At 44.9% G+C, this 72,089-nt stretch overlaps 1 long non-coding RNA gene across 1 annotated transcript; it reads right to left on the bottom strand.

The window, feature by feature from the left end:
- Window positions 1-27,213: 27,213 nt before the first annotated feature.
- On the bottom strand, window positions 27,214-36,749 carry LOC146338816 (uncharacterized). The gene is made up of 3 exons (XR_014784651.1): window positions 36,703-36,749; window positions 34,974-35,105; window positions 27,214-28,412 (listed from the first exon to the last, which is right to left on the bottom strand). It is a non-coding gene; the product is annotated as an uncharacterized LOC146338816 (long non-coding RNA).
- Window positions 36,750-72,089: the final 35,340 nt, after the last annotated feature.

Raw genomic sequence — 72,089 nt, 5'->3', positions numbered from 1 at the left:
TTTTAAAAAATCAGTGACAACCATAAACAATTTGACCAATGCATGGAGCAATCCATTACAGTTATTTATTAACATGATTTGCATACAGCTCTATATCGAACAAGATTTCTGAGCAGTGAACAACAACAGGAAGAAAAAAGACTCAAAATATAGAAGTAAAGTATTTAAAATCAGATTTGGTCAATAAAATTGTGGCTGGTCAATCAGGGAAGGTTTGTTCATATGCCATCGAATGCCATCGAATGCCAGGGAACAGAGGAAAGTCTTAACCTGGTGCTGAAAAGATGACAGTGTTGTTGCCTGGGGGGCCTCACTGGGGAGAGCATTCCATAAATGGGGGGCCACCACCGAGAAGGCCCTCTCCCTTGTTGCCAGCCTCTGAATCTCTGTTGGGAGGCTCTACATTAGGTATTGTAGTCCCCAGCTTTATAAGTTAAAATCAGCACTTTGAATTGACTAAATGTTGGCAAAGCAAAATTCAGCTGAGCAAGCGTGGTGCTGGCTTCAGGATTTTGAGGGCCCTGGGGCAAGACATCCCCAGAGGGCCACCTCCCTCAATGAGGTTACATTCTCACCAGCTGCTCTTGCTCTTCCTCCTCTTTCTCATCATTGCTACCACTTGCTTGCTTGACAGACTAGAGAGCCAGTGAGCAAGGAGGCCACGGCATCTCCTGCTCCTCTTTCTCACCACCACTGTTACTTGGGCCAGAGCAAAAGGCAGGTGAATGAGCAGGTTGTAATGGTGAAGAGGAGGAGCAAGTCCAGGGGACTCTCCTCAGTTGGCCCCTGCTGCTGGGTAGGCCCTTGGCAAGGACCCAGCTATGCCTACCCTTGATGCCAGCCCTGGTGCCTTTCCAGGTAACCTTTTAAACATTGTGAGAACACTCTGTCGACCTTTTCTATAGCTTCTTAGCTGTGTTTTTTAGAAGACAATGGAGGAGGACATGATCTGGCTAAAATTCAGGGTATTTAGGGAGTGGGGTTTGTGGATTTCATCAAAGATCCCCCTATCTCCCCCTGCCCATTTGAACACTGGTTGAAAGGACTGCAATCACATAGCGGGTACACCCAATTCTGTGGGAAAGACCCATGTGACAAGCCATACTGGTGTGGCTGAAGGCGTTTAAAATTGCACAAAAATAAACATCTGGGAAGGGGAAAGCACCTCCCAAGACCATAGGTTACTGTTTAAATCTGTGCTTTCTTGTCCCCGATCCCTCGGTTTCCTTCCTCTTCTGCGTAATTAAAATAATTCTTCCAATGATTTGGAGGACCAGCCTATGAGATGGAAGAGAAGGTTGTCTACCTCTCACAAAACTTGAAAGACAAAGGAGCAAATGGTTAATTTTTATATATATATATATATATATATATATATATAAACAATAATAATTACTTTCACTTCTCATTCCGCAAAAGTAAGAAGAGGACAGGCTGCAAGATGAGTCAGCATAATTTCTGCCGCTGACCTCTGCATTCGCAGCCCCAGTCAACGCGCCCCCTTTGATGGCTCGGTGGATGTTGCAACGGTTTCTCTCCCACTCTCCCCTTTCACCCAGCATTGCCCTCCTGGTGCCCCTGAAAGCAAGGAGCCAAAAGAGCAGGGCAGATAAGCCTGTAATGAATGATGCAGGCCCAGCATGTACGTGGAAAGAAGCTCTTTGGCTGCATGTTCCTGCCAGATGAAGCCGGCTCCCACGGCCAGACCTCCCACTCAGCAACAGAACAGAGTTATCTGAGGATTTGGGAGGCATCCCAGCCTGGCATCAGAAAAAGCAGGCCAAGAAGAATCCATGTGTCAAAATGGTTTCCAGTGTGGCTCTTTCAGGCCTAAATCTAGATGGGAAGGACGGAGTGCCTGGGACCAGCAAAGGTGCCCTATGTTGCCCTGGTTCTGCATTGCCTTATGAAGCATCTGAGCCTTGCTGTATTGCTAGAGGGATCCTCCTGTGAGTTGATCCATGCCTGCTTGTTGCTCACAAACAGGCAGGATGGGTTAAACAGGGAGAGGGGGGTCTCTTCTAGCAGTAAGGCTAGGTGCTTCATAAGGCAACACAGGACCAGGACAACGTGAGGCATCTTTGCTGACCAAGGAAATGTGTGGGGGCATGGAGGACTAGTTGTAAGCAAGCACAATTTGTGACATTGCACGACATAATTCCTAATCACGGGGCACATCAGTTAGCTTCCAATTTCCTGGCTTTGTGGAGCTTGAGCTAACATAAGTTAGCCTTTAACTCTGGTCTGATCATTGAATTTCCCTCGTTTTTTAAAAGGAAATTTATAATTACACTGTTGGTAATCGTACCCCCTCCCCAATGTATTTGAATCTTCTTTCTTGCATGTTTACCTATATGAGAAATGGGATTATAAATGCTTAGCTAACCATAATCATGTCTTCACTGCAAGAATCAGGATTCTGAAACTTGGGGTGGGGGGGGACTTCCATGGATGGAAGGGCTGTCCCCTGTAAACAGTTGCCTTCCACATGTAGAAAGCAATGAGAATGGCAAAGGAGGGGATGGAGCTAGCGAGCTCATCCCTAATTCCATACCTCATGTGTAGAGCTTACACACAATGACAATGACTGAATGGGACTAGATTCTCACAAACATCTTAATCAGAGTACATAGAACATGAACACACATTCAATGTAATGTGTGAATAGACCCCCCCTACTGGGAGACAAGATTCTTGCATGTCCTTTTCCCACCAATAGCAAGTAAGAGCAAGGATAGGCACCCTTGTGCTGCATTTCTGCTTTCAGAAAGGTGGTGTGAGGCCATGAGCCTTCTGCTACCAGCATATTTTAGGTTAAAGCTCTTACTGTCAGTAACTAAGACTCAGGGCTGATGTAGTGGTGAGAGTGTTGGACTGGGAGCTGGGAGATCCGGGTTCTAGTCCCCACTCAGCCATAAAAGCTCACTGGGTGACTTTGGGCCGGTCACAGACTCTCAGCCCAACCTACCTCATAGGGTTGTTGTTGTGAGGATAAAATGGAGAGGAGGAGCATAACGTATGTCACCTTGGGTTCCTTAATGAGGAAAAAAAGTGGGATATAAATGTAATAAATAAATAAATAAATAAATAAATATTATCCTGCTATTGAGATTGCTCACTCATGGAAGTTTGTGGGCCTTTTAGATGATGCCATTAACCTCCAGGACATTTCCTGCACTAAATGAACTTTATTCCGTTTTTAAATAGATCAGAGGTAATGTGGTATCAAATTACTCCCCTTGGGTTCTGCTTGAGTTCCCTCTGTGAAAAAGGAAAAGTCGCAAGAAGAGGAACAAGATCAATGAAACATATGGGAGACTCAGATAAGGGAGAGGAGGGGGAAAGGAGGGAAAGGAAGCACACGTAAAGGGATTCCGTTGTGATCCTGCATTTAAAGCGGAAGCAAAGAGCCCCGTTTTAAATGTGGGATTTTAGGTTGCTGTAGAGATGCTCTTAGGATGAGGCATTTCAACCTTTTAGAATGGAGAAAAAGCTGCACAAAAGGCAGGAAACCACCAAACAATTGGTGTTCGGGAAGAAGGGGGTGAGGCCTTCTAGGGACCCCCAGAGACTGGACTGGGGACCCCAAGAGAGCCAGATGTGGCCCAGAGACCTGAGGTTCTCTATCCCTGATGTATTAGTAATTTATCATTTTATTTACAACATTTGTATACCGCTCCACATCTAAACAGATTCTGGAGCAGTGAACAACAAGAGATAAAATGAATAAAAGATAAAAAGAAGAAATATGATATTAAGATTATTCTTTAAAAAGCAGAGTGCCAATAAAACTGAGGCTGGTTAACCAAGGAAGGCTTCCTGGGAAAGAGCTGCTTTCAGGAGGTGTGGAAAAAACAACCCAGTGTTGGAGCCTGCCTGACCTCCAGAGGCAGGGAGTTCCATAGGACGGGAACCACCACGCTGAAGGCTCTTCTCCAGGTGGACTCCAGCCAGGCCATAGGTCCATGTAGAACCATACAAACCGTTTCATACATGGAATAGAAAAAGTGAATGTCTGAGAAACCAGTGAAGATTTCTGTGATTGACAGCCTGCCGTGATGCACCCCTGAGCAGCAAGAGGAGTTGCTAACAAACCAGACCTTAAAACAAATCTTCAAGGCCTGGCATCATCTTAAAGGTTCTGCATGACCTCACAGCCAGCCATGGTGCCGCAAGAACAATACTTAGCTCTCTCCACCGGGCTGTCTGTCAGCGCATTAAATGAGCACTGCCTCAAAACGGCACAATCCACAGCATCTCTTGGCAGAGCCGATGACACTGATCATAATTTATGATTTCAATTACATGCTCTTTTGTGTTTCCATGCTGCCTCGGGGAGCCATTTTTCATCGAGCAGACGGCTGCCTTGGGAAGGGGAAAGAACCCAAGTCAGTTTTAAAAAAATGGGAAGTGCCGAGCAGCTTTCTTGAGGGTCCACAGTGCGGGAATGTGGGATTGTTGGTTTTAGAAACATACGATATTGTTATGGCTTCTGGGACTGTTTTTTTGTTAGGGAGATTGCTCCTTCATAGCCCAGAATGGTCTGACTGTGGTGAGTTAATGCTAAGGAGAAGGTCTCCTGAGAGCTGCAACACCAAAGAGTTTTGTGGCACCTTACAAACTAACACATTGCTTCCGGCATACATTTGATGTACTCAGTGATGTGGTTAACGCTGAACCTTGGGGTATCAAGGCAACAGAACCAAACTCCATTTTATTTCGGTGATCCTTCTGGTGCTGTTGTTGAAATGAGTTTAAAGTGCACAACTGCACTTCTAAACAAATCAGGATTGGAAAATAGTTTTGTTGTTGTTCCAACATATCAGGAAGGTAGAAACAGTTGTAAAGCATGGAATGGTGATTAGGGGGCAGAGAAAAATATTAGCTGTGTGTTTCACAGTGGAAGTAATGTACATGGGCATCTAACTCCACCACCACCACCACCCCGCACAGAATACCCTTCAGTCCAGGGTCTAAAAGTACCTAGTTGCACCATGGCCCACCTCTGTGCTGACTCTCACTGGGGCAAACCAGGCACACAGGCAGAAATGTTCTTGGGGGCCGGGTTACTTATACATTCCCATTAAACCTGCTGAATGTCTTTGGGGGTGGTCATGATTTCTCAACCCAAACTACCTTGCAGTGAGAATAAAATTGGATAACCACCATAAACTCCTTTGATACAAAGGGTGCTTCTATATGAGGGTTCCTAGAGCTTTCAGTGCAGAAGCACTATGCAGCTATCCCATATTATCCTCCTTAACTGATTTTTTTTCCCTGGGCTGGATCTACACTTACTTCCTTTTTTCGCTTCCAATGAGGTTTCACTGCCCGCCTTTCACACTATGCAGTACCCGCCTCGAATTGGAAATGGAATTTCCCACTTCCGTGCTCCCGCTTTCAATACCCGAATATCCCGGTATTTCCCCTTAATGTGCTCTGATTTTCCACTTTTGCTACCATATCCGGTCGTAGTCCCCTCCCCCGCCTGTCCATATACGGCGGTGTTTGCATTTCCCTCCTGTCCAATCACAGCTCTCAACAGCCCCATGTCTTCTTCCGGCTACTGATCGCATAGCTTCCTCAGCAGCCCCCATTTCCTCAGCAACAAGCAAAGGGCAGGATGTGCGCACGCTTGTCTGATCTTGGAAGCTAAGCGGGGTCGGCCCCAGTCAGTAGTTGGATGGGCGACTGCCTGGGAATCAGGCTTCCTGCACTGAGCAGGGGATTGTTCTATCCCTTCAAATGAGATTCAGTTTTACCCCCTCCTATCCCCCACTCTGGATGTGTGTGTTTTTAAATTAAGGCGTTATCCTCGCAGAATTGGGGCTTCTCCGCAATGTTTTTTTTTTTTCTAATTCAGGCATGATCTTCAAAGATTCGAAGTTGTGAAGCTTCACAATATTTAAATTAATTGAAATTTAAATTAATGTTTTTAAAAAAACATCCGAAGCGGGGTATAGGTGGGGGTAAAACTTAGTCTCATTTGAAGGGATAGAACAACCCCCTGCTCAATGCAGGAAGCCTGATTCCCAGGCAGTCGCCCGCCCACCCAACTACTGACCGGGGCCGACCCTGCTTACCATCCAAGATCAGACAAGCGCGCGCAGGAAAACAGCACAGCGCTCAAGTGTGAACCGAGCTCGTGCATTCAATGAAGCACTGCAACGGGGAAAATGGGTGAGTGTGAATAATCACGTTTTAATGCAAGAGCGTTTAACCCGATGGGACACTGAATTCATTGCGATGGAGGGCGCAATGTAGATCGGCCTCTGGTAAGGAAAAAGATAGAGGAAGTGGTGGGAAAACACAAGAAGGCTACAGATTGAAGACATCCTTGTCTAGACCACTGTAGAATTCTGTGAATGTGGCAATGCAATTGCCGTATAATGCCATTAAGTCCAGGGTATACATCACCAAGATGCACCACTGCATTGACTATAGCCTACTTCATCAGATGCAACGAGGCCTTTGGAGTGTTTTGAACAGGGACAGGTGAGCACTTTTCTCTTTCCCCAAAGGAGTCAAGAATTTTTAGTTTTCCACTCAACACTGGAAAGGTTGGGGGTGGGATTTCAACTGTTCAGTCAAACCCTAAAAAAAAAACACCCTATCACCACCTTCACCTCCTTCACCATGCCAAGGACTCAAAAACGTAAAAGGGGCAGGTTGCCCAAAAGTGGCCCACAAGGAAATGGTACTCTTCAATTAGTGCACAAGTTCGTGGGACCATATATCAGGAGCCCCAACCATTTGTTTGTGGGGTCTTTGTGCACATTTGAAATTTGAGTGTTGTGGGCACCCTCACAAAATGGCTGCCATGGGGGGAGGCCTGCTCATTCATACAATGGCTGCCATGGTAGGCAAAACACACATTTCTCAGGAGGCAAACTGGTCAGACTAAAAGAAAAGGAACTTGCCTGACAGACGAAGTCCAAGGCGGAGGTGGAAGTCTGAGCTCCAAAATGCAAAACCACTTTTTGGAACCCAAATAAAGATGGTGCTGGAGAGCAGCTCTTTGCTTTGTGGCATGGCAACCTCCCAGTTAAAAGAATGATAATTAAAATATTTAAGAAATAAAATTTAAATTCGGTGGGGCAGGGAGCCTGGTGGGTGTCAAGAAAGATGTCTGTCTGCACATTGGTAACCATGGGCACCACCTTGGAGACTCTGGATATATATCATCTCATACACATACATACACACTGCACCCTAAAACTTACAGCAATTAACTGTGTGTTTCTGCCCAGCTCTAGCTGAAAAACACATTAATCTTAAAGGCCGCGGTCTACAGACAGGAGCCAAAAGGTTGGCGCTAGGGTGTGGCAGACAGGAGACATATTTACATGCAATTGCTCTGCAGGTCACTGAAACAGGAAACGCATAACATCCTGCAAACTTCCTCCTTGTGCTGATATGAAACAACAAGTGGGCAGTTGCGGGGGGTGGAATTGCAATGCTTGGGCACATAACGGCCCTTCAACCATTCACAAATTTCTTTCTGAGATCTTTCCGTTACCTGGTAAGCTTGGGAGTCCAGATGTTTTTCTATCACTATAAAGGCAGCCCTTGGAAATGAGGGAACTGGTCAGGCAGCAGGACAAGGGCATGGCCATGAGCGAATGGCTCTGCTGACGCAGGAGCTTTCAAATCACATTTTTATAGCTCCAGATGCATTTCCAAGTGAGGGGCACCCAAAGAAAAGCCCTTCAGCGCCCACGTCTCTGGTGACTTCCGTGGGAGGCTAGTGGGTTACGTCAAAGCACCATCTGCTGAACTCATAAGGGGTGCCAGAATCCCTTTGAACAAGAAAGAAAGTGGCATTTCCAGATACAACAGCTGGGAAAAGTTATTTTAAAAAGAAGCCTGGCAGATTTGCAGAAGAGAGGTTTAAAATATCCTTATAACTCCCAGAAGAGAGATGGAGATCAGATGATGCCAGTTCATCGCTGATTTGCCTGAAGTATTTTATTTCTTTATTTACGACATTTCTATACCACCCAATAGCCGAAGCACTCTTAAAGTATCCTTATAAAAGAAGCCACATGCCTGGCCTACAGGGGTTTTTTTTTTCTGTTGTTCTGTTCATTTTGGATTTTTAAATATTCCTTATTTGAGAAATCTACTGCTCTAGGTGAATTACATTTTTTAAATGTATTATTTAAAGTATTTTTATCTTGTTCCTCAGCCAAAAATGGCTCCTGGAGTGATGAACATACAACCAGTAAAACAAGACAGCCCCTGCCTGCAGGCTTACAATCTAAAAGGATATGACACACAGGGAAAAGGGGATGGGGAGGGAAGAAGGGGAAAATTAAAGGCTTAATCCTATGTATGTTTGGACAGGAAAAAGCCCTACAACTTTCAGTACTCCTCAGCGAACCATGCTAGCTGAGAAATGGTGGAAGTTGTAGACTTTTTCCTGTCCAAACATGATTAGGATTCTGCCCTAAGTAATCTTTCAGCAGAACTGTTGGAATGGTCTTGCTTCCCCTCTCATCTCCTTCAATACAGCCTCAGTACAGTTTTTGCCCACACATCCTCTCCTCTTGCATAATGCAAAATTGCATAACTTCTCCTTTTCACCTGTAATGTCTGTCCTTCCTTTGACAACTGCAGCTGATGGAGGTCAGAAAGCTTTTGATGCGAAAGCAGGGAAGCCATCGAACTGATGAGCTGCTAAAGCTTGACTCCTCCAACAATACAAGTAGCCATTCTCTTTCCAAAACATGTGCATGACTGAGGGAGGCACCCTTAGAAGATTGGCACCCCAGGTTGTTGCTTCATTTGCCTCTGTGATTGGGGTGCCATTGAGAATACGCAACGTTTCACATCGTTCCGGATGACTTTTGTAGCACCACTCAAGCATAGAAGTGCTTGTTTAGCCTCCCTTGAATTATTTATTTATTTATTACATTTATATCCTGCCTTTCCTCCAAGGAGCTCAACCCTGTGAAGATGGTTGTGAGGATAAAAGAGCGAGATGGTTGTGAGGATAAAAGAGGGTAGGTTAAGAGTAGGTGACTGGCCCAAAGTTACCCAGTGAGCTTCATGGCGAAGTGGGGAAGAACTAGAACCTCAGGCCTCCCCAGTTTGAAGCTGAGGGGGTTCTTCAGCTGAGAAGGCTCCTAGAACAGCTTAGAAGAGTGAATGAATGGATGAATGGCTTATTATGGTCACAGACTAATACAAAAGAAAGATACAGCTAATTAAATAAAACCAATACATTTTAAAATGGAGCCAACATAATTTCCCCCTTGTTTGCATTGAATGAAGAAAGAACCTAGCAACCTTCCCAGTGACACAGGGTGAATCATCCTTCAAATAGAACATCAACAGCTCTTCAAAACGTTGTTCCAGGAGAGTTCTTAACAAGGGGAAAATCAGCTTCTCTCTGCAGTCTTTATACAGATTACAGCCCAGGAGTACATGATCAACAGAATCTATTGCACCCACTCCACATGGACACAGACATTTGTTAATTGGGATCTGATTGAATTGTCCAGTTAACAGTGCAGAGGGCAACACACTGAAATGAGCGAGCATGAGTACTCTCCTGTATTTGGAAATAGTCAATGTACTCAAGTACAAAGTGCTATCAATTCCATATTTTAGAGGATTGTTGTTCAGTCATTCAGTCGTGTCCGACTCTTCGTGACCCCATGGACCATAGCACACCAGGCCTTCCTGTCCTCCGCTGTCTCCCGGAGTGTGCTCAAGTCCATATTCATTGCATCGGTGATGCTATCTATCCATCTCATCCTCTGCCGTCCCCTTCTCCTTTTGCCTTCAGTCTTTCCCAGCATCAGGGTCTTTTCCAGGGAGTTTTCTCTTTGCATTAGGTGGCCAAAATATTTGAGCTTCAGCTTCAGTATCTGTCCTTCCAATGCAGTCAGGATTTTAGAGGATTACTGAGATAATGAGAACAAGATTTGTCAGCAGTGACTCTCAGCTTGGACTCATGCAGTCATAGAGTTGGAAGGGACCTTGGGAGACCATCTAGTCCAACAACCTGATCAACACAGGCTCTGCAGTACAGGATGCAGCTACAGTATCCCTGACAGATGGCTACCCTGCCTCTGCTGAAATACCTCCAAACAGGGCTGGCCCAAGACATTTTGCTGCCTGAGGCGAAGAACAAGATGGCGTCCCCTGCCATTCCATGTACAAAAGCCAGTGGGACTGGCAGATGAATCTGTCATCAACACCGATGGTGGGACAGCATCCTCCACTGCACCTGAAGACAGCAGGCTAACTTAGGGGGCACGGAGCAGGCTGCATGGCACACAGTCTCTCCTCTGTCTTGCTGCCACCTCCCAGAATCTGCTGCCTAAGGCAACTGCTTCACTCTGCCTAGTGGTAGGGCCAGCCCTGCCTCCAGCGAAGGAGAACCTGCCCCCACCCAAGGCAGTCTGCTTGGACATGTGACCAATAACAAACAAGATACTTCCTGCCCAAAGGATACAATCTAAAAGAAACAACAGAAAAGGGATTGTCCTTCAGCCTGTCCTCATCCTTGGTACTGACTTCCACTGGGTAATTTCCTGCACAGTTACTGCCAGCTTCCTCCTGCTTTTGCGCCCAAAGTAGCTGCCAACCCTTCTGACACATAAATGTGTGAGACAGCGTGTAAGGCCTTTTGCATTCAGGAGAAAGGAGACATTTTAGCAGCATCCGATCCAGCTGGCACAAGGGATAGACTAAAGGATTACTAAATATTTTTCAAATGGCTTTTAACCATGGGATTATCTTTCTAACAGGAGTGCCATGGCCTGTTCCCTTTCCTGCACCACCATTCCGCCAAGTGGAATGCTTTGAAAAAAGAAACTCTTTCTTATAAACAAAGGCTAGATAATTCCTGTGTTTAATATCATAAAAAGACATTGGCATATAGAATATCTGTCATGAACAATATCCCTGCTTTAGAGTTCTGGTTCAAATAAATAGACCCGTCTTCTCAGTTGATAGAAAAATGACCCTTCAGCATGAAATCTTTGTGGTTTATGACCATTATGCTTATTTTGATCATTGGAAGAAGCCTTCATTGCTTGGGGGAACCAGATGGAATAGTACAAGCTGTTCAACGCTGGAAGAGACTGCATCAGAAGGTGGTGGACTCTCATTCATTAGAGGTTTTTAAACAGCGGATGAACAGCCACCTCTCACAGATGCTGTAGCAAGCAGCAGATTTCCTGCACTGGCAGGGAAGTTGGATTAGATTACCTCTGAAGACTCTTCCAGCTCTATGATTCCACAGGGTTTTCTGTACAGAGGCACTTATTATGTGATAAAAAACAGTGTGGTGCTGTTCCACAGTGGCTGCTGTAACCCACACTGCTCCAGTATTGTAGGAATGCAAGAAACATCAAGAACATAAGAAGTGGAGGAAGATCACTTTGGAAAAACCATGCCAGAATCAGGAGCTGCTGGATCTGTGCACAACAGCCCTGTGTGGTGAACCACTAAACTGCAGGTGGCAGCTTCTCCAGCAGTTCCAGGCTCTGGACTGGTTTCCGCCCATGCAGGCTGGACATTGAATCCCCCTGGGCAGAGAGAAATATAAAAGGACTTCCTCTTCCAACTGAGTCTTGCGCGTGGAAGGCAATAGGCTAGCTTAGGGAGTGCAGGGCAGGATGCATAGTACAGAACTCTGCCTTCCAATGCTTTGCTGCCGCCTCCCAGAATCTGCCACCTGAAGCGATCACCAACTCTGCCTAATAGTAGGGCCGGCCTTGAGTTAGGGAAGGAAGATCGATATTGCTAATCACCTGTATATCCTACAGCAGTAGAGAAATGTCTTGCTGTATTCCCAGCTATAAACTGTTAATGCCACCGGTGTGAACCAACCAAAATTTCTCAGAAGAGATTTTTTGGAAAAAAGTTCTGATACTTTTCTTTTTCTCCCCCTCCCTAGAAAAACACCTTGCAGAATTTTCTTGGAATATTCTCCACTGTTCGTTTATTTTTGTGTGTGTGGTGGCCGCCATTCTCCTCCCACAATGCCCCAGAACAGCTCTAGGTCCAGGACACTGTGGAAAATGCAACATGGGGGCCAAGCTGCCCACACAGTTACTGCTTGCAAGCCACCCCAACCCCATATTTAAGAAAAGACAGAAGCTGTGCGACTGCCCCTTTGAAGAAGTTCATCTCCCACTCAAGAAATTTGATGACAGTATTCCCCCCAGTTTCTCTACCCACAAATACAATGGAGAATTTCAAGAGGCTATTTGCACACCATTCTAGCTGTAATGCTACAGAAGTCTCGGGGCGGCGGGGGGGACCACTTTGAGGATGTACATTCTTTCCTGACTTATTCACTTCCGAGTTCATAAACTGACAGATTTTTTTTCAGATTTCAATGAATAAATGAAAAATGGCTAGATCTATGCAAATCCATCTTAATTCATAGAGTTTGAGCGGGGTTAAGAACAGGACGGGGGGAAGCTGAATTCAGGGCAAACTCTGGAAAAGCCTCCTCCTCCTCCTCCCAGCCCAAATGCACATGCCATAGATTAGAAGCCTTAAGCAGTAACCAGTTTCACAAAGGCAGCTCTGTCATGCCACTCTTCCCAAAAAATTCTTGTGTGAAAGTTAGACCTGCCTTGGGGGCAAGTCTCCTTCATACTTGGCCACTGAGAAGGATTTCTTTGTCTTCCAATAAAACATGGGCATTTATCTTGGCAAGGTCCAGGTTATAGATCTTGCACGCTAAGCTCTGAGAAAAGGACGCCTCTCGTTAGACATAGTGCGAACCAAAGGAGGTCTTAAGTATGCAGCAGACTCCCCAAATGTTATCAAAGAGAAAATATCCATCATCATATCAAGACGCTGTTACCTATGAGGGGGCAGCTGAAGGAGAGTGGCACATTTAAAAAGCCCCCTAAACACAGATGCTGCAAATAAAGCAAATTTATTGAGAACAGTTGGCCAGGATACCTGCATCAATGCCACTAGTGGGATATTCCAGGGATTTTCTGTTGTGGAGCCAGCAAAGGAAGGGGGGGACCAGCTTGGAGATATTCCTGAAGGATCAGGAGGACAAATAAACACAAAAGCTTGCTAGCCCAACATCTCTGCTTCTAGAATGAAGAACATGGGCAACTACCTTACTCGAAGTCAGACCGTTGGTCTATCTGACTCAGCTTTGTCTATACCAGCTTTCCCCAATCTGGTGACCAATGACCATGCTGGTTGGAAATGATGGGAGATGTAGTCCAACACAACTGGAGGTCCTCAGGCAAGGGAAGGGTGCTCTATGCTGATTGGCAGGGGTTCTCCAGGTTTTAAGGTAGGGATCCTTCCCAGCCCTGCCTAGAGTTGCCAAGGACTGGACCTGGGACATCCTGCATGAAAAACCTGTGCTCCACCTCTTGGCCTGAAGGTATGGAGGAAGCAGCCTTATATGGAGACAGAATGTTAGTCCAACTAGCTGGGCACCCTGAGCTTTTCTCCATGAGGCATTTACCATGTGCTCATCATGCTCTACTCATGGTTGTTTATGGGATCTTCAGACAAAAATGCGACTCTCCAATTTCACTTCTGTGTCTAACCAGCACTTTCAGCGAGTTTTTTAGAGCAGAGAAAATGTGGCATTTGATTGTGAAAGCAAAAGAAAGTGCAATTTCCTCTGGTGTATTTGCGCTATTCTGCTATACCACAGTGCCACCTAGAGGTTATGAATGGAAAAGCAGGAAAGGAAACGCTCCTCATGTAGTGCTCTGAGCTCAATTCTTCAATGAAACCGAAAGTAGATAGAGTGGATTAACAGCCTCATATAGGACAGTCTACACTGCCTGCAAGTTGGAATCCTCAGTTGTGTGCACAGCTGCCCTCTCTCGGGACTATCAGAAGGGATTTTCCCCCAGTGACAACAATAAAACAACAATATTGAACATAAAAACTGCCATGCTGGATCAGATTAAAGGTCTCTCAGAGGGGTGGGGAAACTGTGGCCCGAGTTTGTTGGAACTCCGTTAGCCCCAGCCAGCGGGGTCAGTGGTCAGGGATGATTGGAGTTATAGTCCAGCAACATTCAGAGGGCCAAAGATTCCCCACCCCTCAGCCTTATCTAGCCCAATATTCTGTTTCCTACAGTGGCCAACCAGTGGATGATGGGAAGCCCACCAGTAGGACATCAGTGCAATAACAACCTCCCACCCATGTTCCCCAGCAACTAGTGTACATAGGCATCCTGCCTCTGATCCTGATGGTAGCAGATAGCCATCAGGACTAGCAGCCATTGATAGCCTTCTCATCCATGAATTTGTCCAACCCCTTTTTAAGGCCATCCAGATTGGTGGCCATCGCTGTGTGCCATATGAAGAAGTCCTTTCTTTTATCTGTCCTAAATCTCCCACCACTCAGCTTCATCAGATGGCCCCACTGGGCTCTCGTGTTATGAGAGAGGGAGAAAAATATTTCCCTGTCCACTTTCTCCACACTCATCACCAGTTAGCACCTGGGCAGCAGGCTAAACAGGCAGGCACACAGCTCACCCGGTCACAGTTTTCTGTACTATGGTGAGATGGACTGTATTTCTATTTCAATTATAATAATTAGCTCTAAATTTGCTTCTATGCATATAAATGAGCACATGTACATTGTATGCAAATTGTGTCCTCTTTTGTGGTGATGCATTTCTTCTTTGGGGGTGATTCGTAACATAAGTGGCCACCCACCCATCTCCATGTGCTCCCTCCTTGCGAAGCAGTAGAAATCATGCAGATCAATGCACAATTCCCGAATGTGCACAAATTATCATAATGCAGGATTTAGCTTTTATTGGTGCAGGTTTGTCAAGGTGTCCTTGTTAGTAAGAATATACATGCAGCGGGCCAGAGACTGGTCCCTTCAGCCATCCAAGCCTATCCAATTCATACTCTCCATTTCCAGGACATTCTGGGACACCCATCCAATGTTTCAGTGTTGGCTGCAGTAGGACATAATCTTGGAGGCAAAGAAGTGGGGGGGCGGGTTGGTCAATGTTCTAGGAAAGTATGCCAAAAGTGGAAAGAGGTGACTTCATACTCTGGCCTCCCTGCCATTTTTCACATGAATAGAGCTGCAGAAGTTTACCTCAAAACCGTGCCCTCAAAACAGTAAATAAATAGAGACACAGCCTTGAACAAGCCCTCTCTTAACCGATCTCTTTGGGAATCCCTCTTCTTAAACTGTTTCCCTGCCTCCAGACACTTTCGTTGACAACCGTCTGAACCAAATATCCACACTGAGGTTCTTCTATCCATCACGTTTCTGATTCTGTTGCAAATGACTTCTCCTGTATCCCCCCAATACCAAATGTGCTAAAACCACACCAGAATGCAAGCAAAAATGGACCAAAATACAAGGCTTTCCCCAGCAGTGAGGTAGGGTGTCCTTGTGTCCTCTTGTACAGAGGACAGTCCTCTGTTTGAAAGTGTTCTCTATTTGAAAACTTGTCTTTTCCAATTCCAGCTTAAAGATAAAAAAGCATAAGAACTCTTGCCCATCTACAGTAGCAGCAGACTGAACAGGCAGGCACACAGGTCACCTGGTCACAGTCTTCCACACTATGGCGAAATTTAGTAGATTGCTATTTAAAGTCTAATAATCATTTCTACATTTGCATCTGTATGTATAAATTACGTACATTTTATGCAGATTCATGTCATCTTTTTTGGTGATTCATAAGTGGACACCTTAGTGGCCCAAATATAGGGGAAGAAGCAAATTCAGGCATGGACAATGCCTGGAGAAGGAGGCTGGGAAAGACCTTCACCTGAGACCGTGGAAGCAAGCCCAGAGTTAACATCAGACATAGCAGGGCATACCTGAGATCCAACAAGCCCGAGGAGGGCCATTTGGGCAGATGCCTTGTCTTTCCCCTGCCCACCCAGTTTCTGCCACCAGTTCCTACAGCCCCCAGCTCCCCCTCCATCTTGTGCTTGCTTGCTTGCTTGCATTATGTCCTTATGGATAAGCCAGTTCTTGAAACAAGCTAGCATGAATTCCCCAGCTAAAATGAATTATGCCTTTTTACAAACCTTCCTTTACATCCCTTGGGTTGACACATTTTATTCTGCTCCCAAGATTTCCAAATTCTCCTCCTACCCCACTCATCTGTTGGGAATATTGCAACCTTGTCTGCAAGTGAGTGGAAGGGGGGCAGTATTGCAGTTAGTAGGTTCATGGGAATTTTGACCACAGCTAGCCCTAAGATCTCTATAGTCCGTTGTCGTCCCCGCCCCCGCCCCCCCCCCCCCCGGCACATGCACCTTCCACCATTGCTAGGAACATATGAGTTTGCTCTCTCACTCCTGCCGGTGTAATGGAATGTACAATGGACTAAACAGACTGTTATGAAACTCTACGCTGTAGCTGCATTGCATATGCAAGAATATTTGTGAGTAAAACTGTTTGCTTTCTTTCATGGAAGAAGGGTGTCATCTCCTTTTATTAATCTAAGATACCCTGTGGCATTAGTAAATGTTCATTCTGTTTTGCCTTTCTCTGTCTCTGTCTCTGTCTCTGTCTCTCTCTCTCTCTGTCTCTCTGCTAATTGCATTTCTAACAGGAGGCATAATTACTAAATAATCCCATCACCACCCAGCCACTCATGACGGAGAGAAGAGAGGAGGAAAGGATACAAAATCCAGGATTGGTGAACAGATGTAGGAACAAGAGTTGGGAATACCAGCCATTGGGGACAATATGCTAATTGTGTTACAGTGAAGAAGGCAAAAAAGTAAGCCAATTTTTTTAGATCTGATGGCAACTCGATGGCTTTTTGAAATCTTATCTTCAACATACTCATTTTCTTACCACCCAGGAAACATGGTTTGTTATGCATTAAACTGCCAATGTTGTTTTTCAGTGTGTTATAGAAATGTAACTCCGTAGCGCTACAAGGCTGGATCCAGATTTAGGCACATGCAACTTGGATGGTGGATGCAGACACCTCCGTGCCCTCCAGCGCCCTGGAAATGCTACACAGAGAGTTGGGGGACCCTACTGAATAGTAGGGTAAATAAATGTAAATAAATTAAAGATGCCATTTCAGTAGGAAAATCCGTACATTTGGACTATATTGCGTTCTAACAAAAGGTACAAACTGAGGACCCTCAAACAGCCAGTATGCAGAGTGACAGCTTAGCAGTTGCTCCTATGAAACAGGTACAGTTAAAGCAGCCTTCGTAACGTTCTGTGGAATGTATGTCTTCACAGTTTCTCCTTTCACAACTGGATTCTGGATTCTCTCCAGTTCCTTATTAGAGGAGGACATTTAGGCCAAGCGGCTGAACAGGCGCGGCATTCTGCCTCCTGATGAGCTAAGAGAGACTCGTTCCAGCTGTTTGGGCCAGTTTGGGAACCCTAAGCTGTCTCCAATTACCCCAGCAGAAACAGGCCCTTCAGAGGAGCCTGGTACAAAACACATCTCTTCCATGCTGGGCAAAGGTTTGGAAACCCCAGGCATTCTGAAAATAACTAGTCATAAGAATGGGCTTTTTCAGCTCTTGGGCTAGACATGTTCATTCAAGACAAGGCTTCCTTCCATGGTGGGGGAGAAGGCAATGTAAAAGGTATACTACAGTCTTCTCCAACCTGGCGCCCTCTATATGTGTGGGACTTCAACATCCATCAGCCCCAGCCATCATGGCCAATGACCAGGAAGTGATTGGTCTTCCTGAGAGTTATAGTCCAAAGCATCTTAAGGGCACTGGGTTGAGGAAGACTGCTCTACTTTAAGGCACCACAGATGAGTGAAGTTGGTTGGGTGTAGCATGCCTGAAAACTGGCAATGGGCCCACCACCCTGAACAGTGCCGTAGCAACATAGGAAGATGCCTTACTTCATCGGACCATCTAGCCTAGTATTGCTGACATGGACTGGCAGCTGTGGCTCTCTGGGATTTCAGGCAGGAATTTTTCCAGCCCTACATGGAGATGCTGCCAGGGATTGAACTGGGGACCTTTTGCATGCAAACCAGGGTTATTTCCACTGAGCCACACCCCTTCCCCACCATTCCCATCTTGTGTATAGCACCACAAGTGGTCAATGGCTGCCTTAAGTTGACTGGGTTCACACAACACGCTTACCCACACTCACTGGTTGAGCGTGGGTTGTTGTTGAGCTATGGGTTATTGCGTTGTCTGAAGACAGCATGTTTTCCACAGTGGGTTATAGTGTTGTCTGAACACAGTGCGTTTTCTGCAGGGTGGCTTGTTAACCATGCAGTGTGGCTTGTTAGCCACCCTGAGCAACCCAACAACAAAGCACAGGTTCTCATGGTGAGACCATTTTTCTCAAATAAGCCACACTGCATGGTTGACAAGCTACCTTGCAGAAATCACACTGCATTCAGACAACACAATAACTCATGGTTCAACAACAATATATGGTTCAACAACAAACCACACTCAACCACTGAGTGTGGGTTAGTGTGTTGTATGAACCCAGCCAATATCTCAGTACACTTTGCTTCTTCTGGGTTAAGAGGGAGGCTCGCTGAACTGCTTTATTTAATTTACTTTTATTTAAAAATTCCTGTCTCACCTTTGTGTAAAACAACTTCCAAGGCAATTCACAACAACAACAACAACAACAACAACAACGACTGTAACTTTAAAAAACCACAACAATAAAAAAATAAAGACAGTAAGAAAACTTGGAAGAATACAATAGGCTTTGCTTGGCACCTAAAAGCTAATAAACTGGCTTCCCAGTAAGGGTCCCTGGGGAGAGGACTCCACAATCAGGAAACCACCACAAAGAAGGCCCAGTATCTGGTCTCCACCCACCTAATCTCTGAAGGCAAGATCATCCAAAAGAGGGCCTCTCTGATGGAGTGAAATGATGGAATTCACTACCACAATGTTTAGTGAACTCGTCGTTGTGTCGTGTCCATACCAAACTCCGCTCCGCCAAAATGTAGGGATGTACGAAAGTGACTTACCTTTTCGCGGATTCTGTTCATGGGGGGGGGGGAGACATTCTGCGGAGCAGCTGGCCAGGCCCAGGCCAGGGCCGTCTGCAGCCAGATTTCGGGCCATGGAGGGCTCTAGGTAACAAAAAAAAATGCATACACATTTGCGTTCCTTATTTTTCGCCATCTTAGTCTACGTTAATATTTACGTAGACTAAGACAAAGAAAAGAAAGGGGAACGCAAATAGCGTAGTGGGCGCTATTTGCGTTCCCCTTTCTTTTCTTCGTATTTTCTTCTTTTCTTCATCAAAATACGTTGTTTGTTTTCTAAACCCAGACGTGATAGGCTACGTAAGTCTTTACGTAGCCTATCACGTCTATAGGGGGGGGGGGAGAGACAGACTGCAAATGGCAGCGGTGGCAGCCATTTGGAAGACCAGCTGCCGCTGCCGCCGAAGCCACCGCTGGAGCCGCCGCCATCCGGAACATCCACCCCAGGTAAGCCTCGTCCCGGGGGGGATCTGCAGGGGGCGGAGGGGTGGCAGGCTGTTCCGCAATGGATTTCGGGGCGCCGAATGCACTGGCATTTGGCCTCACCAAGATCTGTCACGGAATTCTCTGACATCCCTACCAAAATGTAGCCACTGCCACACCGCCGAGCTGCGGTTGAATCAGGTGGTAGAAGGATTAGCCGGTGCAATGCACCATTACCAGGATACGCCCAATTGTACAACAATCTTCGAAGAGGCTCCCTCCGTGTACCCTGTTTAGTGAAGTTCACAGTTTGGATGACTTTAAAAGGGGATTAGACAAAGGCATGGAGGAGAAGGCTTTCGATGGCTACTAGTTACAATGGCTATATATTACCTCCAGTATCAGAGGCAGCATGCTAGGGAAAATGGGCAGGAGGGTGCTCTTGCACCCATGTCAGCTGGTTGGCCCTGGTGTGAACAGGACACTGGACTGGATAAGACCTTTGGTCCGATCCAGCATGGCTCTTCTTATGTCCTTACTAGGCAGGTTCATCTGGGAGGAGACAGTCCTTCAGATACTTTGGTCCCAACCCACATAGAACTTTCTTCTAGATCAAAACTAGCATCTTGAATTGTGCCTGGAAACATCTCAGGAGCCAGATCACTTTGCCCAACAGCCCTCCAAATCCTAGCGACGGCACTTGATTTAGCTTTACTATTCAGTAGTGCCCTGGTTTTAGCCTTGTGATACGTTCCATGGGGTTTTTCTTGGCACATGCCAGCAAGGTTATGCTCAAAATCCTACAAGCTAGGCTTCAGCAGTATGTGAACCGAGAACTACCAGAAGTACAAGCTGGGTTCCGAAGAGGAAGGGGAACTAGAGATCAAATCTCCAACATTCGCTGGATCATGGAGAAAGCAAGAGAATTCCAGAAAAACGTCTATTTCTGCTTCATTGACTATGCTAAAGCCTTTGATTGTGTGGATCACAACAAACTCTGGCAAATTCTTAAAGAGATGGGAGTACCAGACCACCTTACCTGTCTCCTGAGAAACCTGTACGAGGGTCAAGAAGCAACAGTAAGAACCAGACATGGAACAACCGAGTGGTTCAAAATTGGGAAAGCAGTACGACAAGGCTGCATACTGTTGCCCTGCTTATTTAACTTATATGCAGAGTACATCATGAGAAACGCCGGGCTGGATGAATCACAGGTCGGAATTAAGATTGCCGGGAGAATTATCAACAACCTGAGATACGCAGACGATACCACCCTAATGGCAGAAAGTGAAGAGGATCTCAAGAGCCTCTTGTTGAGGGTGAAAGAGGAGAGTGCAAAAGCTGGTTTGAAACTCAACATTAAAAAAACGAAGATCATGGCATCTGGCCCCATCACTTCCTGGCATATAGAAGGGGAAGAAATGGAAGCAGGGACAGATTTTATTTTCTTGGGCTCCAAGATCACTGCAAACGGTGACTGTAGCCCTGAAATTAAAAGACGCTTGCTCCTTGGGAGGAAAGCTATGGCAAACCTAGACAGCACAGTAAGAAGCAGAGACATCACTTTGCCAACAAAGGTCCGTCCAATCAAAGCTATGGTTTTCCCAATAGTAACGTATGGCTGTGAGAGCTGGACTATAAGGAAGGCTGAGCGCCAAAGAATCGATGCTTTCGAACTGTGGTGCTGGAGAAGACTCTTACGGGTCCCCTGGACTGCAAGGAGGTCCAATCAGTCCATCCTAAAGGAAATCAACCCTGAGTGCTCATTGGAAGGACAGATACTGAAGCCGAAGCTCAAATATTTTGGCCACCTAATGCAAAGAGAAAACTCCCTGGACAAGACCCTGATGCTGGGAAAGATTGAAGGCAAAAGGAGAAGGGGACGGCAGAGGATGAGATGGCTGGATAGCATCACCAATGCAACAAATATGGACTTGAGCACACTCTGGGAGAGAGCGCAGGACAGGAAGGCCTGGTGTGCTATGGTCCATGGGGTCACAAAGAGTCGGACACGACTGAACGACTGAACGACAACAACAGATAGTGTGCGGGGCTCACTCTTCCTCCTTCTCTCATTCCAACCCGTCTCTTGTTATGGCATTACTCTGACACCTACTGGAAAAGGAAAGCTCCAGGACTCAGAAGTCCTCTTTACAACTCTTCCCTCATTCTCTGTTTCTAGGCAGCCAGTTTGTCAGAGCAACCTGTGCAGTCTTGGAGAGAGCAAAAGAGAGCACAAGTCTTGGATGCAGCCCAAACTCAAAGCATCGAAGAACACAGAAGAGGTTCTCTCCAAGAAGCGGGGGGGGGGGCAGGCAGGGAATGCACACAAGGCAGCATTTTGCTTCTCTCCACCTCTTAGTCATTGGCACTTCCCTATAGATGCAACAAGTGCGGCCTTTGGTTCCCAAGAGCCAGGATGTCAATCCTAGGAACCAGTTGGGAGAAACAGATCACCAGAAAGGGATCTGTCTGTCAGGATTCATTAAAAATGCCTTTGAGAAGCAGCCAGCATTGAGTTGGAAGGAGAAGCGAACTCTGGGGCTTCGTTGCCTGAACTCCAATCCTCATGGCAAAGGCAGCTTTTACAGCGCTTTGACCTTTCCCCTCCCATGCGGAACATTTACCCTTTATCTCCTCCATGGATTTTCCTGTTTATATTTCCTGTTAGATTGCTACAATTAATGCAATAGCAGCAGATAATGGGTTAGGAATTCTGCTGTCTTCAATTGGAAAGAGAACACTTTGGGAACATTTCACTCCAGGGGGGCTGTTCAATAAAGTTTACACAGCCATTCAGGTCTATTAAAACAGAGGAGTCAGATGTTTGCAACTCTCATTTAATGGCATTTCAGCCAGACTTTAAATAAAAATGATGCGAGAAAAGGTTGTTGTTGTTATCATCATTGTCGTATGGATTACTGTAATGGATTTTAGTCGGAACTGCCTTTGAAAATGGTTCAGAAATTCCAGCTAGTCCAAAACAGGGCAGTGAGATTGTTAACAATGACTGGTCAATATGAACATACTATATTACACCAGTGCTTTGTGATCTGCATTGTGATCTGCATTGGTTTCCAGTCTGCTTCCACACCCAATTCAAAGTACTGGTACAAAGTACTTTCGAAGCCCTATATGGCTTGGGACCAGGTTGCCTGAAGGATCATTTGTTCCCATATATACCTGCCTAGCCCCCAAAATCATCTTCAGAGGCCCTCCTCCGGGAGCCCACACCAAATGAAGGGAGGTGGATGATTACTAAGGAAAGGCCTTTTCAGTGGTGGCACCCCAGTTGTGGAATCTCCCCTCCCCCTGCCCGAGAGGTTTGCCTGGCACTTATTTTGTGGTCTTTTACATTGTAGTTTTTAACTTTTAAAAGTTGTATATTATATTTTATCATGTTGTTGTATTTTATGGTTTTAACTTTTGTGAACCGCCCAGAAAGCCTCACCTATTGGGAAGTATAAAGATGTAATAAATAAAATAAATAATAAACTCATCATTATCATCATGAGTGGGAGGGTGCTGTTGCACTCATGTCCTAATTGTGGGTTTCCCACAGACCGCTGGTTGGCTGCTGTGTGAATAGAATGCTGGACTAGATAGACCGTTGGTCTGATCCAGCAGGGCTCTTCTGATGTTCTTATCATCCCTGCATTGCACAGGGCACTTTGCAGAGTGACATTAACAAATAAGATAGCTTCCTGCCCCAATAAGCTTATAATCTCCATAAATCTAAATCACTTCAATGGTTGGGCCATGTGTGTTGGTGGGGCAGGACAGCAATTCAATCATTGTCATAAATGTAGCAACAGCACTTTCTCAAGGGAGTTGTCCTTCTAAACCTTTTATCATCCTCGTCAGCCTTCTTGGAATTCATTCCTTTATTATCTTCATTCTTTTGTCCCTCTGCAGTTTCTACTTTTACATGAGATGCATTGAAGGGGAGGGGGAGGAAACTTTGATCTTATTTTAGGAGCTGTTGTGCTGCAATCCACATTTTCTCATGGCTCATCTCATGGGAGCCCCATTCCTGGATGAGGAAAGTACTGGCATTCTTCTTCTTCCTTTAACTGCTTGAACCAAGATTGCCCTTTCCTACTGGCCTGTAAAGTCCACCATGATCCTTCCCTCTGGAGACGATGTTGCACATTCTACAGGAAGCTGACAGCCATAAAACCTTCCCATCTCCATCAAGTTGAAAGCAGCAGCTGGGCAGATCTTGTGTCGGAATCAAAGTGGCTCCGTTAATCTATTAGCTGTGCTGTGCGTCAAAGCAACTTTGTTTAAACCACCTTTTTTCTGTTATATGGCTATATGTTATATGGTGACAAACAATGTCACCTTACCAAAGATCTTGTACCCTGAGAAATATAATCTTAATAACATAGGAAGAATCATGCTGGACCAGATCAATTATCCACTCCAGCATTCTGTTCACACAGTGGCCAACCAACCCTCAAGTAGGACATGAGTGCAATGGCACGCTCCTGCCTGGGTTCCCCAGCAACTGGCATTCACAGGCATGCCACTTCTGAAGCTGGAGGCAGTCTATAGCCATCATCACTAATAACCACTGATAGCCTTACCTTCCATGAATTTGTCTAATCCCCTTTTAAAACCACCCATGTTCCATGATATGACTATGTCTTGGTTCCACACAATGGCTTGTCACCGAATGACTTCTGAATATAGGTATTTGGAGACCAATGTAATAGATGTGATGTAGAAGGTGAAGCCAATTCTTTCAGTAAAGTTCCTTCACCAGTCTAGTTCACTTCCTTCTACCTATAATTCTCTTTCTCCGTATAGCTTTTCCCCTAGTCTTTGTTTCCTTTAAATAAAAGAGAGCTTTGTGCTTTGGTCAGACTCCTTTTTTTCATGGTATGAAAGCCACCATGGCCTTTTTCAGTGGTTCCCAGCATTCTGAATGCACTGATATGCGTCGATCTACATCAGGACTCAGCATGTCCCAATTCAAATGTTTTCCAAGATGTGGCAAGGCAAGATCAGAGTCATGGGTGAGGATCATTCACATGGCAAGTTCAACATGCAAAAGCCACATTGGGTGGGGGGATCAATTTGGGTTAACTTCACCCTGTAAAAAATGTAAAACACCAAAGGTGCAGTTGTGGAGAATCAGGCTGAAGGACCTCATAATCTATTGTTCATTCCAAATAAGAGCAGGGGAGGAATACATAAGTAGACAGGGTCAGCGTCACAGGTAGGCATGGTCAGGCACCTACCAAGGGCCCACACCTCAGCAGGGATCTGCTGGCAAGAGCCACTGCACTTCCTCCTCTTCACCATTGCAACCTGCTCATTCACCTGCCTCTCACTCTGGCCCACACAACAGTGGTGGTGAGAAGGAGAAGCAGTAAATACCACTGCCTACTTGCTCCTTGATTATCAAGCAAGCAAATGGATAGCCATGGTGTAAAAGAGGAGGAGCAGCAGCTGGTGACAATGGCAGTGAGATGGTACACTCACTGAGGAAGGAGGGCCACTGAGGGTGTCTTGTCCAACAGCCCTCCAAAACCTGCAGCCAACACTGGTCCTACCTTCTCCTGCTCCTCTCCATTGGTCAAGGAATGGGCACAACGTCCTGGCCTGATGGCCAGTTGCCTGCTGACCCGTGCCTGGCACAAAATTGGGTGGACAGAGCTGAGGGAGTGGAAGGGGGGTTCAAAGAGTGTAATCATTTGCTGCATGATTTGAGACAGGGTGGGAGAGTTTAAGAATGATATTGCCCATAAGCCAAAAAGCACAGAAACAGCATTCTCCAAAATGAGGCGACTATGACGTCACTTCCTCCACATACAGAGATGTTTTAGCAGCTATCTTGTATTTATGCCATACGCAGAGAGAACACTTAATTCCCCCCGTTTCCGGAAACTGCTTCCATCTCATTACACTCCTCTGGGGCCTCCTGTTGGCCTTTAAGACGCAGCCTTGTGGTGAAGTGGTGGGGGAGGTGTTGTTTTCTTTAAACCCTCCTCCCTGTCTCAAACATAAACCTGCCATTATTTCACAAGAGTTGCTTAAGATGTCAGAAGATGCAATGGGATATTTCCAAGAACCAGTCATCTGGTGGGCGAAGGAGACAGAGAGCCTTTGGAATATCTACCTTCATGCCGAGGTTGCGGTTTTCCTCGGTCCTCACACATTCATGCGTATTTTATGCAGCTGGAAATGTTGAAATCTACGGCCTTGCTCCTGAATCATACTGAGAGCATTTCCTGCTAAGCTCATGTTCGTTTGGAGGTTCAGGAGCTACTAATGTCTGTGGACAGCTGCCCCATGTGGTGAGCCTCTGAACTGCAGCTGGCAGCCACTCGGTGAAGTACCCTCAGGCCCTGGACTGACTACACCTACCAAGGCTGCCATCAGATTCTCCTGGACAGGAAGGAGAATAATCCCACAAGCAGAATATTTGTTTTATTTATTTATTTTATTTCTATACCAATATCTCAATAGCCAAAGCTCTCTGGGCGGTGTACAAAGATTGAAAATGTTAGAAATACAGTATACAGTGGTTAAAAGCCATTTACAGAAAAAACACAGGAACAGACAATATACACAAATAGGGATGTCAGAGAAATCCACCGCAGATTCAAATGAGGCCAGATTCGTTGGAATCTGGCCTCCAGAATCCGCCGCAGAATGGCCCCACTTACCTCCGCTCCAGGAGGATTCTGGCCGGAACGGCACTCGGCTGCTTGAGACTTAACCAGAGCCGTTTGCTTCCACGGCGATCACCATTTTTCTTTTTAAAATGGCGATCGGCAGGATGTGCCCATAGGCTTATATGCAAAATAGAGCTGTGAATCTTGCGAATAAGTCTATGTATTCATAGATCGTTCCAGTCTCCCCTTCCCATTCAAGGCCAGCTACACAGGGGCAGGAGCTTGACAAGACTCTTGACTCTGCGGACACATAGACTTATATGCAAGATTCACAGCTCTATTTTCCATATAAGTCTATGGGCACATCCTGCCAATTGCCATTTTTTAAAGAAAAATGGCGATCGGCATGGAGGCGAATGGGTCCAGGTAAGCCTCCCTCAAGCCAGGTGGCTCTGCAGAATCCTCACAGAGCAGAGCCACTCCAGAGGATTCCGGGGGGGAGGAACAGATCACCCCCCCGGGCAGATTCCCCACCAGAATGGAAGGTGGGGAATCCATACACAAGACAATATATATCTAAAACAACTTCAAGCAAGCAATCTCATGCAATCATAACCATAAGGCAATCCAGGATCGATTAAAACTTATACGCTGCCAAATGCCTGGGAGAAGAGAAAGGTCTTAACATGGTACCAAAAAGATAACAATGTCAGTGCCAGGCAGGCCTCATTGGGGAGATCACTCCATAATTGGGGGGCCACCACCGAGAAGGCCTTTTCTCTTCTTGCTGTCTTCCGAGTTTCCCTCAGAGTAGGCAGCCAAAGGAGGACCTTAGATGTTGAGCATAGTAGGAGCACGTTAGCAGTCAGAAGCTGGTATTCATAGTAGTGATAGAGGAATCTGTCAATTTCAGTTTCTCCCCATTTCTCATTTTTCCAACCTTAAATTCAGTTCATCTCAAAATGTGAGACAAATTTCTCCCAATTTTGGTTCATCCCAAACTCTGAGAATTTTCTTTGTTAAGGTTTGCATGAAAACTCATAAGCATTTCTATGCACATTTCTCCTAATATGGGTATTTTTGTATGCATTTTTGCCTAATACACACATTTTTTGCAAGCGCACTTCCTATTTTAAATATTATTTTCTCTAATATACACATCTATGTATGCATCTTTTGATCGGAGAACTCCATTTCAAAATTCGGAGAAGTGCAAATTTTGAAAGATAACAGAGTTTTGGTTCATGTTGTGGTTTGAAAGTGCAAAATTAAGTCAGTTGACATTAAAATGTGAACTAAAATGTGAACTTAATTAATTTCTCCCCCATCCCTGATTCTGTGGCATACTGCTTTTGATACTGAAGGTACTATATGGCCATTGTGATTAGTACCCATTGCTAGCCTTCTCCTCAATGAATTTGTCTAATCCCGTTTTAAAGCCATCATTACATCTTCTGCTAGCAAATCCCATAGTTTAGCTATGTGCAGTGTGATGAACACCTTCCTTTTATCTGTCCTGAATCTCTCACCAATCAGCCACTTTGGATGACCCCTTTGGGTCCTAGTATTATGAAAAAGGGAGGGAAAACTTCCCCCATGTCCAATTTTTCTCCTCCATGCATAATTTTATACACCTCTATCATATGTCCCCCACTTACTCACCTTTTTTCTAAACTAAAGAGACCCAAACTTCCAATCACAGCAGCTACAGCTGAGTGTTCTTTTTCATCACTGAACAAAACTGTCTGTTCTAAGAAAAGTTGCCTTATCCCTGACTATTGTGTGAATGAATATATATAAAACTGAAGGACCAGAACTTCCAGACATGTGATTTTTTTTATTATTTATTATATTTCTATATCACCCAATAGCTGAAGCTCTCTGATAAACTACTAAATGCATTCAAGAATTGTGCAAACAAACAATTAGCAATTAATTGTGTGAATTAACAATTAGCAATTAATTGTGCAAATTAACAATTAGCAATTAATTGTGTGAATTAACAGTTAACAGAATTGTGCAAAATTATAACATGATAGCGAGAAGGATGTGAGTACTATTAACTTTAAGTTGTGTCTATTGCCAGAGGGCTAGCTGTGTTAGTCTGTTGCAATAAAGAGTCTTGTGGCACCTTAAAAATGAACACATTGATTCTGGCATAAGCTTCCATGGTCCTCAGCCAACTTCATCCAAGACATGATGCGTTATCCAGTGTGTCAGGTATATATGCAACAAACCCAGATGCCAGCTCTGTCTTCATATCGACTTTCGTAACCCAAATACAGGATCTAATATTTATTTTTTTAATTAATTTCATTTCAATACCGCCCAATAGCCGAAGCTCTCTGATATATGCCATCTTCTTTCAGCGATGTCTTTCTGCATTCTGCATAGAGCAAACAGACCAGTCTCTGCACAAAAGAATAAATGGACACAAATCTGACATCAGAAATGGCAATATTCAAAAAACAGTGGCAGAACTCATGCTTTGCGCAGATGGCCTCTTGAAATTCTCCACCTTACTTGTGGGCAGAGAAATCTGAGAGACAATTTCACCAAATTTCTCCAGGAGGAGGAGAAATTCTCAACTGTTTCTCCCAGGTAGCGTAGGGCTCCCTATTGGCAGGGCTTGTAGCACAGCTTCTTTCTTTTGGGGTAAGGGTTTGGGGAGTCTTTGTACTACAACAGCATCAACTCTCTTGGCAGGCTGGCCCCCAGTTTGCATCCACCGCAATGTGGGTGGGGGCAGTGTGTCCAGCTCCAGGGATGAGGTAGAGTTAGTGCTCTGCCAAAATCTGTCCTCCAGTTTCCTGAAAATTTTCTCCCCCACCCCCCATGAAAGAGGCTTCCATTGTTCTGCCTCCTTCAGGATGTGTGATAATGACTTTTGTGGTGTTTTTGAGCTTACCTGATCACAGCTAGCCTCCCAGGCTGCCTGCACATTCTGATCTGAAAAAGCCCCATGGGAGGAATTACCTCATGGGGCCATAAACTGGGCTTTAATTGAAGTGTAGGAAGCTGAGGAGGCCACAGGCTGCCAGAGAGATGATTGTACAGTGAAAGACAGGACACTTGTACGCACTCCTCGGCTACCTCCTAAGTAAGGTAAGCCCAAGAACCCCAAACCCAGCCCATGAGAATTTCTCCAAAATTCTTCACCATAGAATTTCTTTTCGAAAGCAGTTTCTCTTCTATCAAATGGAATGAGAATGGTCAACAAAACTGTGGGAGAAATTTTCAGCACAGCACTAGGCAGAGCACTTTGGCCTTCCAGGTAGGGATGGACGAAAGTCCCTTACCTGGTCCCGCAGCTGTTTTCAGGGGGGGAGGCGCTCTGTTTCTCCCCCCGAAATCCTTGGCGGGTGGGGAGGTGCCCCGTCCCTCCACGCCGAAATTCTGGCCAGGGGGGAGCACCCCGCCTCTCTGGCCGTGAAAGAAAAAAGTAAAGTAAAAAAAAAAGTGATAGGCTACGTTAAGGTTTACGTAGCCTATCACGGCTAGATTTTCAAAGTCAGCCGTGATAGGCTACGTAAATCTTTACGTAGCCTATCACGGCTAACTTTGAAAAAAAAAATTTGCATTGCCCTTATTTTCGCTGTAGTCTACGTAAATCTTTACGTAGACTACCCGTGCCCAAATAAGGAACGCAAATGACGGCGTCCATGGGCGCCGCCATTTGCGTACGTGCTTTTTTTTTTTTCAAAGTCAGCCATGATAGGCTACGTAAAGATTTACGTAGCCTATCACGGCTGACTTTGAAAAAAAAAAAAAAGCACGTACGCAAATGGCAGCGCCCATGGACGCCGTCATTTGCGTTCCTTATTTGGGCACGGGTAGTCTACGTAAAGATTTACGTAGACTACAGCGAAAATAAGGGCAACGCAAATTTTTTTTTTCAAAGTTAGCCGTGATAGGCTACGTAAAGATTTACGTAGCCTATCACGGCTGACTTTGAAAATATAGCCGTGATAGGCTATGTAAATCTTTACGTAGCCTATCACGTTTTTGTTTTGTTTTTTTACTTTACTTGGAAATGGCGGTGGCGGCAGCTGGTTGGAAGACCGGCCGCCGCTGCCACTGCCACCGAACCGCCACCAAACCGCTGCCGAACCACCACCGAACCGCCACCGGGACCTACCACCACGAGGGACATTCGCACGAGGTAAGTCCCATCCGGGGGGGCGGGGGGGTGTCGGAGAATTTCCCCACCAATTTCAGGGGGCTGAATGCATTGGCATTCGGCCTCCCAGAGATTCGTGGAGAAATTCTCCGACATCCCTACTTCCAGGTCACTTTGTTGCTGACCTTACGCTGGCCAATGTAGAGCAAAGGGACGTCAAAGGGAGATTAGAGGAAGAGAGTGCTGAGCTGGAATCCATCGACAGGTTTAATTCTGTTGCCAGAGGAGCCTTGTTCGGGCATTCAAAAAAGCAGCCATGTGTGAGGAGGAATGCTCCAGCTGGCAGCTGGTCAGTGGGGCAGTGAATCCACTGTGGGTCTCACTCAGAACCAGTCCTTTCGAGTTCTGACTGGTTCTGACTGAAACCCAGCATGCATTCACCATGCACTAACATTGGAGCAAGCAACCAGCTGCACCCCTCTCCTCCACTCCGTTTGCCACTCTGTACTCGTGGAGGGGGACTGTCTTAAGAGGGGAGCCTCCTGTGTCCATGGGGCTCTCTGCACCAGTCAGAATGCTGAAAAATCCACACCCTGGCTTCTGTGAATTCAGAAGGCGCCCCTCTTCAGACAGTCATCTTCCACAAGGGCAGAGCAACAAACATGGCAAATAGGAGGGGCACAGCTGGAGCGCTCCCTCCCCTCACATGTTCCTGCTAACCCTTCTTTTGAATGTCTGAACAGGGCTAGGCTTAAATTGGGATAACAGGGGGGTGGGTATCATTCTATATGTGTCATGTCTGGATACATTGGTTAGTCTTTAATCTGCCACAAGACTCTGTTGCTTTTTCTGCAATAGACTATGACGGCCACCCTCTGGAAACAGGTAGATAAACAGCACAGGTGATTGGCAGTGGCGGAGGGGGTTAAAGAGTGAGTTCAGGTTATTTCCCTCCACATGGTGCCATATGGACTGACGGTGTTCGACCAGTGTGAGGGTCACTGTTTTTCTTAAGAAAAGGGGTCTCTGCAATCACATATCCTTCTAAGGCACTGAGTATTTGTATACTGTATGTTGAATTTTAGCCCGGTGATAGAATTTTTATTGTTAATACCTTGTACTGTATTGATGGCTGTCTGCTGTTGGTCTCTTGGCTATAACCTGTACTTGGTTGCCTAATAAATGGTGGTGGTGGTGGTGGTGGTGGTGGTTATTACCAGTGTGAGGGGCACCACCCCTCAGCCCTGAACATTCAAACATCCCACCCCTTAATTTCAATTCAGGGGTGGGGGGGACTTGATCTCTCCCGGCACCCTGTCTCCTCTTGATGGCCATCCAGATTTATTTAGGGCACAGTCCTATCAATTGTGCCCTCGCCACTCAGAAGCCGCTGAACTCGGAGGCTTCCGAGTTTCCTATGCTGTGCCAGGCTGAAGCCAGCAGGGTGGGAGGAACTGCAGAGGCGATCTTCTCCTCCCTGCACTCAGTCTCCTGTATTCTCACTAGATGGGCTTTTCATCCTGCCTAGTGAGGGCGCTTTGGGGCAGGCTGGTAGCTTGTGTCCTAGCCTCTCTGGTCTCCTCCCCTCCCTGCCCACTGGAACTCCCCTTTTCCGGAGGCTCTGAAGTTGGTTTTTCAGCCTTGGAGAGGGGATTCTTTCTCCGGTTCTTTCTGCACCAGCTGCAAGGGAGTGGGGTCTGGGGATGGATCTCTGACTCCCCCTTCTGAGGTCGGAGCACTGTCTCCGACCTCGGAGGGGTTTTACGAGCCATCCTATGGTCCCTGGAATGCTCTCCCAGAGACCATAAGATTGCTCTCTCTGTTAATTATTATTAACATTTATATATTGCCTTTTCTGCTAAAAAGCTGTCAAGGTGGTGTACAACCATTTAAAATAATAAAACCTTAAAACCATAAAAACAAGAACATTAAAAGCAATAACAAATTAAAATATTAAAACTACATATTTTAAAAGGTTCATAGCAAGACAGGATATTCTTTGGTAGCCAGGTCTTAAACCATTTAGGGCTTTAAAGGTTAAAACCAACACCGGAAAGTGATTAGCAACCAGTACAGGCCTTACATAACAGGTGTAATATGATCCCAATACTGTGCCTAGGTGCCGCATTTTGCACCAGTTCAAGCTTCCAGACTCTCCAGAAGGGAACACATTGCACTATGCTTGTGGAAAGCTCAGCAGCTGGTATCCAGTGGCATGTTGCCTTTGATCCTGGCAGTAATATTTAGCCATCATGACTAATAGTCCAGTGATCCCTGAAGACGCTAATGGAATGGATATAAGCTCCAACACGCACTTCTGAAAAGATGGGGAGGAGGGGACTAGCCTTCGAAATATGCTTCTGAAGATAAACCTCCTGTGGAAGCCTGAACATGTGATGAAACTTGCTGATGAGCATCACTTTCTGAGCACCAGCCGTTTTGATTCAGGCGTCTCATACATTCTCAGATAGGCAGGGGCCTCATGGCAGCATTTTGAGCTATGTCCACCTGAGGGAGCCCGTGCCTAGGAAATTCATCAGCATGTCAAGAATTATGTTTAAAGCTGCAAAGGTATTCCTTTCTGTGAGGGAGTTGAGCTGCTGCTATTTTTTATTGTTGTTGTTGTTGTTGTTGTTGTTGTTATTATTATTATTATAAGATTTATATAGCACCCTTCATTATCAAATCCCAGGGTGGTCTACAAAACTCATTAAAACAATAATTAAAATAAAATACAAAGATAAAACAGCGAGAAGTTGTGCTTTTATGTAAATGGCTTTTAAACTTTGTACATTGTATTTTAATGTTTTAACTTTTGTAAACTGCCCAGAGAGCTTTGGCTATGGGGCAGTATAGAAATGTAAATAATAATAGTAATAGTAATAATAGTAATAATAATAGTAGTGGTAGTAGTAGTAAACAAGGTAGTCTACCAAGCTAGATATTAAAATCAGCAAATGTCTGGGGATACGGATAAGTTTTCAGTCAAGGATGACACCTGTCACACTGCAGTGGGAAGAGAATTCCAAAGGCAGGGGAGCGTCAACAGAAAAGGCCTTCCCTCTATCTGTTGCTGTCAGATGTACCTGTTCCAGGAGGCCCTGATCTTAGGATCTCTGTGAATGGGCAGGTTGATACAGAAGAAGGTGCTTCTTCAGTTATCCCAGTCCCAAGTTGTTCAGGTCCTTGTATGTCAATAACATCACCTTGAACGTGGCCCGATAATGTCTTGGCATCCCGTGTGGTTCTCTGAGCAAAGGCGTAACATGCTCACGGCAAGTGGCGACCTCAGTGGTCCTTCTCACCAAAGGGGGTGAGGTGGGTGGCTACCAAGAAGAGGGCCTTTTCTGTTGTGGCACCCCAGGTGTGGAATGAGCTCCCAGAGAGACTCGCCCAGCACCTGCATTGTACTCTTCCCAGCATCAGGTGAAGACCTTATTTTCCCAGGCATTTTAGTAGTTCAGTTTCTGTTGTTTTATACCGTATTTTAGATCTTTGCATTGCTGCTAGGTTTTATTTTGGCTTTTAGTTTTATTTTATACCATAGTGTTAAACTTGTATATTGCATCACGTTGTGTATTATGGTTTTAATTGTTGTGAACCACTCAGAGAGCTTCAGCTATTGGGTGGTATAGAAATGTAATAAATAAACCAACTGAACTGCCACATTCTGCACTAGGTGCAGTTTCCAGACCAGTCTCAAGGACAGCCCCACAAAGAGCACGCAGCAGTAATTCACTCTTGAGGTTACCAATACATGGATCATTGGCTAGACTTGCCCTATCCAGGAACAGCCATTAGGATAATATTAATATTATCATCGTTGTTGTCGTCACTAGTAGTATTTATTTATCATTACCACTGAGCCAAATCATCCTGCCGTCTCTACTACTAACATCACTCAGGAGCCAAATCTAGAAGCTGCACTATCAGCAAAGTAGGGTATAGAATTATAAGATTGTCTCTGCAAGACAATAGCAGCTGTACAAAAAAAAATTAAAAAAACACTAATTCTGAGTTCACGATCGTACGATTCCACAGATTTGCTGAAGCAGCAGCTTCTAATCTAGAAAGAGTGACTGAACATATTTCCAAGTAACATTGTGTAATAATGATAATACTTCGTTATATAGGGTTAGATCTGAACTTAGTTATGCTCAGAGAAGACCTATTGAAATCAATGGGACTTAAAGGAGTCAGAATGCACTTACATCCTGTTGATTTCAGTGGGTCTACTTTAAGCAGGACTAAGTCTGGATCCCACCCACAGCACTTCATTTTATTGGAATTTGATTTCACGTTTTAATACAATGAAACAAGATTGCAATAGTTCACTGTTTTCTTACTAAGAAGAACAGGAAAAGTCCAAAAAGAATAAAGTCAGTCAATAGTTATTTCATTTTATGGGATTCTTTGTTAAAAGATTTCAAACTAATATATCCCAAAGGATGGGCACCTTAGAGTGTTCTTTACATAACTTTTTGCATATATTATCTCTGTCCTTACAACAGCCCTATAGGGTAGGTCCAGAATTACTATCCCTATACCACAGATGTTAGGCAGTTTTGTCTTGCCCCCATTTGAGTCTGCCTGGGAACTCCAATCCACTGCAGATATCTTATCTGATGCCCCCACCTACACACCCACACACACTGTTAGATGTGTGAGGGTTGGACACCGGAACATGGGCCTGTTTGCTTGGGATGCCCAGAATTTGGAACAGCACCTTTGAGTGATATAGCTAGCTCCATCGCTGCTCACTTTCAGATGACCAACAAAAAATGGTTTTATCTTATTCAGTCCTGACTCTTTAGGTCTGTTAGTTTGAGGTTGCAGTCCTGTACTCACTTACCTGGGAGTAAGGGCTTCTCCCCATGGGGCTTTTGTCTTGTAATTGAGGTTGGTTTACTCACAGAAGTTTGCAAGTCCTTTACATGACATCATTATCCTCGAAGGGCTTCTCCTGTGTCTTCTGAAATTTATCCTATTTTTTTAAAGATCAGAGATAATGAGCCATTAAAATACAGTGTGCTGAATTACTCTGTGAAAAGAGGAAGTCACACAATAGGGGCTGTACCACAGCACCATCTAGTGGCTGTATCATGAAACATACAGAACTCGCAGATAAAGGGGGAAAGGGAAGCACATGTAAAGGGCCAATCTTAATCACGCAAAGAATCCAGAAGCAAAAGCCCAGTAAAATTGCAGGGTGAAAAGCCTCTGTGTGGAGGAGCCCTAAGTCCCATCGAACTCAGTGGGGCTTACTTCTGAGTAGACAAATCTAGGATTGCACTGCATATGATTTATTGCAGCTTTTTGAATTGTTTCCCTTGATACATTTTTCCTTCATTTTTACGCTTTGTTTTGCGAGATGTTTTGGGCATCTCCATTTGGGAAGGGTAAAGCAGAATATAAATTCCTATATAAATAACCAAATAAATACATGCATAATTCAGTGGGCTTTTCGGGGCAGTATTGCTTTTAAGGATGTGCTGCTGCTACTTTTTCCTGTCTTTGCTGTTGGTTTTTGCCCTTACATTTTTGTAATGTTTTGTTTTTATTGTTTTAACATTTGTAAATGTTAAAACAATATAAAATTTAGAAAGGCAGGATAAAGATACCAGAAATAAGTAAGTAAATATATTTGCTGCACTGGTGTAACGTGTGTGCACAGTGGACCAGGAAAACTCAGGGCAGCTAACATTACAACCGTTAAAACCACTAATAAAATACAGTAAGTTTCCAAAAGAACAACATCAGGAATAAAAACAGACAACGTAATGAAAACAAAGACATCAGATAAAACTTACCTGTCCAGTAAACCAACTGCCTCCTTGAACACTCGAAAGCACTATAAAAGAAGGTGCCAGCCAAGCCTTCCAGGGCAGAGAATTCCACAATTTAGGTGCAACCACAGAGAAGGTCCTTTCTCTTGTCCCCATCAAAGCATGCCTCCACCATACTTGGGAAACAGAGAAGGACTCCATCAGATCTTAGGGCATGAGCAGGCTGGTATGGAAGGAGGTACCCTGGACATTAAAGTACCCTGGACTTAAGCCATTTTGGGCTTTATTGGTCATCACCAACACCTTGAATTGTCCCCAGAAACAAACTGGTAATCCGTGCATCCACTACAAGGCCGGTGGAATATTTATTGTTTCAGTGAATGCCTGCTGGCATTCTCACTGGTGCATTCTGGAAGGATATATATACCTTAAGGCCAAAACGACCACATACAAAAACTGTATTTTTTATTTTTATTTTACATAAGAATATAATTTTATTAATATATGATGGTACAGGTTTATCCACATCAATAAAAGGAAAAATATACAACTGGTTAAACAAACAAACAAATGCATAACATATAAACACATAAAACTCATTGCTGCCAGATGTGCCGAGAGAATAAGAATCCATTTCCAGAAAGAAAAAATGTTGAGGGAGGGGACGCAGATGAAGATAAGGAGTCTTACTGTCCAGATCTTATAGAGCTGAGTAAACCTGTCCCTGTGTCACCATGAGTAGACCAAAGTCCATAACTTTCACCTTCTCAATCAATAAAGTTAATGAATACTGACCTTGTATGTTCAAATATGTCAGTGTCTGACTAATCTCTTGAATACCTAACTTTCTGAGACAGTTTCTCCAATTATACCAAGTTCCACACTCTCCCATGCCAATCACTCAAATTGGGAAGCCTATCACATTTCCAGTCAAAAACTGTATTTTTGATTGTTTGTAAGTGTTTTGTTGTTGTTAAATTTTTAAGTAGCTGGAGTGTTGGATTTCCCCAACAGAGGAGTGGGGGAAAGTGACATTAACTTGTGTTAATTAAAGGATTAAGTTGAATATTTAAGGAAGTCAGAAAACCCAGAAGCCTAGAAACTGCACTGTTAGTATAATAGACTGATTTACAGGAAAAGGCTCTGTTTCTGTTTTCGATTTACAATTCGTTCATGTCCCAATCCTATACACATCGCATGAAAGTCAACACGATTGAGATCAAAGGAACTTACTTTCAAGGATGGATGGATGGATAGATAGATAGATAGATAGATAGATAGATAGATATTTTTAAATCAGCAGTGATTTAAAAATATGTTCCTGTGGAAATTGACCAGGCTGGCTGGGGTTGGTGAAAGTCTCTCAGGAAGAGTTAGGAACATAGTAAGCTGCCTTATAGTGAGTCAGACCTTGGGTCCATCTCGACCAGTATTGTTGGCACTGACTGGCAGTAATGGCTCTCCAGGTTCCAGCCAGGATTCTTTCATAGGCCTACCTGGTGACGTTGAAGATTGAACCTGAGACCTTCCACATGCTCTACAATTAAGCTACACACACACACACACACACACACACAGCAACTAAAACAACAACAACAATGTTAAACATTCAGAGTTTTTTAAAGGGTGCATTCAAATCCTTTGAAGTTTCTCACTACATCCCCATGACTTCCTTACATTCTGAGAATGAAAATTCCCTTGCATCTACAGCTTTGGCCAAGGCATTGAATCCTTCCGATGACTGTACTGTGGTGCTTCTGGATGGATGGCTCCTAGTGCCACCAACCAAAAGATATTCTGCAGCTCTTCCGTCTTTTCCTCCTTAATGGGTTCTTTTGTGGAAAGAAAAAAGCTGGAAGGAGCAGTGGGAAAATATGGGAGGAGGAGGAGGAGGAGAATTACATTTCTATACCGCCTCATAGCCAAAGCTCTCTGGGCAGTTTACAAAGATTAAAAACTATTACAAGTACAGTATACAAAGTTTAAAAACCATTTATATAAAAAGCACATGAAAAGACAGCATACACAGAGACAACATATATCTAAAAACAACTTTGAGCAATCAACCATGACAATAAGGCTGAATCTACACTTAGCAGTTTTGCCATTATCATACTACAATGATAACTAGTGGTGCACCTGACACTAGTGGGCACCAATAGTTATCACTGCAGCATGATAATGGTAAAACTCCTATGTGTAGATTCAACCTAAGACAAATCCAGGACCTCATTAAAACTCATCATGTGCTGCCAAATGCCTGAGAAAAGAGAAAGGCCTTAACATGGGGCCGTAAAGATAACCATGTTGGTACCAGGGAGGTCTTGTCAGGGACATCATTCCATAATTGGGGGCCACCACAGAGAAGGTCATCTGCCTTGTTGATGCCTTACAAGCCTCCCTCAGAGAAGGCACCCAGAGGAGGACTTTATTAGATGCTGAGTGTAGTGTACAGGTAGGTTCATGTCAGGAGAGACATCATCAGAACCCACCATAAAATTTGGTGACTGGGGCATGGCAATTGCACAATAAAACCCCCATCTGGAGGCACCCCAAGAAAGCTGCCTAGAGTTATCTAATGAAATACCAGGACTAGGTAGGCCTGTCTTGAATAATTTATCTTTCGCCAGATATCAAGAACCTTAATATTAAGGTGCTGCAAGCTTTAACATCTTAACTGTTGCGTTAATCAAGGAAAAGCTTTTATTGTACGTTAAGATCTCCTACCTTCACCCAACCGCCACCAAGTTGCAGGGTGGCCACATGTGCAAAAGAGGACATGGATTTGCATAACATTCGCATATGCTAGTTTATATATAGGTACAAATTTAGAATTAATTACTAGAATTTAAATAGGAATACAATACATCTCACTGTCATGGAGAAGACTGTGTCCAGGTGACCTGTGTGCCTGGCTGCTCAGTCCGCTCTCCAGGTACTAACAACGGTTGACAGACAACTTCATAGGGGTCTTTCTATTTAAACCGGACTTGGACCAGGCTGCCTTTCAAATAGAGGATGCCTTCAGATTAGAGAACTGTCCTCTCTAAAGTAGGACATATGGGGTTGTATCCAGTGTTAGTCTAAATTAAGTCCCGCTCATTTCAATGAGTCTGCTCTAAGAAGAACTAACATGGGATACAACCCATGGCCACCCTAACACCAAGCGACGAACGCAAGGCTGTTGAAGAGCCTATGGATGAACAAAGATGCACCATCTCCCTCCTCCCTGAGACAAATTTGATGAAAAGGGACCATCAAGATGTCTTCTTCCTTCCAGGTTGAATCCAAACCTAGCTGTAATTTGGCCTTTCCGGGTGAAGTTCTTACAGCTTTGCCTCCAATAATAAGGCCGAACTCAACTGATGCTGACTGTGCTCAGCTGAAACAATCAGCATCATTTCATCTTATAAATGTAGATCTTCCACAAAACTAACTGGGCTTGAACTTGTTTCTTTTGTTAAGGCCATTTGCTCCCAATGCGTTACCGAAAAAGAGAATATTCCATATGCCCAAATTAAATGAGAAAGAAGATAGCGGATAGTGTCTGCCCCTCCATGTGGTTAGAAATTCTCGCCGTCTTCTGGTTTCAATGCATGTGTTCTCAGAAAGAGGAAATGGTTGGAGACAATTTTAAAAGCATCTCAAAATAATTAAAAGCAGAGAGAAACCAAGTTCTTGCTGAGGTGCTTAGCAGTGGAGGCTGGTGGTTCTGATGTCAGTGGGGCAGTGAATCTGCTCCAGGTTTCAATCAGAACCAGTCAGAACTCTAGAGGAGCTACCTGAATTGTGGATTCACTGCCCCACTGACATTGGAGCCACCAGCCCCAAGTGGTGCTAACCCTGCATCTGGACCACATCATTTCAGACTACAGGTAAAAGTGCACCAGGCTGAATGCTCCTCTGCACATGCGCACACACACACACACACACACACACACACACACCCCATCCCTCCAAATAGAAAACTATATGTCAGGGATAATGTTCTAGTCTAGTATTCTCCCTGCAATCTAGTTTTCTGTGATTAGGGATTTATTTGTTTTTTGTACAAAAGACCATTCAGCCACCTGAGTACACCCCTGAAATGGGAAGTGGTAGAGTCCAGAAACAGCTTGACCACTGCAGTGGCTAAATATTACCACCACAAGAGAATCCAACACATCTCTGGCGAAGTCCTTTACACACCATCAGAAGCAAGCAAAGGCCCCAACATATTCCTTAACTTAGCTCTCCCCGATGAGGTGTTTTCGACTACAACTTCCAGCACTCCTGACCATTGGCTGTGCTGGCAGGAGCTGATGGGAGCTGAAAGTTCAAACATCAGGAGGGCATCAGGTTCAGGAAGGCTGCCTTAACCAGGAGCTTTAAACAGGGAAAAGCAAACGGACCCAGCCCAGAAGATTTAATCTGAGATAACCACAACCTGTTATCTCATGGGTTCTAAAATTCCTGGGCAAGACTGAAGATAGCACCGCTATAGCATTAAGAGAGAGTGGGGAGGGTCCATGAGAGAATGGAGGGATGTCATCTACAAAGGCCTTTATTCAAATAGAAGCTATTTGGGTAGCACAGCTAGCCACAGATGATCAGTAGCAGGGAGTAAGCATCAAGATGTAGAGGAGAAACGCAGGTTTGATGAGCAGCACTGACAGGCTTTTTCACAGCCCAGCTCTTTCTAGCTGGTTGATCATGCAAATTAAGGAAGAGCAACTGCATCCTGCCAGAAGGCCCCTTGTAAACAACAAACACCATTTTCTCAAGCACCACCACCACCATCAGAATGACCTCCACAAACGGTTCCTTTACCAATGTTCGTAAATGTGGAAATAATGACTCACTGAACTCTTTGGTTTGGTTTAGTTCAATGTGTTTGTTTATATAGCTGTAACCAAATAAATAAATATTGAAATAAATGAGTTCCGTTCATTGTTTGCATGGTTAGATGTCCACATTTTTGCTCCTTTAATATGCTTGCAGAGTGATTGTCGAGTGGAGAGGTGAGGAGGAAACACCTTGTACTAAGTAAAAATGGATCATCGTCATCATCATCATTATTAAAAAGTGGGACCTGTAACAAAATGTTGCAATGTGGAATGGTCCTGTTCAGGGCCAGCGTCAAAGGTAGGCATGGTTGGGCACCTGCCAAGGGCCCACAGCCCAGCAGGGGTCCACTGACAAGAGCCCCCTGGCGTTGCTCCTCCTCCTCAGCATTGCAATCTGCTTGTTCACCTGCGTCTTGCTCTGGCCCAGGCAAAGGTGATGGTGAGAAGGAGGAGCAGGAGATGCCATGGCCTGCTTGCTCACTGGCTCTGCCTGCCAAGCAAGCAAGAGGCAGCAGTGATGAGAAAGAGGAGGAGAAGCAATAGAAGCTGGTGACAACGGTGGTGGGAAGGGAGACTCCCTGAGGGAGGCGGCTCACTTGCCCAAGGGCCCTCCAAAATCTGGAGCTGCCACTGCTTCTGTTCAGGGTTTGAGCCATGTTCTTTCCCAGGATGGCATCAGAGCATGTGCAGACCTCACTGGGCTTTTTGGTGTTGGGGGCTTAAGGGTATTTTTTTCCCCCTAAAGATTTTACGTACTTCAAACCTCCAGGTTCCCTCTAGAATGAGAATCCTTTTCCTCTTCTATGTTGGTGGTGCTGTTTTGGATACATAAGGAGAGGCACTTGGGTATTCATTTTTTTAATTATTTTTAGGATTCCTTTAAAGCTGGAACCCTCTCAACATGGTGTACAAGATAAAAACCATACAAAGTAGATACAATAAAAATCAATATGTACATATTCAATAAAAGTCCATAAAAACAGAGATTAGCAATGAAGGTTTCATGGGAAACCCCCATGAAAGGTTTCCCTGATGGAGTGCAGTGGCACCCTTGAATGGGAGCCAAGATGGTGCTCAGCTGCACTTCATACTTGCCTCTTGCCCACCACCACTGTTGCCTCCTCCTCCACCACCACCACCACCACCACCACCACTGATTTGCCTACCACCTCTATCGTTTCACCTGCCTCCCCCTCGCCACCACTGCTGCTGCCACCACCACCTCCATTTTGCCTGTCTCGCCCCACCCCACCATTCACCCCACCGCCTCCGCCATTTTGCGCCCTGCGCCACCACCATCTCCTCCTCCTCCCCATGCCCCCAAAATTTCCTGGCAGGGCAGCAGCATTTTAAACTGGAGTGGATCCATCACTCCACAGCTGCCACCCACCCTCTTAAGATTACCCCAGAGGCGATGCCCAACATATCAATGTCAGGCATTGCATTAGGGATCATCTTAAGATGGTGAGCAGCAGCTGCAGAGCAGAGCCAAACACTGGTTCCTCTCTCATTCAAAAGCACAGCTGCCCTGCCAGGAAATGTTTTGGGGAGGGTGAAGGGGCAGGCAGTAGTGGTAGGCAAGCAGCCAAAATGGTGGCAGTGAAGGCAGCGGTGGTGGTAGTGGGCAGCTGGGAGGGTGGAATGGAGGAGGAGGAGAAGGAGGTGATGGATTTGACCAGTGGGTGGGGGTGGAGGAGGAGGAGGAGGAGGAGGCACAAGGTAGCACCAAGCCCAAGGGTCCCCTGAAGTCTGCTTCTGGCCCTGGGAGCAGGAAAACCAACTGCCTATAGAGATATCTTGGGGTTGTGGTGGACAGCTTGATGAAAATGTCGACCCAGTATGTGGCCACTGTAAAAAAGGCGAACTCCATGTTAGGCATAATTAGGAAAGGAATTGAGAATAAAACTGCCAAGATCATACTCCCCTTGTATAAATCGACGGTGCAACCAAATGTAGAATACTGTGTACAGTTCTGATCACCGCACCAAAAAAAAGGATATTGTACAACTGGAAAAAGTGCAGAAAGGGGCAACTAAAATGATCGAGAGGCTGGAGCATCTCCCCTATGAGGGAAGGTTACAAGAGCTGGGATTGTTTAGCTTGGAAAAAAAGGAGGGTAAGGGGAGGCATGATAGAGGTCTACAAAATTATGCATGGTGTGGAGAATGTGGAGAGGGAGACATTTTTCTCCCTCTCTCAAAATACTAGAACCCAGGGTCCCATAAAGCTGATTGGTGGGAGATTCAGGACAGATAAGAGGAAAGACTTCTTCACACAGCCCATTCTTAAATTATGGAATTTGCTACCTTAAGATGTAGTGATGGCCACCAATTTGGATGACTTTAAAAGGGGGTTAGATAAATACCTGGAGGAGAAGGCTATCAATGGCTACTAGTCCTGATGGCTATGTGCTACCTCCAGTACCAGAGGCAGTGGGCCTATGTGCACCATTTGCTGGGGAACATGGGCAGGGGGGTGCTCTTGCACTCGTGTCCTGCTTGTGGGTTTCCTGTGGATAGTTGATTGGCCACTGTGTGAACAGAATGCTGGACTAGATGGACCCTCGGTCTGATCCAGCGGGGCTCTTCTGATGTTCTTATAACTAATTGCCAACCAATAGGAGTCTTGTTCTTTTTTCAGTTTTCCAACCTTCCCCTATAGGGCAAAGACTCCCTATCTAAAATTATGAATACCTTCATTCTAGGGAGGATTAACTTTCCTAGACAAAGAGAAATGCTATCAATACGACCAATTAATGGTCGTTGTGCATTCAAATGGAGAGCTATGTGTTTAAGCATTTATATCATGCCCTTCAGTGTATGGAAAAGAGCTGTGGCTCATTGGTAGAGCCCCTGCTTTGCATGCAAGAGATCCCAGGTCCAATCCCCGGCTTCCCCAGGTAAGGCTGCAGAAGACTCTTGTCTGAAACTCTGGAGAGCCTTTTCCAGTCACTGTAGACAATACTGAGCTAGCTGAAGCAATGGTCTGACCCCGTATAAGGCAGCTTCCAATATGCCCTGGCTGTTAGAACTCCCAGTGTGGCCTGCAATAATATTACCGATGATGGAAATGTGTCTGTTACCATCAAACAAAATATGTGACAAACATTAAAATGGCAGTGTCGTTTTTCAAAAGTTGCTTGAGAAATAAACACAGCCGCAGACGTAAAACCAATTTAAATAGGGCAAAGGGTGGTGTCCTGCGCCAAAAGGACATGAGGCTAGAAGCCAAGGAAACCTCTCTGAGAGAACATTCCAAAGATGAGGCATCACAGCTGGGACGGCCCTAGGTGGCAGCACCTGGCAAATGGCCTCCAAATATAATCTCAGTGTACAGGCAGCTTCACGTGACTAGCCGTGAATACAGATGCATGGATTTTGTAAAATCTGTTCCATCTGCATTTCAGGGATTGTCACCAGCTCATTGGCGGAATTCCCTGAATTTGCACAAGTTCGCATTTGTACAAATTCGCACTTGCAAAAATGTGCAACCCCCATGTGCAAATCCCCCCAAAATGTGCATTTTCATGCTTTAGCCTAAGATGGAAATGCACATTTTCAGCTGGCTTTTTTTAATTTACATATTTTCCTATGACTAAATCGGCATAAAATTCTGGAAAGTTAAAAAAAAAAAAATGGTCCACAAGTCTGCAGAATCTGTGTGACTCGGGAAAAGGTGGTCCACTGTGGAATCCATGGGTTGGTTTCATAGACATACAAACTCATTTGATTCCATTGAGGATTTCTCTGACATTGCTAGCTGTGGAACTAACATGCAAGACAGTTGCGGGACATTGTGACTTTTTTAGGTCCTTAACAAAGATGTTAAGATGCTTAATAGAAAATGCTTGACTGAGTATGTCCATATACTGAAGTGCCTCTCCCAGGAAATCATCCCACTGCTGATACCATGTCGAGCAGGGGTGGACAACATGCACTCCCCCCCACTCCCTGACCGTAGGTGTGGTCCCTGCCACCACCCCTATACTGCTGAAATTTGGCAGCAGAAGCCAAATAATCAGTGGTTTGCCACCGAAATTCAGTGGGAAACCTCTTCAGGGACTCAAATTTCACTTGTTTTCAAGCTAAATATGGTCCTTTCGGGTTTCTGTAGTGTTTTTCAGCCGAACTTCAGCAGAAAACCACCATATATTTTTATTTTTATTTTTTTTTGCCAGTGGTGCAATGGTAGTGGCCGGAGTGCCACCCCTTGGGGACCCTGGAGGTGTGGAAATTGGCCCCTGGACTGCCCAAAGTTGCAGTAGAGTACCCTTGAGGTAGGGTGTATAAAAGAAATACAAGCAGCCCTGTTGAAGAAGACACTGAAGTACCTTTGTAAGAGGAGAAAGCCCCTCCATTAGTGAACTTCACCCACCTTACCTATTCTCCCTTTAAGTTTTAACCCATAATACAGACAATCAAGAAAACAAGGAAAGGAGTTCTTTAGGAGAAGCTCCAAGACATGACTTGATAGGCAGGGGCTTCCCACAAACACCCTAAACATGTACTTTTTTTTTTCTTCCTCTACCTATCTTATGCAAGCTTCTCCCTAATTTTTTATACGTTGCTAGCTAAATTTCTTGAAAGCTGCCTTGGGTTTTCTCCATGACTCACCATCACTAGAATTGGAAGCAATGTTTCAATATTCCTACACCAGCCGTTCCCTTGGAGATTAGAACAACAGCTAATGCACTTCTAAGGAGGCACTCCACCATTAAAAGTAACTGCGCCAATTTAGGAGGTGCCATATCTATTTTTCTTACTCTTGTATGCTTAAAACTATCTGGAGCACATCATCCATATTGGCTGGTTATAATATCCCAACTTCCAGGGGGTAATCATCTTAGTCTGTTGCTGCAAAAACGAGGGATCTTAAAGACTGAGAAGATTTATTGTAGCACATGCATTCAAGTAAGGAACTTCAAAGGATATATCATGAAACCCTTATATTCGAACTTATCAGGAAGTTTGATTCTATTCATGTAGGCCCCAATCAAGACAATGGTTTCCTTTCCCACTACAGGTGTTAACACAACAAAGCATCAATTATTGCATTATATCACCTTTACTGCTGTTGTGAATAGTAACTGTGCTGATTTTGTATACATTTAAGCTTTACATTGGGGCCGCGGTGGCTGGGGCTGCGGTGGCTTAGTGGTTAAGATGCTGAACTGCAGACTGGAAGGTCGGCAGGTCAGCAGTTCGAGACCTGAGTGCTGCGTGACGGAGTGAGCTCCCGTCTTCAGTCCCAGCTTCTGCCAACCTAGCAGTTCGAAAGCAAGAAATTGCAAGTAGATAAATAGGTACCACCTCGGCAGGAAAGGTAACAGCATTCCATGCACCTTGGTGTTCAGTCATGCCAGCCACATGACCACGGAAGCGTCTTTGGACAGCGCTGGCTCTTCGGCTTAGAAACGGGGATGAGCACCGCACCCTAGTGTTGGACACGACTGGTTGGGGACACCTTTACCTTTTTAAGCTTTACATAGAACTGTCGTGGATTGCAGCCCTATTCAGGCAACCAGCCAAATGTATGAGGGCACAAACTGTGTAGAGAGAAGACTCCGTTACAGAAAGATGGCATACGGCTTCCATCCCATCAGGACCCAGTTCTCCAGGAAGACCAAAGGTTCCTGACCCACTGAATCTGGAGGAGGTTGCACTACCATCTTGACGACCCCAGCCATGAAAACCCTAACATACCACAGCCACTCCTGTATTGTTGTAGTCTGAGGAAGTAAAACCCCTACTTAAGGCTCAGTCACAATCTGCCACTTACTGGAGCAACACACCAGCAAACTTATCTGGCTTCCAGCTCCAGCACCACTCAGAGCCCTACGTGGTGCTGTCCTGTTTCTGTTCATGCCTTCCAGGAGTCAGAGTTGAGAAATGACGCCAGGAGTCAGAGTCAAGAAATAAAAAGATTCAGAGCTGAGGAACATATAGAAACACACTAGAAGACGGAAGCTGTTGTTGCTTAGGAAAAGTCTGCGCTTTTATTGTGCCCAGATCATAAGAAGTAATAGTTCTGCTCCGTTGCCAAGTCTGCACTGAGCAGGAGGTGGGTGTAGATGAACTCCAATATACCTCCCAACTCTCAGATTGCATTATTCTTTTCTAGGAGTCCCAGGTGGCCAGCCAGGAAAGGTGGGGCCCATCCAAAGCCTCTTTGCTGCGGAGGAAGAGACTCCAAACGGCAGTTTGGTTAGCTCACACAGACAGCTGAAAGATCCTAGTTCTAGCCCAGCCGCTCCTGACGCCTACAAGCCCCGACAGTCATCTCTACCCTGTAAGCTTGCAGTCATAATTATTTTGTTCCTTAAAATTAAAGAGGAAGCTTTAATCATAAAGTAGGAGGAATGATACAATGGGTGGGATGAGGGGTATTGTGTAATACTTCATCAAGCAAACACAAGGGGTATTGCAGTATAGTTAGTCTTTATGGGCTGCTAATTTTCATTCTAAAAGTACATTCCATCTCGTACTGGCTATATCAGGGGCAACTCATCTGCCCTCCAGATGTTTTAGACAACAGCTCCCACAATCCACAGCCATTAGCCGTGCTGGCTGGGGCTGATGGGAGTTGTAGTCCAAATCATCTGGAGGACACCAGGTCGTCTACCCCTGATCTATACTGTCAGTGAACCATTCAGAAGAATCAGATTAGACTGTGCTGCCATTTATTGGCAGAATTGGCGTTGGGGGCGAATGTGGTGTAGTGGCTGGAGTGTTGGACTAGGATTGGGGAGACCCCAGTTCAGTTCCCCACTTAGCCATAAAGCGCACTGGGTGACCCCGGGCCAGTCACTGACTTTCAGCCTAACCTACCTCACAGGGTTGTTGTGAGGATAAGATGGAGAGGAGGAGGAGGAGGATCATGTATTTCACCTTTGGCTCCTTGAAGCAAAAGGTAGGATTTAATGTTACAAAAATATAGAATAATAAGTGGTTTTCAGGCACCAAATGCAGACTGGAATAAATGTGACTTCAGGTATTTTTAAAAACCCAGCAGTAGTGAGGCCATATGTATCTTCCTGAGGAAGGAGTTCCAAAGGTGCGGGGCCACCATGGAGAAAGCCCTGACCCCAGTGCCTGCCAGTCCAATGGCTCTTGCTATTAGATATAAAAAGAGATATGAAAAGAAACAGAGAAAAGCATTTTGTAACCTGAATCATTTCAAGAAAGTTATTGAAATGTCAACTTTGTTGTTTACACTAAAATAAATATTCCAAGGATGAATAAACTTAGCCCATTCTGAGTGAATGGTGCCTTTTCATTGAGAGAAATCAGTCAAAGTAACATCAATTTCTTTGGTTTCACAAGGCTGTCTCTAAATTGGCTAATTGGACAAATGTGTGGGAAAAGATTATGGTCTCTATAACCAAAGACGTCTGGTGGAAATTTTTCATATGCCAAATGAATAAAACAAATTCCTCCAAGGAACTTGGCCAAGGCTGTCTTTGCTGAGATCAGGACTAACCCAAGACATTTAGCTGCCTGATGCGAAGAATAAAAGGGTGCCCTGTCCCATTCCAAGTACAAAAGCCGACTGGACTGGCCGTGAAATCTTTTTTCAATGCTGGTGATAGGACAGCAAGCCCCCCACACACACACACACCTGAAGGCAGACAGTTAGCTTAGGGGGCACAGGGCAGGATGCTTGACATACAGGTCTCTCCTCCTCCAACACCTTGCTGCCACCTCCCAGCAACTGCCACTTGATGGGACCTCCTCACTCTGCCTAATGGTAGGGCTGGCCCTGGCCGAGATGACACATTTTTTAGTCACTCAGTTCTACCATCTAGTTCTGTGTCAACAGGTAGCAAGAGGGCTGTAGCTCAGCATGCAAAAGGTTCTCCCAGGTTCAATCCCCAGCATCTCCAGGTAAGGATGAGAAAGAAGAGTCCTGTCAGAAACCTTGGAGAGCGAGCGAGACCCTTGGTCCATCTAGCTCAATATTATTGACACTGACATCAGCTGTCCAGGGTTTCAGGCAGGGTTCTTTCCAAGCCTTACCTGGAGAAGCCAGGGATTGAACCCAGGACCTTCAGCATGCAAACAAGTGCTCTACCACTGAGCTACGGTCCCTGCCTTAGTCAGTCAGCCCAGTGCCAAACCTCCCAGAGTGAGGAACCCTGGGCACATTTCGGCCTGCTGGCTTGCTTGCCAACACTGGGCCCCAGATGCACAGGTGGGGAAAAGACCCAATTCATCCATGAATCTGTCCCATTTTTCAGGTGGCCACGCAATGATTTGCCAATAAAGAGGAAATGCACCACCCAAAAAGGGGACAAAAGAGGAGAGCCAATTGTGCATGTGCTAACTCATATATATTCCAAAAAAACACTTCTTTCAGGAGCACAGTTACTAATAAAACTTATTGCATTAGACAATCATTAACATGCACCTCTACTAATGTGGTTTGTTTAACTGAATGTTAAAAAAAATGGATGTCATATGCAATATGCAGGGAAAACTAAACCGGACCTAAGAACAAGGTTCCATAACTACAAATCTGTTATTCTTACCAAAAAAAAATGGAGCTGCTTGTTGCAAGACATTTCAGCTCACCTTCGCATAGTGTCTCGGATTTACAGTTCTTTAAATCAAGGAAACAAAAGACACTGACGTGCTTGACAAAAGGGAACATTTCTGCATCTGTAGACTGAGAACTCTTAGTCCAAATGGTCTTAACCTGGAGGACAATTCATAAGCATTACATCAATCATACCTCTGTTTTTTTTCCTAAAGAACTTTCATCTCCAGGCTAGGGGTGTACGAAATACTCACCCCTTCCTGGTTCGGGCGTCCATGGGGTGGCGGGAGGTGATCCATCCCTCCCCCAGAATCCTCCCCAGCCGGCTCCGCTCCGCGGCAAGTCCGCAGAGCCATTGGCCGGGCCCGTCCACAGCTGGACTTCTGTCCACTGCTGGGCTGCGGACGCAAATGGCATCCGGTGTAGCTGACGCCATTTGCGTCCCTGCTCTTTGCCATAATAGGCTACATAAATATTTACATAGCCTATCACGAAAAGACCAGGGATGCAAATGGCGTTGGCTACGCAGGCCGCCATTTGCGTCCGCAGTCCAGGGCAGTGGACAGATGGCAGCGGACAGACCTGGACTGGCCAGCAGCAGGTAGAGTCCGTCCGGGGAGAATTTCAGGGGGTGGCGGGGGGGAGTAGTCCATTCCGCCGCAGACTCCAGGGGTCATTGGAGTCTGTGGTGGATTTCTCCGCCATCCCTACTCCAGGCATTCCAAACTGCCACTCCTGATGCCCATTTAACAGCACAGCTACTGATGAGGGTGGAAGCTGAAACATCTAGTGTAAGATTAGTTTTAAGATTAAGGTTATATGCATGCAAATTTAGAAATAATTGTTACAGTTTAAACAGAAATACAATGCATCTCACCATAGTGTGGAAGACTGTGACCAGGTGACCTGTTCAGTCCGCTCTCCGGGTGCTAACTGTTGATGTGCAACAGATCTTATGGTTCTTTATCTTTACATTGGAATGGGAGAGGTTATTCCTCCAATTAGAGGATGCCTCAAATAGAGGACCCATGGCCTCTCTAGCCTGGCACTTTTAGTGGTGGCTGGATTTAGACCAAAGCCTTCCAGTTCTTTAAACGGTTAGTACTGAAAGACTGGATCCATTAGCATGCCTATTTTGGGCAGCAATCCCCCCACACACACACTTGAAGATAAGACTTTTGGATAGGGCCTAAAACAACTACCCTTGTGTTTTCACTACAATACACTGAAACTGTATATACAGGCTGTGCATCATATCCAAAGACTCTTACAACATGTGGAATCGGTGTGTGCATGGACTTGCAGGATGTACCCAAAGAACTAGACAGTGGACACGCTGTGGACACGCTGCAAAGGAGGGAGAAAATGCAGCAGATGGGGGCCTGGGTTGGCTTAGTCAAGATGCCAGACAGCCAACTGCTGCCGTTTGTTGCTTGTAAAGGGTATTCTGATTCTCATAACTGGTGTGTGGTTACATTACATTTCCTTTTCTGGGAGGGAAGGTCTGAGGGTGGTGGATCAATTGCACAATGTCAGAATAACACACACACATTGTCATTCTCTCTCTCCCCACCCCCTTCCTCCCTCTCTGCCTGACTGCCTCCCCCTCTCACTCTCTCTTGCTCTCCTTCCCTCCCTCTCTCCCTCTCTCAACGGTCAAAGATCTGGCGAAGAAGCTCCAAGCTCAAAAGGGGAGGAGGGGCATGTTTTGCGGCCAGGGGCCCTTTTATCATTTTTAGAGAAGTTGAGCTCATCCCAAGTTCCTCTCCCACAGATTGTTCCTGTTGTCGCCGTCGTCATGTCCCTGGCCTCCTCTGTCATGTGACTCCCCCACAAGGGTGTGTGACCTGAACTTGGCTCACACCAAACTCTGTCCATCTTGCAAGCAAGGGGCGGGGTCAGCTTCAGCCTTTAATCAAAAGCTACCCCATCCAGGTAGGGTGGCCATGGGTCCTTCATTACAGAGGACAGTCCACTATTTTGAAGGTTTGTCCAGTCCAAGAAAAGTTTAAAAGATAAAGAACCGCAAGAAATGAGCACAGCGGTGGCCATGGAGTTGCCCAGAAAAAGGCAACTCCATTGTGTGATTGTGTCTGGCTGATGGTTTTATTGTTTTAGACATATGTTGTTGTTGTGTGTGTTATTTGTTTTATGTCATTATGTGAATGGTTTTTTATATTTTATATAATGTATTCTAATGGGTTTTGATTTTTGTGAACCACCCAGAGAGCTTTGGCTATGGAGCAGTATTGAAATATAGTGAATGAATGAATGTATGAATGAAAGCAAGGCTGTGATCCTGAGCCCATTGAAGTCAATGTGGAAAATCCCTTTGAGGATAACAGAACTGATGAAACACGTCTGCGCCTCGCAGATAGACATGCCCCACTGAAGAAAGTGACATCTATGGAAAGAGATGCAACTCTATTTGCAAGATGCATCTTGCAAATCTCAGAGGTTTTTAGGGTCACCACCCAATCAGGAAAAGAAGACACCCTGTTGGAAGGTTTGGGAAACCAATTCCCAGATGTTTGGGGAGGGGAGAGATGACAGAAATGTAGCCTATCTTGCTGGCATTTTTGTTTAGTGAAACCAAGCTCTCAGGGGGTTCAGACAGGAGTCTTTCCCAGTCCGATATGGAGTAGGAATGTATGGATTGTGTAAAAACTGTTCCATCTGTGTTTCATGGATTGTCAGGCGCCTTTCGTTTTGCCGCCCACCCATTACCAGAAATGGATTTTTTTCCAAATTTGCACAAATTCGCATTTGTGCAGTGTTGTATTTGCAAAAATGCTCATATTCCCCCCAAATGCACATTTTCACGCTTTAGCCTAAGGGGGAAATGTGCATTTTTGTCTGGGTTTTTTATTTTGCATGTTTCTCTACAACGGAGGTTGTGCAAAATTTGGGAAAGTTGGAAAACTGGTCCACAACTCCATGGAGAGCCAGTGTGGTTTAGTGGCTAGAGTTTTGGACTGGGAGTTGGGAGATCCGGGTTCTAGTCCCCGCTCAGCCATGGAAGCTCACTCAGTGACTTTGGGCCAGTCACAGACTCTCAGCCCAACCTACCTCACAGGGATGTTGTTGTGAGGATAAGATAATGTACACTGCCTTGGAGAGGGCATACAGGGCATTCAGAAGGACCCAGGTTCAATGCCCAGCATCTCCAGTTACAAAGGATCAGAGAGCAGGTCATAAGAAAGACCTCGACATAGAGAGCCACTGCCAGATAAGATGTGACTATGTGGACAATATGACTTGGTAAAAGTATTAGTGCTTTTAGGGCAGGACTTTGGGGCAAACATCTAGGGTCTCAGCAGAATGAGAGCCCACACCCAGAAGGGGTGACTTAGCCCATTTTGAAGAAATCCATGTTATCACCTGAAGAGGGGGAAAGGGCATAAGACCATTGGGTAAAATCCAACATAAGTCCTACTTAGAGTAGATCCATTGAAATGTATGGGGCTTAAGTTAATCATGACTAACTTAAGTCCCATTCATTTCAATGGGTCTACTCTAAGTTGGACATATCTTGGATTTTACCCATTAAGTCTGGCATTTAGGATTACCTAACCGCATTTCTGGGAGTAGGTCAGGTTCCTATGATGTTGCAGGTTTAGGCCAATACCAGAACACATTTGAAACTCCTTTCTTCAAGTCATGTCTGTTCCCAGTATTCAAGGGCAGAGATTGTTAATTACAGTTAATTGTCTGTGGGTTGCATTAAATCAGTTATTTTAATTCCCTTTTTTTGGTGCCAGTCCTTGTTACTCTATTCTACCAAGATGTCTTCTTTCATAATATCCCCACAAACCGTCACAAAGTATTTTAAGCTCTTTATTTCAAGGACTGCATAACTTAAAAAAAAAAATAACCATCCTTCCTTTTTTGCAAAATGTGACACTCTCTAGGACACTCATGCTAATAACTGTAATCACATTCAGAGTTGAACCATGTTATGGGAATGCCGTGTTTGCTAAAGGGATAATATAGCATCAAAGGGATATTTACCCTTTGCCAACAGCATTGTTAGGAACGGTGCTGGAAACTAAATTTAAGAGATCTATAGCGCAATCCCAGGCATGTCTACTCAGAAGTAAGTCTAAGGGACTGCATGTCTTGTTATGAACCTGTCTGGTTCCCACTTTCTCTGCTTTTTGAAAAGGTGTTAGGGATGGAAGGATCAGTCAATTTCCATTTCTCGCAGTTCCTCATTTTTCCAGTCTTAAATCGGTTCATCCTGAACCTTGAGAATTTGGTTTTTTTAATGTTTGCATGGAAGTTCATAGGTGCTTTCTCCTGACATGTCCATTTTTGTATACGTTTTTTACTAATATGCACATTTTTGCAACCCATTTTTCTAATACAGTGCATTTTTAATATTGTTTTCCCTAATGTACACATTTTTGTATAAATTTTTTTATTGGAGAATTCCATTGCAAAATTTGGAGAAGCACAAGTTTCAAAGGATAACTGGGTTTCAGTTTGCAGAGTGGTTCAAAATTGTGAAATTAGAGAAATTCACATTACAGTGCAAGCTGAATGAATTACTCCCCCATTCCTTAAGATGCATCTTTTCAATATGCCTTTTTAAATTGTTTTTAATAGCATTTTAATTCTCTTTTAATATTTAGCATGGCTTTGTTTCTGTGTTTTCCTAGTATTATTGTTTGATTTCAATTTGTTGTGCACCAACTTGCTGACTTTTGTGGAAAGGCGGTATAAAAATATTAAAAATAAATCAATAAAATTTGTAGGTCCCATTGCGTTCAATGAGGCTCACTCCCAGATACGTGTGTGTAGGACTGCAGCTCTAATCACCAAACAAACTGAGGAGAGAATTTAATTCTCTGTGCCTTCAAGTGGAACCATGCCTGGGTTGTCCCCACCTTTAAAGCTGTCACACTGTCACACTTCCGTCTCCTGTTTTCTGCTGTCACCATGTTTTAATGCTAACCATGTATTTCCCAGGGGGCTGATATGAGTAGTTTTTAGTTGTTGTTGTTGCTTCTCCATTCTAGGAGTTTTATAAGTAGCAGACCTTTCTGCAGTGTATTTGTGAGTGAGAGTGCATTGTGTTTTGAAATCTCAAGCATCCACATATTTATGCTAAAGTTTGGAATAAGTGTTTGCAAGCTATGCACAATCCTGTTTGCCCCATGTCAGAAAAGGTATCAGGCTGTGGAAATGGGAAAGACGCAGGACAGGGCACCCCAAATGATCAGGGAGCTAGAGCAATTTCCCTACAGGGAAACACTAAACCATTTGGCTTTTTAAAACGCAATAAAGGAGGATATAACAGGGAGACATTTTTCTGCCTCTCTCATAATACTAGCACCAGGGATCATCGAATGAAGCTGATTGGTGGAAGATTCAAGACAGATAAAAGACAAGACTTCTTCACCCAGCACATAGTTAAACTATGGAATACGCTACCAGAAGATGTAGTGATGGTCACCCATTTGGATGGCTTTAAAAGGTGTTTAGACAAATTCATGGAGGATGAGGCTATCAATGGCTAGTAGTTTGATGGCTCTATGCTACCTCCAGTACCAGGGACAGTATGCCTATGTACACCTGTTGCACTCATGTCCTGCTCGTGGGTTTCCCGTGGGCAGCTGGTTGGCCATTGTGCGAACAGAATGCTGGACTGTATGGACCCTTGGTCTGATCCAGCAGGGCTTTTCTTATGTTGTTATGTTATGTTGTGTTGTGTTATGTTACATTATGATATGATAGAGGTTTGTAAAAGTATGCCTGGTATGGAGAGAGTTGATAGAGAAAGGGGGCTCTCTGTCTCTTGTAACACTGGAACTCAAAGTCAGGGGCATTGCTAGGACTGAGCCAATGGGACTTGGGGCCCAAATCTATTTCCCAGGGATCTGTCTATTGATCCCAATGGAGGATTCATTTCTTACCTTAATTGCCATGCATGGGGCAAATTTCAAGGCCTCCCCACATGCTGTAACATTCCCCAAGTCCCAGCCACCCACCCTACATGGCTATTAAGCTTAGGGGAAAAACTTTCCATTGGTGACAATGGAAGCTTTATTTCTACACATAATTGTATGGGGATTTTTTCTCCAGGAGGGAAAGAAGTGGTGGTTGGGGGGAGTGGGAGAGAGATTGTAAATTATTTGAAACTGAAGAGAAATTACTGATTTGGGATGAGCTGGGGCACGGTGCAAATTAATTGAAGAATGTATTTATTTTGAGGAAATTTGGATACGAAATGTGAAACTTAAGCATTTATTTTTTAATGTATATATAGGTACAAATTAGCATGTGCAAATTATATACAGATTTGTGTCCTATGGGCCTGGAACCCTAAATCTTTTAACAGCCTAACAACACCCCTGCTCAAGGTCATCCAATGAAAGAAGGACGTTCTTTTGTTTGTCTTGAATCTGATTGGCAGGAGATTCAAGACAAGCAAGAGAAAGTCCTTCTTAACATAATAACACATAATTGATTAACTTATGGAATACACAGCTGCAAGATGCTGCTAGTCACCATGCCTAGAGAAAACTTCCATATTCAGAGGCAGTGTGTTTAGAATCATAGAATAGTAGGGTTGGAAGGGGCCTACAAGACTGTCGAGTCCAACCCCCTGCTCAGTGCAGGAATCCAAGTCAGATCATCCCCGACAGATGGCTGTCCAGCCTCATTTCGAATGCCTCCAGTGTGGGAGAGTCCACCACCTCCCTAGGGAATTGGTTCCATTGTTGTATTGCTCTAACAGTCAGGAAGTTTCTCCTGCTGTTCAGCTGGAATCTGGCTTCCTGTCACTTGAGCCCAGTATTCTGTGTCCTGCATTCTGGGATGATTGAGAAGAGATTCTGGGATGATCGAGAAGAGATCCTGGCCTTCCTCTCTGTGACCACCTTTCAAGTACTTGAAGAGCGCTATCATATCTCCCCTCAGTCTTCTCTTCTCAAGGCTAAACATGCCCAGTTCTTTCAGTCTCTCTTCATAGGGCTTTGTTTCCAGCCCCCTGATCATCTTTGTTGCCCTCCTCTGAACCCTCTCCAGTTTGTCTGCATCCTTCTTCAAGTGTGGTGCCCAGAACTGGACACAGTACTCCAGATGAGGCCTAACCAGTGCTGAATAGAGGAGAATGTTTCTGCATATGGTGGGGAGGGGCAGGGGGCAAAGAGCTGGGAAGGCTTCTGCATCTGTTATTCCTTCCTGGTAAGCACAGTTACTGCATCACAGATGATTGCCCCTTAATTAATCAGTTCCTCTTCCTCATGGGGGCAGGGCTGGCTTTAATTACTGGTTTCTTCTAATTTTTTTTCTTTTCATTTTTCATTCTGAAACAGCATAATTAGAGAAAGAAACCACAAAGAGGAAGCTTCTAATTAAAGTGGCAAGACACCTTTGCCAAAGGGGACTTGCTTCTAAGTAAACATTATAGAAGGACACTAGAGAAGCACTCCCAGAACATATGGCACTAAGTTAAGTGCCATGTGGAACCATCATTTTAATTCCACTTCCAGCTGATTGTAGAAAAGCAACGCCTCAGCATTGCTTAAGGACCCTGTTGTGGAAGCATTCTTTGACTTTGTAGAATAATAGAAAACATACTGAGCCATAATTAAGGAAACTGAAGATCTTGGAAGGAAAAGAGAATTTGGAGGTATTTAATGAATTTCTGCCTACCCATTAAGCCTGGAAGATAGTGTTGACTCCACTTGGATTCATTTTATGTACACTTCTATTTTTTGTATCTATTTCTATTTTTATTTCTATTCCTATTGTTGTATCTCTCAAAAAGACTAGCAAGTCCAGCAATGGAAGGTTTTTTTGTGCAAACATGTTGATGAAAACTGCACACTGAAAACTGCATTTATGTGTGTTCACAAAATGGCAGATGTGTAGTTCATTACTCCCATATTAACAGAACCTAGAACTGTTTTAGTCTTCATGACATGTAGCAACTTGCAAGACAGCATTTCATTGATGTTTCAAATTTTAAAGAGGTTTTAATAGTTTGCAATGATTTTTAAATAAGCACTTTGCGTGATTTTCACCCTAAGGCCTGCATTTGTATATATTCTCTTGTATCTTGCATTCTGTAATTTTACTGATGTATTTATGCACGCATAAAGAAGTCACTATTGAGTAATGTCATTCTATTGCACCATGAGCAAGCAATGCAGAAGGAGAGAAACTACTGCTTCAAAATGCCAGTACAGGAGGAACAGCAAAGAGATCAATTCTTCATTTATTTGCAATGACCATGATGCCTGTAATCCAGTCCAAGTCATGGGACGGCTTACATAATATATGCTACCATGGACCCTCTTTAACAGGGACAACCCCTATATAGTGGCTCTGATTAATCATGGTTTCTGTTTTGTCCCTATTTTTGGCATCATTTGTGAATGCATCATTAATGCATCATTTCTGTGTATTGCTAGAGTAGTCATTCTTTGGGGTTCAGCAGTCTTCTCTCCTAGATCTCTAAATGTTAAATTTTGAATGGGGGGGGCAGAAATGGAGGGTCGTACGTGTCACTCTCTTTTGCGCATGCACGTGAATACAAACACACAAATGCTAAGGCACCATGCCTTGCACAAACTGCCATATTGCACAGCAGTGAGGCTTAATTTGGAATCAGGTAGTGGGACAAACACCTGACCAGCTTTTAAAAGAGGGTGGGGCAGGCTATTGCAAAGTAAAGTCATGTAGTGAAACATTTAAGAACATAAGAAGAGCCATGATGGATCAGACCAAGGGTCCATCTAATCCACCATTCTGTTCACACAGTGGCCAACTAGCTGTTGACCAGGAAACCAGAAGCAGCACACGAGTGCAACAGCACCCTCCCATCCATGTTCCCCAGCAACTGGTGTACATAAGCATACTAGCTCTGCTACTGGAGGTAGCACATAGCCATCAGGACTAGTAGCCATTGGTAGCTTTCTCCAGGAATTTCTCTAACCCCCTTTTAAAGCCATCCAAAGTGGTGGCCATCATTACATCTTGTAGTAGCGAATTCCATAGTCCAACTATACTCCGTGTGAAGAAGTCCTTCCTTTTATCTGTCCTGAATCTCCCACCAATCACCTTCATAGGATGACCCCAGGTTCTAGTATTTTGAGAGAGGGGGAAAAATGTCTCCCTTTCCACTTTCTCTACACCATGCATAGTTTTGTAGACCTCTATCATGTCTCCCCTTACACTCCTTTTTTCCAAGCAAAACAAGCCCAGCTCTTGTAACCTTCCCTCGTAGGGGAGATGCTCCAGCCCCTTGATCATTTTAGTTGCCCTTTTCTGCACCTTCAATGGTGCAGAAAAGGGATCCCACAAGGATGTCCCTATTTTCATCTGTGAAACATTAGAGATCATAGAACATTTGCAAATTTTTTGGTGTTTTGGTAAGAGCACATCCAGAGCGAACTGCAATTCCTATAATTTTTTAATAATTATTTTAAAGAGGGAGACTGAGTATTTACAACCCCCTAATAATCATATCTGCATTTTTCAACAAACAAGATGTGCTGATGACTTTAATGGCTCTAAAAGGGGGATTTTAAAAAACAGATCTGGAGAGGTCTGTGAAATATTCCCTTACTGATAAGACCCCTCACAGCCAATTTAGTATCTCTGCCATTCTTGAGAGAGCTAATGCATGTTGCACTGCATAAGCAAACATGGAACATAGGAAGCTGCCTTAAACTGAGTTAGACCCTTGGTCCATCTAGACCAGTACAGTCAACACTGACTGCCAGTGGTTCTCTAAGGTTTTGGGAAAGGTCTCCTAGCCCTACCTGGAGATGCTGGGGATTGAACCTGGGACCTTCTGCATGCAAAGCAGGGGCTCTACCACTGAGCTATGGCCCCTCCAAACCTATATCTCAGCCCAGGGAAGTTAACTCATCACAGAGGTCAAAGCTTTCACTAGCCCTTTCCCCAGCTCAATAAATCTACCTCCTAGTGCTGTAACCTACACCAGTCCCCAGGAAATAACACTTGCCTTAGTCTTCTCCAGTCTCCGCCACCTGGACTTCCAACTTTCACCCATCCTGGCCTCTCTCCTATCTATTTCTCCTACATCATTTAAATAGCAGCTTTTGTGGCTTGGACTCACTGCTTAACACCTCCACTGATTTCTGGAACTGCTGTAATCATCTTCAGGTGGAGCAACATTGGGAGCAAGCCCAGATGGATCTCCACCCCTGCAGAATTTCTCACAAGGTCTATCAACAAATATTAGCCATGATGGTTAAACAGAACCTCCAGATCCCATGACAATATGCCTCTAGTTCCCAGTTGACAAGGGTCAAACAGTAACAGCTGGCTATTGACTTCATGTCAGAGCTGGCATCAAGGGTAGGCCTGGTCAGGCAGCTGCAAAGGGCCCACACTGCAGCAGGGTCCCACTGACAAGAGCCTGCTGGAGTTGCTTCTCCTCTTCACCATTGCAACCTCCTTGGTCACCTGCCTCTCCCTCTGGCCCAGATAATGGTGGTGGTAAAAAGGAGGAGAGGTAGGTACCCCTCTCCTCTGCCTGTCAAGCAAGCAAGTGGTGGTAGCAATGATTAGAAAGAAGATAAGGAGCGATAGTTTCTGGTGGCAGTAGTGGTGTGAAGGTAGACTCCCTGGGTAAAAGGGCCCATTGAGGGTATCTTGGCCAAGGGCCTTCAAAAACCTGGAGCTGGTACTGCTTCACATCCCACTTGTGAGCATTCTAAAAGTTGCAGGCTGGGAAGCTAGAGTCAGATACAGGGCACTGGATTAGAGATACCTTTGTCCTCCTGATCCAGCAGGACTTTTCTTTTATTCTTATATTCCAGTGGCCGCCAGTTTTATAAATGTTGGGTGGACCAAGTTCTCAGTTTGAGCTTGCAGGTTTTTCAGAATCTTTTCATTATATTTAATCCCTCTTCTCGTTCCTAGTTATTTCAGTTCAAGGCACCCCCAAATGGAAAGTGGGGGAAACTTCAGTAGTTGATGGACAGGGGAGAGGGAGGTGTTTTGAAAAACAAGTCCATCTGCAAAAAAGGGGAAAGGTGGACAACATGTGTGTGGTTGAAACATCTGTAGGGAAGTCAACAAGGTGTTTATACTGCCGCAAGTGAAAATGTGGAAGTGGCTATTAAGTGATTAGATTTGTTGGAACAACCTATATAAAGAAAGGAAAGCCCATCACAAGTGTCCTCCACTCAGCTTGGAAGGAGGGTGCCTTCTGTCAGAAGGAAGCTCATGAGAAGATGGGGTAACACACCTGATACTTGCACAAGAGTTTCCATCGACTAGCACATCTGTGTCAAATGTTGGGGTGGTTGGTTTCTCCAAGAGGACTTTTGAGTTCTCTAATTCATGTTCATCTTTTTCCTCCCACGGCACCTGTGATCGGTTTTGACCACTATCCTAACCACAGAAACCTCAGTATTGGTGTTGCAATGATTTGGTTCCTGACACATGGCACAGATACCAGATGGGACCCGGTGGAAGCCACAGGAGAAAGCAATGGGTTTCCTAAGGATCCCTCCATGTGCTAACACCAAGGGCTGTAACCTGGAGGCGGCTTTAACTTAACCCCCCACCCCCACTGCCCTTTATCAACATCAAACTTTTTGCTCTTGTCAATCTAGGTGGTGAAATGGGTAGACCATTTGGAGCAAAATATCCGAAACTTTCTCCTGCACACTTCCCCTTTCACTGAAAAATAGTGTACAGAGAACATCCCACCACTTTTAAGTTTTGATGCTTTTTTAGGTGTCTTCTCCTTCGATGAGGATGGGATTTGGGAAGTGGCCACCAGGTTTGGGGCTTTCGACTTCACATTTTCACTTTTTAAACAATTGCCAAATGACTCACGTTTTGAAACCGCCACCGCCACCCACCAGCATCAGTCACCTGGCTTCGCCATTGGAAATACCCGCCATTAATAATATCTTTTGAGACTGAAAAACTCTTCAAGTTATTCTGACTTGGGGTATCATAAGGCCTGGCAGGCCAAACTCATGTTCAGGTTGCTAATTTAAATCGGTTGCTGCCAAGTAATGGGCATTTTCTGCGTTCAAGAGAGCGTAATAATATATAAGAAAAAACAAAAGTTTCAAGAACAGAAAGATAAATCCAGGAGGTTACTGGTTAAGATAATAGAATTGTAAAGAAACTGGGGAGCCATGTAGCCCAGGGGTGTGGAACCTCCGGCCCGCAAGCCAATTCCTGCCTGTGGAGGTTCCGCTTCTGGTCTGTGGAGGTTCCACTTCTGGTCTGCAGAGCCTCTTTGACTTCCTCCAAGGAGTTTGGCTTGGTCTCCAAGCCCCGCCTTGGAATAGGAACCCCTGCTGTTATCTCCAATCTCAGAGTCACAACTGTCCCTGGACTGCCCCATTCCTGTGCCTGGACAACTGGTGAGCAATCATACAACTGACCTATTGAAAAGGGAAAAAAGCCCATTGACAACTAGCATGTCAAAGAGGAAGGTTCCAAGTTTAGCTGTGTCCCTGATACACTAGTTTCTAAGAGTGGGGGATTTTGCTGAATGCACGAGCATTCAAACTTGCAATCCCCACTTGAAGGCTTTCTCTGCTTTTCCTTGTATAGATCTTTTGAATAGTGTGTTTAATTTGAAGGTCAAGAATTTTATTCATATATATGAATAAAACATTGTATTTTTTACACACAAACATTGTAACTATAGCTGTTAGTATTAATGAATTGTGTAGTTGCATTATTGTTTCATTAGGCATTAAAAAAAAGAGCACAGGGAAATCCAGCTCCACCAAACAGACTGATACAATGATTAAATAAAAACACATCTTCTGTGAAATGTAAGACTCTCTGATGCCCAGAACACACCAGGAAGTAAAGCAAAAGGAGATGAATCTGGGAAACCTACATGTTGTTTGTAAGTAGGTAACACCCATGACAACATCCATTATTTAACAACAGTCCTCATAGGAGCCATTCTCATGCAAAGCCTCTATTCTAAAGCTCCTGAAAAACTAGTAAACACAACAGTACTGTCTCTAGGGAAGAGTCATTGCTTGGTGGGAAAGCACATACTTTGCATGCAGGAAGTCCCAAGTTCAGCACCCATCATCCCTATGATCTTAGGCATCAGGGTTTGGAAGGGCTTCACCTGAGGACTTGGATAGAAAGATGCTGCCATCAGAATCTACAGTGCTGGGACCAGATGAAACAATGGTCTCTGAGCTTCATAGGCTCTCCACACTCCTTATTAACAAATAGCAAGATATCCACCATTATAAGACGGTGTACGTATGTATGTGGAGGGAAGGTCTGCAGGGCCGGCATCAGGATAGGCATGGTTGGGCACTTGCTGAGGGACCACACCCCAGCAGGGCCTGATGGCAAGAGCCCCCTGGAGTTGCTCCTCCTCTTCACCATTGCAACCTACTTGTTCACCTCTCTCTTGCTCTGGCCCAGACAACAGCAGAGGTGGTGGTGGTGGTGGTGGTGGTGAAAAGGAGGAGCCACTGATGCCACTGCCTACTACTCACTGGCTCTCTGCCTATCAAACAAGTAGCAACAATGATGAGAAAGAGGATGACCTAGTGGCAATAGGACCTAGTGGCAATGGTGGTGAGAAGGGAGCCTCACTTAGGGAGGGGGCCCATGGAGGGGGTTTTGCCCGTGGTACTGAGGGTCAGCATTCACGACTGTCACCAGTCTTCCTCCCCATTATTTGTAGCTGTTAATTCAAATAAATGACTGCAATGTCATTGATTTCCTCATAAAATCAACAGAGACTCCCATTTTTATTTTTGTGGTTTTTTGGCAAGTCCTGGTGTCTGCCTAGGATGTGCATTTTGGTGCTGGTGAATTGTTATCATCACAAAAAGCAGACATTGAATAAGAGCAGTTGATCTTAAATTCAGAAGGTTTTTTGCCCCATTAGTAAAAATATGCATGGAGCTGCATGCATGCATCTCCACACTGGTTTTGTTTGACCCTATGTTAACCAGAAGGCAGCTGTGCACAGAGCTGATTGGCTGCCCCGGCCCCCATGATTTCATCTAGAACCCAGTGCAATTTTGCAACTTAAAACAGATTTCTTTTTTCATTAATAAGGTAATGAATGGATAATAAATGGATGAATTTTTAAATACTTTTTAAAAATAAAGGCCGACAGCCCAAGTGGAGTATGTGAAAGACAAGATGTAAGACCAGTTTGCTGGTATACCCATCAGTCATTTCAGTTGGGAAGACGTATGAAGCAAGTTGGGGGATGCACCACGTGGCCCATTTTTGTATTGTTATTTTGTTTATACCACGGTTGCTGAACCACTTTCAGCCCAGAAGCTGAATTCCATTTTGGAGAAGCTCTTGGGCACTGTAATCCAGTGGTGAGTGGGGCTGAAAGCAAACAGGGCAGAGCCGAATACCAAAAATACCAGCATATTTTCACTTAAAGTTCTTACAGCCAGTAACTAAGCCTTAGTTGAGGCATTTCAGCCTTTTAGAAGGGGGGGGGGCGTGCAAAACCCAGAAAACCACCAAATGATTGGTGGGTACGGGAAAGTGGATGGGGCTAAGGGAAGGGGGTGTGGCCATCTACAGAACCCCAGAGGGCCAGACTAGGGCCACAGGAGGGCCAAATTTGGCCCTCATGCCTGAGGTTCTGCACCCCTGGTTTATACCCAGCCCTTCTACAGGTTCCCAGGGTGGCTTACAAAAATGAAACATTACAATGAAACAAAATAATTAAAACAAGAACAATAGAACATCACATCACAATATAAAAATGCAGTATAAAAGCAGTCAGAAGAATTAAAACACCAAGCAATGTAAGAGCAACAATGTACAGAGGATTACAAAGCCTGGGAAAATAAAGGTCTTTGCCTGGTGCTGAAATGACATCAAGGTAATTTCCTGGCAAGCCTCTGTTGGGACAGCATTCTGCAGTCAGGATGCCACCACAGACGCACAGAGTAGACCCATTGTCCTCATGCACACACAGTGCATAAACCAGATTCCAGGGCAAAAACCAGTGGAAAGCATCTGAAGACAAATGACCTGGATTTATAAATATCGTGTTTAGAAGCCCAGAATGGAACGATGTTCAAATTTAGCACCAAAGCATTCAGAGCAAAAAGGCTCAGTTTCCTGTTCATTTGTCGGAGCTTCAAAGTTTCCTCTGAACAATAAATAAATTCACCTCAAGCGGAAAGGGTTAAGAAACCAAACAGCATATGCTGCGCATGCATTGCTTAACTCCCTCTCTGTGTACAAGATGCACGTAAGACCATGAACAGTAATTTCACCTTTAGAAACCCAGTCTTTTTCCCGGTTTGACTCCTCCATTGTTCACAATGCAAGCTGGTCCAGACATGGAGGTTTGGGGTAATATCATACCTGCAACACACCTGTGACCTTACTTACTTACTTACTACATTTCTATACCACCCAATAGCCAAAACTCTCTAGGCAATTTACAAAGATTAAAAACAGTAAAAAAAAAATACAGTATACAGAGATTTAAAGCCATTTACATAAGAAACACACGAACAGACAATATACACAAGAGAATATATATCTAAAACAACTTCAAACAAGCAATCTCAAGCAAACAACCATAACCATAAGACAATCCAGGATCAATTAAAACTTATCATATGCTGCCAAATGCCTGGGAGAAAGGCCTTAACCTGACGCCAAAAAGATAACAATGTTGGTGCCAGGCAGGCCTCATTGAGGAGATCATTCCATAATTGGGGGGCCACCACCGAGAAGGCCCTCTCCCTTGTTCCTGTCCTCTGAGCTTCCCTCAGAGTAGGCAGCTGGAGGAGGACCTTAGATGTTGAGCGTAGTATATGGGTAGGTTCATGTCGGGAGAGGCGCTCCATCAGTTATTGCGTTCCCAAGCTGTGCAAAGCTTTATAGATTAAAACCAACATGTAGGAAACAACACAGAACTCGGGTATGCCCATGCACCCATAGTTCTGCCCTCTCTCCATCTTTTTGGTGGATGACTGCAGACATGATTCACTCTACATCCAGGGTCTCAATCACACATTGGCTAGGACCAATGACTTAAGTGGTGGTGAGCGCCTCAGGGGTGATGGTAGCTGCATTCTGACTCCCCTTTGAAGGAGAGGGCATTAGAGACAAATGGCATTTTTCCTACATAATGGGGATCCAGAACCTCATGCCCACAGGCTAGATCTAGCCCTCCTGGGATCCTAGTCTCTCTCTCTCTCTCTGGCCCCAGAAAGCCATGCTCCCTTCCCCCGGCTTCACTCCCTTTCCCCCAAGTGCCAGTTATTTGGTGGTTTCCCAACTTTTGTATGGATTTTTCCCATTCTAAAAGGTTGGCATGCCTCTCCTAAAGCTTTGGTACAGCAGTAAGAGCTTTAAACTACAATATGCTGCTATTTTTGTTGTTTTGGCTCTGGCCTTTTTGCCTTTGGCCAAACCCATCACTGGAATGTGGCCCCCGAGAGCTTCTCCAACATGGAATTTGGCCCTCAGAATGAAAGAGGTTCAGCATCCTGCTATATAATACCTTTTATGCAAAGAGCGATCTCAATTCTCTGAGTGCCGATCCTTATGTAGCCAGAACGGCACCACCTATGCACAAAAATGAGGTATCAGCAGGCTTAGCGGAAACTGCAAGGTTTGCAGAAGTACAAAAAAAATATTTAAGGGGGAAAAACATAAGGGTTCTGGGAGGTGGGGGGTAGACGACCCAGAACAGCCCAATGAAGACAGAGCATGTCCAGTGGGCACAGAATACGGACTGACTCTTGTCGGAGGGAGATCAAAAACCAGGAGAAAGGTAAAAGGGAATGGAGTCTCTCAGAAGAGGACATGGCTGGCTCACTGGCTGGCTGGAATCCTAAACAACAGCACCCTGCACTGCAACATTTCCAGTCCCAGCTCCAGGTTTTTGAGGGTCCTTGGGCAGGACACCCGCAACGGGCCCCCTCCCTCAGTGAGTCCGCCTTCTCGTTGCCATTGTCACCAGCTTCTATTGCTCCTCATCCTCTTCCTCATCATCGCGCCCCCTTGCTTGCTTGCCAGGCAGAGAGCCATTGGGCCTTGCTCCTCCTCACCACCACCACTGTTGCCTGGGCCAGAGCAAGAGGCAGGTGAACAAGCAGGTTGCAATGCTGAAGAGGAGGAGCAACTCCAGGGAGCTCTTGCCAGCGGGCTTTCTCTGAGGTGTGGGCCCTCGGCAGGTGCTCAATAGCCTATCCTGATGCCAGCCTTGAATATTTCATTTTCACTGATCTTATTTCTTTACAAAAGTAGAGGTGAAGGAAAACAGTCTGCACACTCGCACCCGCTGCCCCCACAGCAGATCCCCAGGGATACGAGAGCTCACAGCTCAGCCCTCTCTGTCTGTTTTTTTGTCAAGAAGCTGCAGTTTCTCTCACACACACATACATGCACACAAAGAGAACTTCGATCAGCCCCTCAGTCAGGAGTGGGGCCATCTTCTCTAGCAGATAGTACGATGATCTGCTCTGAAGCATTAGAATGATGATCTTCTGCATCTAGAAAACATCTCCTAGCAGCCCCCCTAAAGAGACCTTCCCCCTGAATGTACAAGATCTGTTATCAAGCAATCAGCCTGAAAGAAGGTATGGCCCAGCCAGTATCTGTAACATTACGTGGAACACACTTCCCCAAATGGCTGCTCTCCAGATGGTTTGGAACCACAACTCCCATCATCCCTAGGCATCATGTCAATGATGGGCATTGTTGTACAACCCATCTAGAGGGTGTCAGGTTGGGGAAGGCTGGTGGAGAGAGAATCTGTGAAGGACGCCAAACCACCCTGAAATTCTTGCTAAGGCACCTTGATGCACAGAACCAGGGCCAGAGACAAGGGTAGGCATGACTGGGCATCTGCTAAGGGCCCACTACCAGCAGGGGCCCAGTGACAACAGCCCCCTGGACTTTCTTTTCCTCTTCATTGCAACCTGCTTGTTCACCTGCCTCTCGCTCTGGCCCAGGCAACAATGGTGGTGAGAAGGAGGAGTAGCAGATGCCACGGCCAACTTGCTCACTGGCTCTCTGCCTGTCAAGCAAGCAAGTGGGAGCAAGGATGAGAAATAAGATGAGGAAAGCAACAGCACCTGCTGACAATGGTGGTGAGAAGGCAGACTCACTGAGGGAGGGGGCCCGTTGCGGGTGTCTTGTCCAAGGGCCCTCCAAAACCTGGAGCCAGCACTGCACAGAACAAGATGCACAGCTAAAGAAACAGTAACCACTGCCCATGGGTGCCAGTGGCAAATGTTTCCAGTGAAAGTGACATAAGAAGAGCCGTGCTGGATCAGACCGAGGGTCCACCTAGTCCAGCATTCTGTTCATACAGTGGCCAGCCAGCTGTCTTTGCCTCTAAAGATTGCTCACTCATGCGTAAAGCTCTCTCCCCTGTCATATATTTCAAAATGGTGCTGCTTTCCTCTCCATTGGCACTGGGCAGCAGTGTGGTGCAGAACCGACCTCACATCTCCAAGAAACCTTTTGATCTTGAAGCAAACCATTTCTCTTTTGACACATTCTTTCTTGCAGTACACTGCAGTGGGTCCTTGAAATGAAGGCTGATTGGCACCTCTCTCTTTCAAGACACAGATGTGTGTGCGGTGGGAGGGGGATGCGAAAACCACACAAGGTGTTTTGGCCACATGCACTCGTTTCCAGCGTTAACCTGTTCTGGGGCCAAGAAGCAGCAGTGAAAAAACCAGGGTTGAGGTGGGGATGGGTTTTAGCTAGTGCTGTGCCACAAATTTCTCCCACAATTTTTTCAAGCATTCTCATTCAATGTGATAGAAAAGAATGGCTTTTGAAAAGAAATTCAAAGGAGAGGACAATTTGGGAGAAATTCTCATGGGTTGGGTTCAGGTTGCTTGTGCTTACCTTACTGAAGCAGTGGCCAAGGGGTGTGCGTGGCTGTCCTGTCTTTCATTGTACAATCATCTCTCCAGCAGCTTCCGGCACTTCAAGTAATTCTATATGGTGGCTGCCTTCTTTGTCTTCCCCCACAATGCCTTGGAATGACACTAGGTATGGGACATTGTACAATCATATCTCAGGCAGCCTGTAGCCTCCTTAGTTTCCTGCATGTCATTTAAAGCCCAGGGAAAAAACATCATGACATAATTCCTCCCATAGGGCTTGTTCAGATCAGGAAGTGCAGCCAGCCTGGGAGACTGCAGAGCAATGAAGAGATAGGCAATAGAAAGAAAATAGAATCGTAGAATCGTAGAATAATAGGGTTGGAAAGGGCCTACAAGGCCATCGAGTCCAACCCCCTGCTCAATGCAGGAATCCAAGTCAGAGCATCCTTGACAGATGGCTGTCCAGCCTCGTCTTGAATGCCTCCAGTGTGGGAGAGCCCACCACCTCCCTAGGTCATTAGTTCCATTGTCGCATTGCTCTTACAGTCAGGAAGTTTTTCCTAATGTCCAGCTGGAATCTGGCTTCCTGTCATTTGAGCCCATTATTCCATGTCCTGCACTCCGGGATGATCAAGAAGAGATCCTGGCCTTCCTCTCTGTGACAACCTTTCAAGTACTTGAAGAGCGCTATCATATCTCCCCTCAGTCTTCTCTTCTCAAGGCTAAACATGCCCAGTTCTTTCAGTCTCTCTTCATAGGGCTTTGTTTCCAGTCCCCTGATCATCTTTGTTGCCCTCCTCTGAACCCTCTGCAGTTTGTCTGCATCCTTCTTAAAGTGTGGTGGTGCCCAGAACTGGACACAGTACTCCAGATGAGGCCTAACCAGTGCTGAGTAGAGGGGAACTAGTACTTCCCAGGATTTGGAAGCTATGCTTCTATTAATGCAGCCCAAAATAGCATTTGCCTTTTTTGCAGCCACATCACATTGTTGGCTCATATTCAGCTTGTGATCGACAACAATTCCAAGATCCTTCTCGCTTGTAGTGTTGTTGAGCCACGTATCCCCCTCTTGTAACTGTGCATTTGGTTTCTTTTTCCTAGGCGCAGAACTTGGCATTTACCCCTATTAAATGTCATTCTGTTGTTTTCTGCCCAGCACTCCAGTCCATCCAGATCACTTTGAATTTTGTTTCTGTCTTCCAAAGTATTAGCTATCCCGCCCAATTTTGTGTCATCTGCAAATTTGATCAGCATTCCCTGCACCTCCTCCTCCAAGTCATTAATAAAAATGTTGAAGAGCACTGGGCCCAGGACTGAGCCCTGCGGTACCCCACTCGTTACCTCTCCCCAGTTTGAGAAGATCCCATTGATAAGCACTCTTTGAGTCCGATTCTGTAGCCAACTGTGGCTCCACCGGATCGTTGTTTCATCTAGCCCACTTCGAGCAAGTTTGCTCATCAGGATATCATGGGGCACTTTGTCGAAAGCTTTGCTGAAGTCGAGGTATATGATGTCCACAGCATTCCCACAGTCCATAAGGGATGTTACCTGATCAAAAAATGAGATCAGATTCGTCTGGCAGGATTTGTTCTTGACAAATCCATGTTGGCTTTGAGTAATCACTGCATTGTTTTCAAGGTGCTTGAAAACAAATACACACAGAACACCCTCACCTGCCTCACAGTGGTTAGGTAAGCTCAAAAACACGACACAAATAAATTCCGGAACACCCTGAGAATGAGGTGGAACAATGGAAACCTCTTCCATGAAGGAAGAAAAATTTTAGGGAATTGGAGAACAGATTTTGGCACAGCACTAGCTCCACCTCTTCCCTGAAGCTACACATAACATTGCCCCACTCACACCTGCATTGTGGTGGGTGCAAAATGGGGGTCAGCCTACCAGAACAGTTGATGCTGTTGCCGTTTGCAGTGGCAGCACTCACAAAAACCCAAAACCCTTATGAAAAAAGAAAGAAGCTGTGCTACAACCCCTGCCAATGGGGAGTCCTACCTGAGAGAAAGTGTGGGAGAGTTTCTTAGTAGTAGAGTTCAGCCTTTGGATACACAAGGTCCCAGGTTCAATCCCTGACATCTCCAGTTAAAAAAGGATCAGGTAGGAAGTAGATGATGGGAAAGACCTGTCTCTCCATTTTTTTCTACCCAAAGGAGTTAATCCGCTGTAATTACTTCTGGTTTCATCGCAGAATAGAGATCCAAGCACTAAACCAAGAGCATTTCCTTTCCTGCTTTTCATAACCTCTAGGTGGCACTGTGGTATAGCAGAACAGTGCAACTGCACAAGTGAAAAAAAGTGTTTTCTTTCACTTTTCACAAAGAACGTATTTTCCCTGCTCTAAAAAAACGCACAGAAAGTGCTCTTTAAAAACAGAAACAAAACTGGAGGGTGACGATGTGGTCTAAAGAACCTGTAAACAACCATGAGTATAAAATGATGAGCACACAATAAATGCCTCAAGTAGAAAAGGTTTCCATGCGATAATAGGGAGTGACTGACAGTCAGAATTAGCAATGGACAAATCTGTCAATTTCAGCTTGTCTCCATTTCTCATTTTTTTCAATCTCAACTTTGGCTCATGTCCAACTTCGAGGGGAAAAAATTAAACTTTTTTTTAAGTTTGCATGAAAATTCATACCCATTTTCATGCACATTTTTCCTAATCTGTGTATTTTTGTATCCAATTGTGACTAATATGGATATTTTTGCTAGCAGTTTTTCTAACATGATGCATTCTGAAACATTTATTTCACAAATATGCACATTTTCATGTGCACTTTTCCCATAACATAGGCAGTTTTGTACGCATTTCTTAATTGGAGAGCCCTTTTGCAAAATGCTGAGAAGTGCACATTACAAAGGATAGCTGAATTTTGGTTCATGTGTTGCTTCAAAAGTGTGCAATTAGTTAAGGTCACATTAAAATGCAAACCGAACACATTTCACCTCTATCCCTAGTCAGAATAGACAATGCTGGACTAGATGAACTAAGAGTCTGGCTTGGTATAAAGCAGCTTCTTAGAGTATCAGCTAGAAGCCTGAAGCTGGTTAAGAACATAAGAAGAGCCCTGATGGATCAGAGCAAAGGTCCATCTAGTCCAGCATCCTGTCTCCCACAGTGACTAGGCAGATGCCTGCAGGAAGTCCACAAGCAGATCATGAGTGCATTAGCATCACCCTCCTGCACGTGTTCCAAAAAAACTGGTATTGAGAGGAATGCTATCCCTGATGCTGGAGGTAACATACAGCCATCACAACTAGTAGCCGTTGATAGCCTGGTTAGTTGAAATCAATGGGAATCCTCCTTCCCTTCATTGCCTCAGGTCAGGGGCTGGCATCATGGTGCACTTGCCGAGGTCCATGCCCCTGCAGCAGGGCCACTGCTGAATCCCATATAAAGTTTTAATCTCGGCCAAATTGACAACTTCCCCTACCCTCAAAAAAACTGGACTGCAAACACCCTGACAACTTCGTTTCTGTGCCCTCATGCCAGATCAGCCAATCAGCATTAGCAGCTTTGCTGCTGCTACCACCACAAACATGATGCAATATATTACCAGTCGGACCTGCCACCAAATGTTGCAGCATACTGTGCTCCTATTCATGGCTTGCTGGCTGGAACCTTGTCCTCTTCCAGGAAACTCCATTCCATCCCCTCCCTCCAACTCTCAGGGACCATTACATGGCCACTGGGGATGCACACACAATTGTCACTGTGCCCTAAGATGTTTCTTTTTCTAAAGAATTTTTGTACATCCCCCTTTATGTGTGGATGATGCAGTTTTGGCTACTTGAGGACCAGCACTCAGAGAAATTAGATTGCTATTACTATATATCAGGGGTGCAGAACCTCATTTAGCCTGAGGGCCAAATTCCATAGAAGCTCTCGAAGGCTGCATTCCAGTGGTGGACGGAGCCAATGGCAAAAGGAGCAGATCCAAAAATACCAGCATATTTTAGCTTAAAGATC

Source organism: Heloderma suspectum, chromosome 8 (assembly GCF_057233095.1).
Source record: "Heloderma suspectum isolate Gila_16-S chromosome 8, 16-S_ref, whole genome shotgun sequence".
Lineage (NCBI taxonomy): Eukaryota > Metazoa > Chordata > Lepidosauria > Squamata > Helodermatidae > Heloderma > Heloderma suspectum.
This window is presented reverse-complemented; position numbering and strand designations above follow the sequence as displayed.